General features: G+C 44.9%; 1 protein-coding gene across 1 annotated transcript; it reads left to right on the forward strand.

Moving 5' to 3' along the window:
• The first annotated feature begins 2408 nt into the window (after window positions 1-2408).
• LOC120844181 (alkylated DNA repair protein alkB homolog 8-like) lies at window positions 2409-20941 on the forward strand. The gene is made up of 5 exons (XM_040215828.2): window positions 2409-2717; window positions 12988-13219; window positions 14609-14740; window positions 17104-17295; window positions 20745-20941. The coding sequence occupies exons 1-5, from the start codon at window positions 2568-2570 to the stop codon at window positions 20939-20941; spliced, it is 903 nt and encodes a 300-aa protein (XP_040071762.1). The 5' UTR covers window positions 2409-2567.
• Window positions 20942-72089: the final 51148 nt, after the last annotated feature.

Consider the following 72089-nt stretch of genomic DNA (forward strand, 5'->3'; position numbering starts at 1 on the left):
GTCGCAGGAAAAAGGCACAACGCGTCGAAAGGAAGGGCTGGCGGCGTGTTCAAAGCATCCTTGGCACGCCGAAGTGCCGTGTCTCTGTGCCTTCGCGCGCTTGGATACCGACCAAGAACCGACGCCGTGTGAATGTAGCGAGTGCAATGTGCGTGAAGCCGTATCAAAAGGTACAACTCGTCGAAAACGTGTCGCCGGTGTCGCGGCGTGATCAAAGCTTCCTTGGCACGCCGAGTGATGCATCTTTGTGCCTTCGCACGCTTGGATACCGGTCAAGAATTGACGCCGCGCCATAGTTCTGAACGTGTGTCGCGCGTAGATGCCTTTAGATCATTTATATATATCGGCCACGGAGTTCTGGATCGTCCAGCTGTTCCGGTGAGTTGCTATCAATAAAAGGGGGAGATCTGTACGTATTCTTATGTACTATATTAACCATGGCTATGTCCCAAATCTACTCTAATAGATTCCGTGGGAGCACGAATAGGGCAACGTTGTACGTGGAGCCAGGGGGGTTTTCGAAAGCAAATGTACAAGACGGCGAGAATGAAAATCTTTGAAGCGCGGCCGATATGGTCGTGTGCAATCTGTTGACCAATTACAATTAGGCGAGTCGCGTAGGTTGATAATAAGCCAGCACTGATCAGTGATGAGGAGCTGTTGTGCACGGTATTGTGTAAATCGTCTAAGGACGAAAAAAAGACGTACCTTCTCCCCATCTCCCGTCGCTAGTGGACGCTGGATTAAGCTCGTTCCTAAACCGCGAGGGGAAAAGACGCTGATCCAGAGGCACGAACAGCTTCACGCACATTGCACTCGCTGAACACATACACACGGCGTCGGTTCTTGGTCGGTATCCAAGCGTGCGAAGGCACAGAGACACGGCACTTCGGCGTGCCAAGGATGCTTTGAACACGCCGCCAGCCCTTCCTTTCGACGCGTTGTGCCTTTTTCCTGCGACACTGCACTTTCGTAAAATTTTCCACGTGTTCACAACGGAAAGTCTCAACAATACACAGAGTCTTCAAAAAACTTCTTCGGCGAATGACGACGAACGAGTAGAAAACGTGTCGTCAGCACGCTGGAAAACCGCAGCAAAGGCTAGCAAAAACGGCAAATCGTATCCCAAGCGAGTGAAGCCCGGTGGCTTCACTTGCGCTGCAGCGAACAAGCGGGGAAGCGCGATCCAGCAATCGTCATAGAGATCAGTGGTATTGACTATGGCGTACGCCGAAATGACTACGGTATTGATTTTGGCGTACGCCAAAACCACTACCGTAGTCGGAGAGGAGGGGTAGTGAGATCGGCGTCCTACACCGGCTAGCTCTGATTTGTCAAAAGATAAATTTATTTATTAAAAGAAAAAAAAAAATACTGTAGGTATTTAAATAAATGTTTTAATATATTTTAATAATGCACTAAATGTTCATTTAGGTGAACACATTTTGTGTCACCAATTATATTTTCCAATTAAAAAATTATTTAGTTAATTAAAAATTTTATATTATTTTTATAAATATATAAATGTACCCCAGTAATTAAAATTCCCTATTTGTATAAATCTAAAAATGTTAGTGTTTTTAGCTTTCTTCATTAGCAAAGGTCAATACACCCCCAACAGTGTGAACTGGGAACGGGAAAGGCATTTGAAGTCCGACTGGGAATCGCTCCAACCAGTTACTTTCCTAACTGGTTCCAGTGCACTCCATTCCCAACTGGGAGTCAGACCAGTTGACTCCCAACTGGGAATGGTTCAAACCAGTTGACTCCCAACTGGGAATGGTTCAAACCAGTTGACCCCTCAGCTGGCCCCAGTTGGACTCCTATTGGTCCCAGTTGATTCCCAGTTGGGACCAGTTAGTCCCAATTGATTCCCAGTTGGGACCAGTTAGTCCCAGTTGAAACCAGTTGAGGTGCCAACTGGTCCCAGTTAGAAATTTTAGCCTGGGATGACACTCCGGCTTCTGTGACGTCATTTGTTGCCACTTTGGGACCACTTTTGATGTATGGGCGGGATAGGACGCTAAACACACCAGTCGGAGACGCGCTCGGGGGATCGGTGGCCGAGTGGTCTAGCGCACACCAGCTCGGAGCACGTGGAGCGAAAGCTCGCGCTGCAGAACCCAGGGATCCTGGGTTCGAGCCTCACCCCTGCCCGTTTCGATCTGGATGAGCATCGTACCGGCGTGCGGTCGTGTATCACTACTGCGTGATGCACGTTAAAGACCCCAGGCTAGCGGCTGTACCGCACTGGCTAAATTTCTCATCTACAGCTGGGAGACTCGTCGCCCCTGTGAGGCAGACCAAGTTCTAGGCTGTATAAACACACACACAACCCAATTTTTTTTTTTGGAGACGCGCTCCAGGCGCCATAATATGGCGGTGCTGCAAGCCGTTGTGACCGTTGCCTGACGAAACATGAACATTGTCATGCCGCCCTCTGCGACCCGAGGGCGATTCAAGAGTTCGTTTGGAGCGTCACCGCGTCAACACTTACGGGGTCAAATGTCTAGTTTTAGTTAGTTTTAGCCGGCTGCGGATCGGCGTCTAGCAACAACGTTAAGAACATGGCGGCGCCCGGAGTGATAAGTGCACAGAACGTTCGGAGCAACGCGAAGCGAACTAAGGCAGAAAGAAAAGCCGATCGCAAGTTGACAAGATGTGCCAAGATGCTAGAGAAGAAAACCGGCATCACGGTGTGCGATCACCCTACCAGGGTAAGTCAACAACCGCCCTCAGTGTTCGAACGCCAGGGCACGGCCGCTTGACAGCTGCCACTACAGTGTACGAGACTTGCTCTCGGGCTAGTTGGCGCGTGATGCTCAGGAAACTTGTACTGAAACGGGATAGTGTTGGGACCGGAGCGGCTCGTATGAGGCGCAGATGGCGACAGGTACCGATGCCGGCGCGTTGGTTGTGCGCGTGCGCGACGATCGGAGCGAGAATACGAAATAGGCCCATTGCAAGACATACAGCACCGGCTGCGGTGCCAAAAGGAATGCCGGGAACTCTAGGTACACAACCGGTTGTAGCAGACGACAGAAGCGTCTGCTAAAAGAGGGCTCGCGAGAAATTGCGCTGCCTTCCTCCTCACTCACTTCCTTCAGTGTCACGTGGTAGACGATGTGTGTGTGTGGGGGTGGGGGTGCCTGCAGCACTTCGCACGCGGGATTCTGGGATTTTTGCAAAGGGTCTATTTACGCGTCGTTCGGTAGTGGTGTTCGAAATGCAGCTGTCCTATGGTGCTGCACTGTTTAAAACATTTTTCCTGTTCTTAAAAATTTCTTTCCCAGCGTCGCCTGCAGCTTTTCTTGACTCCTGAAACGCTAAAAATAAACCGTCTTCTCACTTTTCATGTGCGTGTAGCCCGTTTGGCAGCCAGGCTTGTAGTAGCTGTTTTGTCACTGAATCGCCAAGGGCACTTTACGTTACCGTAACGCGCCGAATTGCCACAGAAAAAAAATGACACACCATATTCAAAGCATTTCTGGTCAAATAGACAAAACTAGAAAATGGTAATAAGCTCGCAGACACAGCCGATGGGGGCAAGACCGAGACAACGAAAAGAACAGTGTTTCGAACGGTTGCAAACGCCCGACACACTTTCAGCCAAACTTGGCCGTCTGCAGTGACTTTCTACAATTATAACTGGCTGCAGTGCCACCAGGCACTGTATACACGTGCAACCTCACAAACTGTCCCCATAGCCCCAGAGCAGCGAACAGGAGGCATCTAGGTCAGCTGCTGGTCAGTGCGGCTGGTGGCCAAAAGAAGCAACGTTGGGAAGGCCGTGCCACCGAATGATTGTGCACGAGTGCTGCGTCCCAGTTCGGCAAGGCACTCGGACGTTCGAGCACAAGATCGCGTCCAGTGATCGCAGCCACAGGTCGTCTCAGAGTTGCGAAAATTTCAGATGAGATGGCACTACCTGTTGAATCGAGCTTCATTGCTCGGTGGGTATTGCTGAACCGCTCCGGTCCTAATTACGGTGTGGTCCAAACACACCCATATTCTCCTACACTGGGGTGCCATTGCATGGTTCAGTAGCTCAAGACTTAAAGGGAAGACTTGAAGGGTTTTAGCAGTTGCATTGTGCCGCAAATGTCTACGTACTGTGAAGTGGGTTGTTCTTTTACTCGGGGGTGAACCTATGCCATGGTGACCATGGGCTTCTGCCACACTTCTTACCGCTGAAACAGCGTTTTAGGTGTGACAACTTTCGTCTATCTCATCTCCTGCGCTGCGCAAACTTTATGGGCTTAAAGGGGCACTCAAGTGGTTTTTGGGGAAGCTACGTTTTGGTGCGATGGCGTTAAGGAAGTGTCAGTGAATAAGTACCTTCGGTTTTAGAATGCAGAACTGCGTATTAATCAAGCAGGAAAAAAATACATACGGACTCTTTTCTGTCCCTGTGCCGAATAATGAAATTATTGTATGTTTGAAAATTCTGGCGGCCTTTGTAAAGTTTCGCTAAAGAAACAATTTTCAGTTCATTTAGATATGTTGTGCATGATAATTTCACAAGACTTAAAATAGTTCCAGTTTAGCATACGCGATACTGCAATTATCGTTTCACAAACAAGGGACTATGTTTTCTCCTTGCCTTCCTCCGTGGGGGGTGAATTTCCCGTTCCCTCGGGGTGCACGGAAGCACACGTTTCATGAACTGCAAACATGGCGTCGGTAGTGATCGTCGACGTGGACGGTGTGATGAAAGCTCATCGTTCCGCGTAAAAGCGCCATCCTTGAATGTGAATTTTCGTCGTGTGTTGCTATGATAACCCAGCACGTACTAGAAGGGGAGATCCACCTACTCGTGCGGCGATGTCGTGGCGGCACTCTCAAGAGAGCAGAAACGCCCGTGCCGTCGTGTTTGTTTACTTCGACTACAGTGGTGCTTTCTTAGCATTTGTCCTCGAACATCGCCCGGATTTCTTATTTGGCGCATTTCATGCGTGTGCTCAAGTTCAAGGTATTACTGGCGTGTACCGTATAAAGGATGCGAATGTTGACGTATTTTCATCATTGGAAAAAAGTGATTAGTTTAGCAATCCTGAACACTCCCAACGTCTATCTTTTCATTTCATTTCATTTTCATATTATTAGCTTAAGGGCCTCTACGTGAGGCATTACATGAAGGGGGTACATCAAATTCACAAAAATTGGGGAAAACATTGAATGAGAACAATGAGAAAGCATCATTATACAGAGATTACTCAAACAACTTAACAAGCTCCTTCGTAAAATGGTTATGGTCACATATTGTCACCAGGCTTGAGGGCATGCTATTCCATTCAGAAATGCATAGAGGGAGAGGTGAGTATTTGTAGGCGTTAGTTCTAGAGAAAATGGGTTCGACTTTACATGGATGATCTAGGCGAGAGGAAATATGATGAGCCGGGAAAATGAATGTTTTTGGTGACCATGGGTATATAGTCTGTGCATAAAAGAGAGCCGTTTGTTTTTTCTACGTGTTTCGAGTGTATGGAGGGATATGGGGACTGTTTTAGACAGGAAATGCTTTTTCGAGAAGAATCGCGAGTAATAAAACGAGGGGCGCGATTTTGGACAGCTTCGAGTTGGTTAATGACATACAATTGATGAGGATTCCACATGATGGACGCGTATTCCAGTTTCGTCCGAACTAACATAGTGTATGCTAAACGTTTGACATACGGGTCTGCGAGATAAAGATGTCGTCTTAAAAATCCTAATGTTCTATTTGCTTTAGAGCAGATATAGTCGACGTGGCACTTCCATGACAAGTCTGCAGAAAGGAACACTCCTAGATATTTAAATGTGGCTACACATTCTAGTTCACAAGATGAAATAGAGTGTGACTTTATTTTTTGATATGGAGAACGACATAATTTTAGATTTATCTAGATTAATTGTCATGAGCCAAGATTCACACCAGGTTGTTAATTTTTCTAGATTGTCTTGTAGAATTATGCAATCATTGATGGAAGAAATTTTGCAATAGAACACAAGGTCGTCAGCATATAATCTCACGGTGGAAGAGAGGGAAGAAGCCATGTCGTTTATATAAATTAGGAAAAGAAGTGGGTCAAGAACTGAACCCTGAGGGACGCCGGAGATGACATTCAGTGGAGAGGAGGTGACATTATCGACAATCACAGATTGGGTGCGATGAGACAGGAAGGCCCGAATCCACGAGACAAGGTTACTACTGACGTTTAGATGGAGGAGCTTAAGTATTAATCTGTTATGGGGAACACGATCAAAAGCTTTTGAGAAGTCTATGAATATTGCATCCGTTTGTTTTAAAGAGTGCATGTTTGCTATGAAGATCGTGGGTGAGTTCGAATAATTGGTAACACAAGACAGTTTTTTGCGGAAGCCATGCTGATTAGAGAACAACAAATCATTACTATCGAAATGTGACATTATGCTGCTAAAGACGATGTGCTCTAAAATTTTGCATGACACACTGGTCAGTGAGATGGGCCTGTAATTTTTTAGCTCATTCGGATTACCTGATTTGAAGATGGGTACTACGTTAGCATTTAGCCAGTCAGATGGCAATTGGGAGAAAGCTAGGGATTGCTTGAAAATAAGGAGCAGAAATTTGGCGGAAGTATCTTTCATTATTTTTAAGAGTCTGGAGTTAATTCCGTCAGAGCCAGGTGAAGAGTTCACAGGGAGTCGATCAAAAACATTTGAAATTTTGTCTCTATGGAGAGGTAAATATCCTACATGACTGTTGGGCTTTCGAAGCTAGATAGGCAAGGTTCTGGAAAAGTTTCGCCTGTAAATATCTCACCAAAATACGCGTTAAAATTGGAGGCAATTACCGCGGATGATAATGGGCTATCTTGTGGATCTACGGTAGCAAGTTTGGCGCCCCTGGGTGTAGGATTAATGATAGACCAAAACTTTTTGGGATTTTTAGTTAGTACCTTTTTTAGGTCAACATTAAAAAACTTATGTTTCGCTGACTGCATTACGCGTTTGCACTCATTGGAAAACGCGTGAAAATGAAGCCAAATTTCATCAGTGTTTAACTTTACAGCCTTGCGGTATAAACGTTTTTTCTTATTTAAAATGCGCTTTATTTTCCCTGAGAACTAGGGGGGAGATGAGTCTGAGGTAAGTATCTTTTTAGGAATAAACTGGTCCGCGGAGCTAAGCAGTGTGTCCTTGAAAAAAGTCCAATTGACCTCGACTGAACAATCATTGAAAGAGTTTTCGAAGTCTGCGAATGCCCGAATGAGAGTGGAATTCAGATCCTCTATATTTGCCTTAGGGTAGTCCCAAATTATTTTCAAGGTCTTTTCTTTGTCCGGTACCTTTAGTGAAAGATTGATGGCTATGAGGGCATGATCACTAATCGGCGATAGGAAATCTATGGAAGAGATATGTTCAGCATGAGTAATAAAAAACAAATCTAATGTTGAATCGCCACGTGTTGGCTGAGCAATTTGTTGATGAAGTCCAAATGCAGAAAGCAGGTGCATAAATTCTAAACACTCTAAGGGGTTACTACATGAAGGAATAGAACTGTCTGCCCAGTTAATACCGGGGAAGTTCAAACCTCCTGCTAGGATGATAATGTTGTCAGGATAAGTCAAAAACACTTCTTCCAAGCTGGTGCCAAGTTCATCAACAAAGCCTCCTCCATAGCTGGGGGGCAATAACACACTCCTAGCACAAATTTTTGAAACAATATTTTAAATTCAACCCATAGAAGTTCAAGATTAGTAGTGACTGTCACAGCAGCAGACTCTAAACCTTTAATAGCAATCAAAACGCCTCCTCCTCTGCGATGAGTACGATCTTTACGATATATAGAAAAATCTGAATCAAGAAGCAGTTCACTTGCAACGTCACTATTCAGCCATGTCTCTGTGCCTAAAATAATCTGAGAATTGCACATGCGCGCATGTTCAAGTAAAATATCTTGTTTATTAAAAATGCTGCGAAAGTTTGTGAACAAAAATGAAAGTTGGTGTGCATGGGAGGCACGATCAGTTGATCTTGTGGGAGGTAGTCAAGGGCGCGTGCCGCTGACATAGTGTTTTTCAATCACGCTTTCGCTCTGAAAGTCGTAAACAAACACCTTATCGCCTACGTACAACTTGTCGTGCACAAGTCTGGTTCTCACCCTGTCCGCTCGAAACGTAGAACCGTATTTTCAAAGCTTGCCACTTGCGAGGCGTATCTTCGGAGAATAGTCGTTTTCTATCCATACCTTAATGTTAAGGTTTTTTTAGCTTGGGAGCGTTTCTGAATATAGCCATCTTGTCCCGGAAGTCCAAGAGCTTTATGATGATAGGTCGATCGAAATCCTGACGCTTCTGCCCTAAGCGTTGAATACGTTCAAAAACGCCAGGCGTCACGTTTAGATTATCTGATAGGAACGTTCTGACGGTTGTATCTAGCTGTTCAGAGGTTTCAGTGGGTTCTTCTGCGATCCCTTTGATGATAATATTGTTTCGTCCTAGTCGGTTGTTAAGGTCGTCTACGGTTGCTGTTAATTCTTCAACAAGTTTTTGTTGTTCCGCAACAGACCCAAGTTCAGCTTTCACAAATTCAAGGTCCGATTTCAGTGAGGGAATACCTTTGGTAGCCTTGGAGAGTTTAGTGACCCTACCCTCAAGCGAATCTACTCTCTGCCGAATCTGCGAAACACCTGCCTCAATCCGGCTTAATCTCAAAGTGTTATCAGTTTGGTACTCACGAGTTGATTTTGTCAGAAGGTCGAGACTGCATGATAGCATCCAGTTTAGCAGACTCAGCACTTACTGGTCCAGGATTAAGTTCCACATCACCAGATTGCATTAATATACACGCCAGGCAAAATAAAAGCAGAGAACTGGGTCGCGGACCAACATAGCGCGCAAGGCATATTAGCGGTTTGAAGAGTTGCGACCCTCTGTTGACCGTATATGTCGTTGATTTACGCCGGCAACCGAAAAGACCTATATGGGCACAGTACACAGACAGATCTACACCCATGGCTTGGGATCTGCAGCCAGCAGAAAAAACAAACAAAAAAAACATACAAAGGCAAATGACGTAATGTATTCCCTGAATAAAACAAGCGATGCAGTTAGCCCCAAAGATCAGACTGGCCGCAGATCCCGCCGAGCGCCGAACTTGACTGTCTTTTGTAGCAGGGCACACGTGGGCACAGGCACCAATTCAAACGAAGCAGCACAGTGACTCTGCAGTGATGACAGTGCCGTCGCTGAACAGTCTCGAAGCATCCGTTAACAGCTTGTCATCGCAGTGGTAACGAACTTGATAGTAGGCTGGCCAGGGAGCGATAGCAGAGCCCGTCAAGCGAGGATGCCGTGGAAACCAGCGAAATATGATCACGAAATCATATTTCTACGTTGCTATATCGCTGCTAAGATGCATCGTCTTTTATAATCATAGAAAAGGCGTGTGGCCATATTTGTACTATTGGCAAAGTCATGTATTAGAGTCATGATCATCCAAGACAGCGTACTGTGTCTTTTTCTGTTCTTTTTTTTTCATGCACTGTACCCTGCAAGCCTATCATGAAAAAAAAAAAAACTTTAGGCTATAGAAAACTGTCTCTCTATATTCTGTTACGCCATTGAGTGGCAGTGCATCCCCTTTTTAGAGGCGCCGCTGAAACAGCTGACGGCGGCGTAGAAGCGGTCACCGTGCTGACGATGCGCTGCGCTTGTTGCAGTGGTTGCAGGTACGCGCGGCGCAGAGTGGTCGCTCCGGTTGCAACGTTCGCAGTCATAGGTAACGCGCTCGTTGCAAATGTCTGAACCAGCCTTCCCCGTCCTCCCGAGGCGAAAGTCAACGTGCCAACATTGTTTGACATAACGTCCAGAGGTTACGCTGCTATGCCAAACGTTGGTTTCATTACGACTTGCCCAACCGCAAATCGAAGAACGCCCAAATACGTCTGGCGTTTCATCGTCCTCGGAACCCGAACACGACTCCGTAGTGCTGCTATCGTCCACATCGCAGGTCGGTGTGGCGTCATAGGAAATCATCCCCAGGTCGGCTGTCCGCCGAAGAATCTCAACCTATAACGGCGTCAGGTCATCGAGCGTAGAGAACTCCGCCATGATCGAAGCTCGAATGACAACAGTGCTGTCAACGTTACTAAAATACTCAGTTGTGAAACTGCATAGAGACTGCTCTGAAAAAGTGGCCCCGATCTGTCCACGAGAACCGAGCTAATAGCGAACACAACGCCGCCATTTCTCCCGCAGTGGCCACTCGAGCAACTGCACGTCACTTCAATTTTGCCTTTAATCGGCCATTTTTGCGCCGAAACAGATACAGTGGAAGAGGTTACAGGGGCGCCACCCCCGTCTCCCCAGCGGACGCGCCGCGACTTACTACCGAAGTTAAAATGCACCTCGGTCGGGACGCGCTATCTGAAAGCACCGCTGAGGCATGGTTGTATAAAAACAATATTAATTGTGCTGCAAAACCCTGCAAACTAAAGATTTTAAAAACATTACGCGCCCATCATTTTGTACTATACTCCAATAAATGTCATACAAAAAGAGTCTTTTCCATTTGTTTTTACGGAAAAACATGCTTTTTAAAAGCTCAAGGTGACCACAGTACAGACAAATGATAAAGAGTGGTGCTGTTGTCGTATTTAGCTTGGTCTTGGTGGACGCCAGCGGCCCAAGTTTCGACGGCGAGTTTCCGAACTCGGTGTTTTAATAACGTTGAGTGCTGTTAAGTTTTTTGGGGTGAAGTGCCAGGATGCGGTCTAAAAGTCGCCAGTTTTAGCGAAAAGTCGCTGAGTGGTGATGATGATGATGACCTTTTTTGGTTTTTTTTTATTGTATAAGACGTAAAGTTTCTTTTTTTTTTCCAAACATTATTAATTTTTAATTTTTTTGTGACGAGACAAGTGAGTAGTCGGAGTCGGCCGTCCCATTCCCAAGGCCAACACCTTGAGTGACTCAAGGCATTGGCGAGAAGATCCTGGTCCATGAACAAAACAGCGGAAGGCTGTTCTGCTTCATCCTTATCGAAAAAAAAAAAAAAAACTTGCTTTAAGACGCAGAGTTTTTTGACTGTTACAAAGGATTTTTTTTAAACACCTGATAATCCCTGAAAAATGGAGTGGTTCTGAAGTGCTTCGGGGTCGGAGAATAATAATAAGTGACATCGAGAGCTGTCCCCTGGAAGCCACCGGAGAGCTATCCGACCAACATATTTTCCCCGTTCACGTAGCGTTAGCAACAACAGTTTACATAACTGAAAAAAAAAAGTCGTTAAGACTTCAAAAACACAAAATTGTCGTTTAGGACGACTGAAAACACTCTAAATGTAGCGACTTTCTCGCTAAGTTAATACCATTGAATGACTAAGAGTTCGGCCGGTGCGGCTACCTCGGGATTGCTGCACGACGGAACGTCGTCCAACGCCATTGGCCCGAGAACATTTTGATATGCGAGTGATGACCAATGAGAGTGGTTTCGTTTTCGGATGGATCCGAGGTTTGGCGGCCTTTAATTACATTTTTATTAAATAAATAATCACCGAATGACTATATTTTTTTGGTTTTTAGGGATACTTAGGGCGTCTAAATTCAGTTGTCATCATCAAAACACAAACTCAAAAAACCACCTGAGTGCCCCTTTAAATTGTAGTTCTAACTGTCGTAATATCCCGAGGAGTGGCCCACCTAAAATTGAGAACCGGTGAGGCGAAGATGAGGGGTGGGCTAACTTTCGGAGGTTTTGTTGGAAGCGAGGGGCCACTTTTTAGACACAGTTAACGCACCTATTGGAGACACGTTCCACGCACCGTAGTGGCCAGTGGCGTAGGCAGAGGGGGGGTTTGGGGGGTCGAAACCCCTCCCGAAAAGCTTCCGCCGTTGTTAAGGGCAGAGCAACTAGTATCTTGAGGAGACGATGGACGTTCTGAAATAGTGCCTCCGGACAAATGGCGATGTGACGGGCGCTTCACATTTCTCCCTCTTGCATTGGATTGGACGCTTAAAATTTCCCTATTTTTGGCGAAGTTTCTCTCACCTTTCGAATATCGTCGCTCACGGATGCGATGAAGTCCGTCTTGCTTTCTGCTTTGTATGTCAAGGTGGCATGCGATGCAATTCCTTATTACTATTAGCTTAATCTCTTCGCTGCACGGAACCCCAGAAACTTGAAGAGACAAGCCTTCATATTCTCATTACGCACAGGTGCAAGGCTAGTCAAGTTCCTTTCCACGTTCGGCGCATAGTTTCTTTGTGGTGTGTCATGTCATTTCTCCGAGTGACGGAACGACGAGTTCGGACTGATGACTTCTTCTTACCCCGAGGATATGCTGCTGCTGCCTTTGGACCATGCTGCAAGATAAAACGGCCTAGCTAGCAAAGAAATCACTCCCTTTCCTTCGGCATCTGGCTCTGTAGCACGAATTTCTTAAACCATTAATAGATAATAGACTTTGGTTGTGTGATTGTTCAGAATTACCTTCACCCTAAATATGGGCCCCTGGCGTTGGTGCGTGGCCGGTTGCTCCAAGTTTTCAGTGTCGAAAAAAGATTTTTTTTGCTGTTTAATTTTTTTTTTTGTGTGTGTATGTGTGAAAGTATAGCTATTTTTGTGTTTTCTCTGGCCTTCACACGTTGGTATTGCGGTGCTACTTCGAAAAAGCAAAGGGAGTTTTGTGTTGTGAGTAAGCGTTTAAAGTTGGTGGGCCGCAATTACGACGACAGTAGAACAGTGAACCACCCCGCCCATATTCCTGTAAATGAAGCCTGCTCCGTTTTTAAAAATGACAATGCAGCGTCACCCGTTTTATCTTAACAGCGTCTCCCTAATCTTTGCCTGAGCGTCCGTGTCGGCGAGCTCACCCTCCGTCATTGACGGGGGGGGGGGGGGGGGGGGTGGGGGGGGAGGAGATACTGTTGGACCCCTCCCGAAATAAAATCCTGGCTACGCCACTGGTAGTGGCGGTCTACGCTTTGAAAAGAGGCCGCCCAAAACGATTGTGTTTGGTCCGCAGTATCTGGTCCGGAACAACTGCGGGCTCATGTGCGGTGGAAGCTACGAGTCCATTCTTGACGAGCTGGGCAAGTACGGAGACATCGAGGACATTGTGCTCCTTCCGGGTCAGCAGTTTGCGTTCGTCGTCTTCCGAGACGTCGCGGACTGCGTCTCGGCTGCGGCGTTTTTGAGCACGAGACCATCACGCCTTGTCGCCGACGGATCGGTGCACCCCGCATTCGTGGATAAAGGTACGGACGTTTCTGGCATCTGACTGAGAAGTGTCTCTTGTTTCCTGTTGCCAATTAAGGAAGTTTCACATAGCTTACGACAGACAAGTGTGTCCAATCACCCGCGTGTGGGTGTCTTTCAATGCCATTTCGTCAAATAAATCCTTAGATGGCTTTACAAATTCTGTGTATTTTTAGATGCGAGCTCGACACTTTGATTTATTCGTCACGACCATATTGTTTTCCTCTTTGTGTGTTGTGCATGTTGTATAATCACAAACGTGCTTCACATCGAGGCTTCGGTCATTCTGAGACGCGAAATAGTAAAGCAATATTATATTATCTTTATATACTTCCGTCTCAAAATCTTGCCGGATGCCATGTTGACACACATTCACCCTATGCCAGTGCTTCCCAAGCTCTGCTTCCCTGCAGCTAGTCAAGTAGATAAAATATTGCATTGCAACGTCTGGCTCACACAGAAAGAATAAAACACTGAAATGGAGAAAGGACAGGCACTTGCAGTTCTTTCAACGAGCAATGGCACATTTATATGATCATTGCTCGTTGAAAGAAGTGCGAGTTTCTGTCCTTCGTCCATTTCAGTATTTTATTCTTTTTATGTAAAGTAAAGTTTATCCAACCCGCTCTGCTACGTGTACGCAACCTCTGGCTTGTCAGGATGCCACAAGCTTTTCAGTGCATGCGCATAAAATTGATGTTGAACTTCTTTTTTTTTGTGCAGTTAATATAATAGGAGCGAGTCAGCTGGGCTAGAAACCATCGTAAAAAGTACATGCCTGCAAGAATGACTGTTCCTAACTACTGAAATCAGTTTGTTTGTTAGAGCGCACTGTCGCAAACCAAGGGCAGAGTTTGGACACCTGAACTCGTAGTACCGGCTCGACGTTGAACTGTGACCTGTACTTTGTTTTTATTATTGCCACTGCAAAGAAGGCTATTTATTTCCTTTTGTTTTCTTTTTTGAAGTTCCCGACTTTCTTTGCGAAACCCCCTTGGGGTCGCGATCCACAGTTTGGGTAACACTGTGTTGATTTATGCATGGAGGCATTGTTTTCAAGCTCGTTCGAGTTCTTTCGAGCTGCGATCAACAGCGCCTTCCAGAATAGACGGGGACACAGAAGAGCATTGTTCGGCACTCGATTTTTATACGTACTGGTCTTCATCTGTAGCACAGATGGGCCGGCGATCGAGTGTGACCCATTGGCGGACCAAAGGTAACCTTAGCCGTACAGACCAGATGCCAAAGCTTCAGAAAAACCGTTATTTATTCGAAAGTTACGAGCAATTTCCTAAAAATTTCAGTTTATTTGTGGAGTGAAAAATGTGCTGTAAATATTTTGCGGGGGCACCCCGTGATTTATTTGGGGACCGTGGTGACACTTGCAGTGCCGGAGCACAGCAGCTGTGGGGCCCCCTTTCTGGAGCATCCCCCGGGCCTGCGGCTGGTGCGGGAGGCCGTGGACGAATCTGAGGAGGCATTGCTCTGGCGTCTCGTCTCCTGGGACCGGGACTGTCGCGGTGAGTGCCAGAACCAAACGTGGCAGCTTTTTCGAAAAAACTTTGTCTTGGCCCCCAGGTAAGATATGTATTGGTGTGGACACCGAACACGTCACAGCTGCCTGACAAAGTCCTCTCCTTGGCTTGGTTGCAACCGAGCAACCACCAGGCGACCCTTCGGTAATTGGCTAGATGGTGCCTGTTGCGGGCCCGTTTCCCACACTATTGAAGACATGCTCAGTCTGAAAGTTGATTTTCTGGGTGTGCCATGTCATGAGGAACTTGGCATTTCCGCTACGTGCATTGCTTAGACTCAGCTTTGTCCTTGGCCCTAGTTTTGTACTGTTTCATTGGCAGATATGCTGTCAGAATGGGCTACTGGGGCATGCACCAGTAGGACTTTATCGGGTCGATCGCGTCGCCATGTTGCCGGCCAGTGGGTCCACACCTTTATATATGCTGCACCGTTGTCCCGGCAGACCTACTCCTCATGTTACGCAATACGCTTGACTGTGACGAGCTGTTGGTGTCAATGTGGTGCGGTTTCTATCCGGGAAAGCCTTAGAGTGTCTGTACACTTTCTATACAGATATTCATTCGAAGTGTCTAATGACACGGTTGCAACAAACTTCAAATTTGATGCTTTTACAAAGTTACATATTTAGTTATCTATTTTATACAGTCGGAGCACGCAGTGGACCCAGGTTCAATAGCATGGGCAAACAGTTTTTTTGTTTTTTTTTTAACATTTTGCGATATGGAACGTAAAGAAATAAAATAAACACCAACAAGTAAAAATTACACACACATACGAAAAACAAAAACGCTTATTAGCAAGTTATTGTTATGATGCAGTTTTTCAAATCAAGGTTTCACACTTACAGATTGATGCACTTGTTTTTAAATGAAATGGGATTGTGCTCATTTACAATATGGTTTTGTAGTTTGTTCCAGTCAGTGATACAAAATACTAAGGGAGAAAAAAGGAAAGTGTTAGTACGGCACTGAATTAATTCAATTTTGCTGGAATTATCTAATCTGGATAATATAAAATTGGCAGCCCGGCAGTAAGCAGATTGAAAATTGTGATTAGAGTATAATAGACATCTTGAGAAAAAAACACTATCGGGCAATTGTTTGTCTTTTTCCTGGAAGAGGAATATTTATGTTAGTTTTTAAAGCAAAGACACTAGTTTCAGATGAATAATCGCTGCATATAAACCTGGCTGCTTTGTTCTGAATAGATTCGAGCCTCGAGATTAGGTAATTTTAGTGTGGGTTCCAAATGATGCTTGCATAATCTAACTTGAGGAGGATTATTGTCTTGTAGGCAAGTATAGTTTCCTTTCAATGCGAGCTAGATATAATGTTTGTCTAATGAAACTGGCTGTTTTAGCATGCTATTTGTTATTTGCTTGATGTGCTCGTTCCATGATAATGTGTCTCTAAAATACATGCCCAAATACTTGTACAATGATGTGTTCTAGTGGTTGTAAAAGTAATGAATACTGGGTTTGTGTTTTAGTGGAAGATTTAGTTGCAGACATTTGTTTGCATTTACCAGTGTTAATGTTCATCTGCTATAGGGAACACCATGAAGATATCATATTTTAATAGTCTGCAATATTGGGATCATTAGGTGTATTTATTTTTCGGCAAATAATGCAATCATTAGCAAATAGTGTAATTGTTGATTTAATCGATGATGGTAGGTTATTACTATATATTACAAACAATAAAGGCCCGAGTACACTAGCCTGAGGGACACCGGATGCGACAGTATCGGGACTCGATGTTGACTGGTTTATTCTTACAAATTGTATTTTATTTAACAGAGAAGAAGATATTGAGTTTATAGTAAATGGGTGTATCTGAAGATCTGAGAGTTTGAGAAGGAAGTGGTGATAAGGAACAGTGTCAAATGCCTTGGCGAAATCGATAAAAATGATATCTGTCTGAGCTGTGAGATGAGTATTAAAGTGAAAGTCGGTAACGAATTCGAAATGCTGGCTAGTACAGATGTGACCCTTTCTAAAACCATGTTGGTTAGTAAAAGTTACCAGCGATTTTCGGAAACTTTCAACGGTAAAACGGCAGACGACAGAGCCCACGAATACACAGGGCTAAATGGCACAAACTGCCAAGAACGGGCCCTATTTTCCTCTAGAAAGTTTCCCGAAACTTTGGCACCTGGTCCGGGCCGCCAGGGATACATCTGGGCAAAGACTGAGCATCTGGCGATGCACACCTTATTTTTGCAGTGAAAAAAAAATAGCTAAATTTTTTGGGGATACGTTGTCCACTGTATGGAGCATGAGTGTGCCAAAGCGCGTTTGGACGTAAGGTTGGCAGTCGAGCCACGTCTTGCCTCTCCGACGACGCAGCTTTGAAGCAGCGCGAGGTGAGGCACTTTCGCTATGCCTTCGACTACGAGCTGCAAGGGGTGCGCAAGGACGCCCCGCTCGCCGAGCCCATTCCCGAGGAATGCGCGCCTTTCCTCGGCAGGCTCGTCGCCTCGGGCCGTCTGAGCGGGCTTCCCGACCAGCTCACCGTCACGCGCTACCTGCCCGGCCAAGGTGAGGTCCAAGGTTACATTCGCTCGTGTGTTTTGCCGGTACTCCTAGTACCGGCTGCCGGGATTGCAACATCACGCAACGCACCGGCGTCTGCAACTTCATTTGTTGCCACTTCAAGACTACTTCTGATGCGTGGGACAGATGGGACGCCGATGCACCAGTCCGAAAACACGTTTTTGGCACCGTACGCGCGCTTCGGTAACTCTACAGTCCTTACGTTACCTGGTCTGAAAACGTTTTGTCGTGCCGCGGGAAAGTTTTCTCTAGGAACTAACTGGGGCTCCGGAGGTGCACTGCCGACGTTGGGAGTCAACCAGTCGGATCGTACGAAAAACCCGACAGGCGGATGTGGGTATGGAGCAGCTGTCGTGGAAAACGTCACCGGATACATCTAGTACTCTTTCGGGAAAACCACCTGGACCCGTCGAAGAAACGGACAATTGGAAACGCCATTCATACTTGAGACCTCGCGGTTGTATTGTGTACAAATTAATTGACATGCCACGTGAAGTGTGCTACATCTGCTTTAAAAAACATTGTCTTACCTTTTAAACATTTGTTTCGTTTTTTTTTACATTTTACGAGGGTTAGCATCATTTGTGGTGTCAAAATTCCCTAGGGCGGAAAGCGCCATAATTTTCAGATCAGTAAGTTGTTTATTCAAGTACCGTGGTTACCTGGGAGGCTATGACGAGCGGGCAAAGGCAGGCAAGCAACTACACTACCCTCTCGTCTTCAGCATCATGTGGGGGCAAAGAGGAATGTACGGGGCTTCGCGCGGCGTTTGTGAATTTTTGCGAGAGCTCTTTTCCTTTGACATGGTGGGTGTAACAGCTTCAAAAAACGAGGACGATAGAAGGAATAGACACGACTCGTTTTTTAAGTCTATTCCTTTTATCGTCCTCGTTTTTTGAAGCTGTTACACCCACCATGTCAAACTTCTACCAACTCGTCCAGTTCAACACCTTGTAACAGTTTTTTTCATTTGGCTCGTGTCACTTTGCACATCTTTTCAATAAAGTGCTGCTCGGTACTGTGGCACCTTCGTAGCATTTGCAGCAACGTGATTGCTGCGCCATTTGCGCCAAACTGCACCTAAGGGCTTACCCTGCTACATACTAAACTTGATTTCACTCTATTAATATATTGAAAATATTGTGACTCAGGCCCCGCTACACGTCCGGATCATTATGGTAGGCTTGTGCGAATATTCAGAACTTTCGATTTTAGCCGCCAACAACATACTATCCTATTCAGTATCTCTATCGATGTTAAACACTGTCAGTACTTGAAATTTTCGCGCTCATACCTATGTTCCTAGTCTGCTCTGGCGTGCAAGTTAGCTTTGTTGAGTGCGCTTCTCACTGTGCTCTTGTGTACCGCAGTTAAACGGTAACTGCGAAGTAATTATCGCAATTTTGCTTATCTTGCTTCACCTCAGTGCATCTGAGTGCTAAAGGGAAAGCATTCCCCCAGAGCGGGACGTTAAACACGCAAGCATCGGGTATATTAAAACGAGGCGCTTTGTGAGTATTAATGTAGCTGCTCTTGGTTGTAATAAAAATTTCTGAATTATACTGTGGCTATTATTTACGATGGACTCCGGTATTTTAGCGATATCTTTTTCAAATATGTGATTTAGCGAGGGTACTCGCAAGAAAATTTATATGAACCGCTCTATAGGTTTAATTTTTTTCTAATTCCATTCTTTAGTTGTCACCTTTATATATGTTTTATCCGTTTGAGGTACAGTCAATAGAATAAACTAAATGAAGTGAAGCAGTACGAGAAAGCTTGGGAATAACCTGAACAACTTGGGCCGGATTGTTTTAAGAAGGCATACTTATCGTTCCCACGTCAATGTCTTATTATGAGGTTGTACATAGAAACTGTCATTAATTTTTATAATTCAATGACAAGATTTTTTTTTTTAAATCTGGATTAAGAATTTTTGTATTATTACGACCTTTAGAATTTGAATGAAACATCAAGCAACTTCATCGTGCCCGAAATATGGCCATAAACATATGTCATAAGGCACGCGCCACTCATGCTTAAGGGCGGGGGTGTGATGTCACTGCCAGAGTGCTGTGTGCAAAAGGTGTGCCTCGGACATCGTCTGTGCTCGTTGTGTGCTATGTGCGACAGACTGTGAGGTGACCGCATCTACATCTACGGCCCCGATGTCGGCGGCAACGTCTACATCTACGACGGCTCCCACAGGCAATTGTGGCCTCCCACGCAAATACGCCACAGCCAGGCATCGTTCTCAACGTAGACCTCTAGTCGTCATTCTCAACGTCATCCTAGAACTGCAAAGAAAAAAAGTGTTTTTTTAAACAGCCTAATTGGGACAAGCATGTCATAAAACAAATCTTGCGTGAAAAAACAATTTTTTTCTAGCTATATTTACACCACGGGACGTAATTTAGTCGGGGTCACAACTTCTCCACATTTGAAACTCTCGCCCTTTCGACGCGCGGAGTGGCTGTTATACGTCACTCTGTGACGTATAGCAGCCACTACGTGATGTATAATACCAACTTTGTGGTGCGCGATTTAAAACGGACGAAAGAGCCGCAAACTAAAATCAGTCTCGCGCAATAAATATTGCTTTAAAACATTTGTTTTTCCCAGAAAAATTGTTTTGTGACATACTTGTCCCAATTAGGCTGTTTAAAAATACACTTTTTTTTTCTCTGCAGTTAGCCTTTAAGGTCGTCCTAGACATTCTTGACGTCGTCCTCTAGGACGTCATCCTCGACCTTGTCCTAGACATTGTTCTTGAGGTCGTCCGAGAGGTCGTCCTCAACGTTGTCGTGGACACCGCACTTGGCGTCGATCTCTGGGACATTATCCTCGACGTTGTCCTATACGTCGTTCTTGGCATCGTCCTCGATCTCCTCCTAGACGCCGTCCTTGACGTTGTCCTCGATATGTGCACGTCAATGCAGATGTTTCACATTCTTACACGTAAGCAGTCTTAAGTGCCCTCTTGTAATTTTTTTCTATATTTTAGTAGAATATGCTATTTGGTTTACATTTTATTTTGTACCTAAAATGACCATTCACAGCAGTCCATGCTGTCCTTCATCGATCAGCATCTTGTTGCCGTGCCTAGGGCTTTTATGTGCACCTATACAGCTAGTTCTGTGTTTAAGCAAGTCAAACCTGCCATTGCACAGATGCATGTTCTTTAGTTGGATAGGGCCAGCACACAAATCTTAACATATAATATTCACAGTGGTACGAATAAAAATGAAGTGTGTGCTTGTGCTCCAAAACTGCTTTTTGCTGCTCCATATTTGATTTGCGTCTGCTCCAAAAGGTGCCACAAAATGAGTTGGGTCAATCGCATCACTGCACTTGACATAACGCCCGAGTTGGACGATTGTCTTTTAAATATCTATCCGAACCAAAGGCTTTCTGACGGTTTTGTGCGGGTCCAGGGATACCCCCGCACGTGGACAGCCACGGCTCGTTTGAGGACGGCATCGTCTGCCAGAGCCTGGGCTCCCCCGTGGTCATGGACTTTCGGCACCCCGACGGGGACCGTGCGGCGGTCCTCCTGCCCCCCCGCAGCGCTCTGCTGCTCCACGGGCCCAGCCGCTACATCTGGACCCACGGGTACATGACCTGGCACTGATCCCCGGAAAACTAATAGTTTTGTGCATATATTTAGACAATGGAAAGTATCAGCCCAACGGGTGTCTGGGGTCTTCTTCATAGACGGTAAATTTAGGGAGTGATGTACCACTGGGTCATTCCATGCTGAAGGAGACACGGCAACTTTTTCATGTCTGGGATATGTACAAAAAGATTATTTTGGATCAAAGAAGCCTTTAAAATACAAGAAAAGTATTTTTTGCTGAAAAACAAATTTATTTTATTTTTGTCCGATATGTTCGAAATTTCTGGAATTTGCATAAAACCCGGGTGGTTAAGAGATTCATTGTGACAAAACGGACATTTTGAGTCCAAACAGGAGCTCCAAAAGGAAGAGACTTTGTGAGACTTCTTTATTTTTTTTAGTCAGCTTGAACTTCGGCGTCAGCTACAATACTTTCATTGTTTGTTTTCATAAAACTAATAATTGCATTGCACGTGTTAAAGTTTTAAAGCCTCGTTTTGTTGCGTTTTAATTACGTGAAAAATTCTTCAGTTTATTCAGAAACGGCCTTATTGTGAGCCAGAAAAGGCATTGTGGGCATCGTGCCCAGAACTTTTAAAATAGCCAAAATTTCAATCCACTTCATCTCTTCAACATGTAAAAAAAGATTAGTAAAGTACTTTTCGTTGTTGCTGCAAAATTATTTTTTAAAGATGAGCCTTTCTGATCATGCCTTCAGGTGCCCGCCTCGTAGGCGACGCGCGCTGGCATCCGCCGGCGAAGCGTCAACAGTGAGAGACGCCGCTGCAAGGTCTTCAACGCTCTCCTGAAAACATGTTTCATTCACTTGAAGTAGACTTTATCCTGACCTCCATGTACCCGTATCCTCTTTACGTTACGTAATGATACCGGCGTTTTAATTTTACTCTACTTCTGCCCAAATAACCGCCAATGGACGCAGGCCTGCATCGCCTGCTTTCCGAGTTCAAGAATCCATACTGGCACGTTGTCCTCGTTTGTCGTATGTCCAGATGTAAAAACAATTTAAACCGATAGCTCTTCACCGATGCAAAATGGTAACGGTGACGTCGCTTCTCTATTGAGCTTGTATGTATTTCGATAGAACATATAGTGCTACCAAAAGCTGTGTAATGATGGAAAAAAGCATTCCACTCTTTGCAGCAGACGCCTCACACCCCCGAGATTACATACATGCGCAGTATTTTAGGCTCCGGAATACACTGGAGGCCAACAAAACATGTCTTGAATTCTGAACTCTCTAAGAGTCTTTTTAAAGGAAGTGCGTTTGATAACAGGTGGGAGTTACATGGGTGCTGTCCTCGCCACATGAGCGTCAGGCTTGGCGGACATTAGATTAGGAAAGAATCATCATTGTAAGTTTGCTTATTGAACAAATTGTTGATGTACTTTTTAAATAAAGGTTTCATGGCTGATGTTGCAGTTCTAGTATTGATGCCAACTACTATCAGAGGCTTGACCGATTTACAGACTTTGCAAAATGGTAATATAGTTCCTTAGATATTCATTAGATCAGCTTTCATGTTTTTACTCCCGATTTCAATATGGCGCTCAAAAAGATTGCCAAAACCCCTGCCCACTATGATGCTTAGAAGAGTGACGTAGTTGTTTGTGCGATGTCACCACTAGCGAACTTCAATACATCTTGGTTCTATTAAAATACATATATAAGTTCAATGGGGAAGTGACATCACTGTTATAATTTTGCATCAGAGAAGAGCTATCCGGTCTGAATTGCTCTTACCTCTGGACATACGACAGACGAGGCTGACGCGCAGTATGCATTCCCGAATTCGGGAAGCAGAGGATGAAGGCCTGCACTCGTCGGCAGTTACCTGTGCAGTAGAGTGAAATTAAGACGCCAGAATCAATCATAAGGTAAAGAGAATATGGATGCCTGGATGTCAGGAGAGCGTTGAAGACCTAACGGCGGCATCTCACACCGTTGATGCCTCGTTGGCGGGGTGCCTGGAGGCATGGTTGGAGAGGTTCATCTGTAAAAAATATTTTCTCCGCAAAAACAAAAAGTACTTTTCTAACCTTTTAGTAGGTTGAAAAGGTGAAGTGCATTGAACTTTTGGCTTATTTCAAAAGTCGCTGGCACCGATGCCCACATTGCTTTTTCTGGCCCACAATAAGGCCGTTTCTGCATAAACTGGAGAATTTGTCATTTAACTAAAACGCAACAAAATGAGGCTTTAAAATTTAACACATGCAAATCAATTATTAGTTTTATGAGAACAAAATAAAAATGTATTGTAGCAAATACCCAACTTTAAGTTGACTAAAAAAAACAAAGAAATCTCATAAAGTCTTTTTTTTTTTTTTTTTGAAGCTCCTGTTTGGACTCAAAAATGGCATCCTTAAAATAAATGTTTGTATCTTACTTAAAATAAGGGCATGTTATTAAGTAATTAGGTACCCACTTAATTGTGTGGTGTCAAACCGTTTTTTTATGTTTTATGCAAATTTAAGAAATTTAGAGCATGATATCAAGAAAAATAAAAAAAATTGCTTAAAAAGAGACTTTTTTTGGATTTCGAGACAAAGAGTTCCGTTTCGTGCGATTCATTTGAGTGCACATTACATATAAAACAAACAGGAAAAATAAAAATGTTGAGTGGACCTGCAGGTTCAATCTCTCGTGGAATTACCCTCCATTTGTCGCAGTGTACTCGGTCCGACACTTCGCAACCACATCTGTTTTAGCAGGAACAGTAGACTCATAAAAGATATATTTTCGAAAGAAAAGACTCCTGTGGCAGCGAAAAGCAGATAGCGGTCGCGAGCTGGCGGTGCCACTGAGAAGAAACGAACAGTGATCGCTACAGGCAAAACGGAAAAAAAATGTTTTCATCGGAGTGCCAGGAGAGCGCCGTGACCAACTCAGGTCAGCATCCGGCAGAAAGAGTGCACGCGAGAAGCCCCGAATCTGAGCACTGAATCTTAATTATTTAAACTTGTTTCAATTGTACCTTTTTAAACATGTGTTTTTTCTTATCACTATTTAAACTTGGCCATCAGCAGTCGAGCCTCCCTACGAAAAGTAGGCTCCAACCAACGTTACTAAAACACTCAGTTGGGAAACTCCCATAGAGACAGCTTTGTAAAAGTGGGCCCCAATCTGTCTCCGAGCACCGAGCTAATGACGAACGCAACGCAACCATTTTTCCCGCAGCGGCCACTCGAGGAACTGCACGTGACTTCTATTTTGGCTTTAAGAACAGATACAGTGGAAGAGGTTACGGGGGTGCCACCCCCGTCTCCCCGGCGGACGCGTCGCGTCGAACTACTGAAGTTAAAATGCACCTAGGTCGGGACGCGCTACCTGAAAGGACCGCTGAGGCATGGTTGTATAAAAAAATATTAATTGTGCCGCAAAACCCTGCAAACTAAATATCTTAAAAACATAACGCGCCCCTTTTTTGTACTAAACTCCAATAAATTTCATACAAAAAGAGTCTTTTCCGTTTGTTTTTACGCAGAAAACAGGCTTTCAAAAAGCTCAAGGGGACCACAGTACAGACAAACGATGAAGAGTGGCGCGGTTGTCGTATTTAGCTCGGTCTCGGTGGACGCCACCGGCCCAGGTTTCGACGGCGAGTTTCCCACCTGAGTGTTTTAGTAACGTTGGCTCCAACTTTCACTGATCCGCGAAATCTTCATTCAAATATAATTGATTGGTGCTTCAAACTCACCTGTAATCTTTTGTATAAATTCTAAATTTTCACAAACTGCTGTCCCCGTGCTTTCTCTTGACAGACTTCCTACATCTTTCAACGCCTTTCTTGCCCTTGTTTGAAATCGAAAACGTTCGATTGTCTTTCTGTCCCGGTACGGCAATTCTGTACAATTTGCGATCTGTAAATTCATAACTGCGAAAAAAAAATTGCAAAGCATTCTTGAAGGGCATGATAAGACTTAATATGAGCCTTGATCTGTGAAGAGAAGAAGAAACGTTAAGATGGGCGTTCATTTTAAACTGAATTTCCAATTATACAAAACTGGTAACCTGTCTACATCTCTGTATATGTTTTTTCAAACGGTGATCGTTTGAATTTTAATTACAATTTATGCGAATATTGAACAAACGTGTCCAAATCATGTTAAAAAGGTGAATTTCCAGCTTTTTAAAATACGGATCAGTGAAGCTCTAAATTGCTTTGTAATCTATAATACATGTTTAACTCCTATTTTATGTACAGTCTACGCAACAAACATACTAGAGAGTTTTAGAATAGGGGCCCCCAAAGCTTGGGGGCCCCAAAGAAATAGGGGCTCACCACTGCGCATGCGCAGAACCCAAAATCTGTTTGGGGCTTTGGGTTGGCGCTTGGGGTCGGGTTGCGTCGGCAAACATGGCGGCGCCCTTTCTGCTCGCCTCGGAGCAAATTCGTCATGGTCGCTGCAGTATTAGCCCATTTAAATGCCAGTGAATAGTGCTACCGGCTTTCGCTTTGCTTGATCTGGCTCAAATCACAAAGAATGAGCGGTGGGCTCGCCCCATTTTAAAGATCGTCCCCGATTTTGGCCGATTCTAAGCCTAAACATACGCGGTAACCGTTGACATGGCAACGTATTGCTACTTGGTGGCACGATACCTGCATCTTGAAAACAAGTATTTCAAGGCTTCAAAGTCGCTCCAGCTCAGATCTAAATAGTGCAACTGCCCGCAGAGTATGCGCGCTCGCGTTCGTCTCAGTCTCGGCGTAGTTGAAGGCCAAAATCTTTGGCTGCATATGGTCAAAGCGCACACCCAAAAATATCGAGAACGAGCCATACCTAAAACAGCGCGCAAGCAAAGAAGGAAGAAAATAGAACACAGGAAAGAGCGCTGACTCCCAACTTATATGTTGTGAAAGAAAGAGAAAGAGGAAGCTTCATACATGAAGCCCACGCGCACAAACAAGGTATAAAGAAGAAAGAATAAAAACATATAAATTACTAAGTTGCTGTAGAAAAGGAGAAAACTGACATTATAAGGTCACGAAGAAAAAAGAAAAAAAGATGAGAAAAAAGATGAAAGAAAAACAACAACGTGGGCTTCATATCTGAAGCTTCCTCTTTCTCTTTCTTTCGCAATACATAAGTTGGGAGTCAGCGCCCCTTCCTGTGTTTTGTTATCTTCCTCCTGTACTTGTGCGCTGTTTTAGGTATGTCTTCTATGTACAAGCTAGCTCAACTCTCTATGTTACTACGAGAACAAGCGCCAAATTAGAGCGCAACGGATTGGATTGTTTCGGCTACACCCGAAATGGGATGGCCGAACGAGCCGAGGACGATCCAAGGCCAAAAGAAAATGGAGGAAGAGAAGGCTCCCGCGCGCTCGCTTCTCGATCGACGATGACATTTATGTGCTACGCGAAGTGTATGCCACTAATTCATTCCAGGATTCCAGGAGATGGACTTGAATGGCCGAAAGGGTCCCCGAAGCAATCGGAAGAAATTTCCCCACGCGGGCCATCCGCCACCGGGTCGACCTGCTGCTGGCACAGTTTAACACGAAGCACAGATTTCCCGGTTACTTTTCGTAACTTAACGTGAAAAAAAAAAAGAAAAAGAAAGAAACGGGTCTGTGGGAACGAGCCTTTAGCCGCGGAGTAGCAATACGTCACCATGTCAACAGTTACGACGTATGTTTAGGCTTAGGAACGGCCAGAATCAGGTACGATCTTTAAAATGGGGCGAGCCCACCGCTCATTCTTTGTGACTTGAGCGAAATTAAGCAAAGCGAAAGCCGGTTGCACTATTCATTGGCAATGAAATTGGCTAATACTGCAGCGACCATGACAAATTTGCACCGAAGCGAGCGAAAAGGGCGCCGCCATGTTTGCCGATATATAACCCGGCCCCAAGCAATTGGGGGCCCCACGTTATTTCTCGAATTTCACGTTGGGGGCGCGAGCCAACCCAAAACCCCAAACGGAGTTTGGGTTCTACGCATGCGCAGTGATGAGCCCCTATTTCTTTGGAGCCCCAAAGCTTTGGGACCCCCGATTATAGAACTCTATATAACTGACGTGCTGCTTCAGCTACAGGATGAGCTAACGGCAAGCTACACCTACCAGCGTCGTGCCTGTGACCGGGGAATGGCCCGTCCAGTTCTCAGATAATTCCATTGGCTCACATGATAGCCTGGTATTTGAGGGCGTGCACTCTCTTGTTGACCAGAGAAGTAAATCTTCTGATTCAGAGACGGTCGGCAGATGGGCCTTGCTGTGCCGTTCCAACTGGTGTTACCCTCCCTATTATTTGAACCGCAAGCCACAATCAAGTGTCGTTTCAGCGCAAATGTTTTACGTTTTCATAATTTTTCACTGTTAAGAAGTTCGTTCGTTGTCCACAATGGCGCTGCATGCGAAAAAGGCGAGCGTGCCGCGTTGCGTCGTCACAAACCCTATTCTATAAGCACGCTGCGTGAGGTGTCGTTGCGCTGGGTACCCCAAAGCTTTGGGTTACCCAAAGCGTTGGGGCCCCCTATTCTAAAACTCTCTAATAAACCTAAGGCGACAACAGTTCTTCTTTGATGAATATCCAAATGGACGGTTTCAAGCAAGTCTCGAAAACGTGCGTGTATACCAACAGCAAATTTGTGAACTTTGTAAAAAAAAAAAACTATTTTAGCAAAAAAAAAATTTGAATATGTCTTTGCGGTTTTACAAGAAAAATATATCTTTTGGCAAAAAAAAAAAAAACTGTCGATCGGACATGGTGGTTCAAATTTATCTCAAATCGCCCAATACACACAATCTCAGTCAATCCGAATGTTTTTTTTTTTGTTGTTGTTGTTGTTTTTTTGCCTTTTTGCAGTATCTTTATTTTCTTTGCGTTCCGCGGCCTTCCGAGGCGGCAAATCTATTGGCGCTCACAGTCGTCGCGGGATTTGTCGCACCCTACCTCCTATATTATGTTACCGCCAAGGTTGTAGGCTGATCTGTTTGCAAAGTTACTCCGGCTGCTTCCTCTACGTAGCGTCGACGGAGACGCTACACGCCGCCTCTTGAAACAGGCACCGCGAAGCATGTTACAGGTTGAAGCCTCTCGATCGTTCCGCCCCATAGGCATTTTTGGGGCCATTATGCGAAAATACATTAGGATTTTTCCCTTCAAAACTACCCTCCACCTATCTGCGGTCAATTAGTCGTTTCCTCGCCACCCCGTAACATTTTAATGCTGTATAATAATAATGAAATTTCGAGGAACGGGTATGTGCACGCCCCACTTATGGCAACCGCGTCAGTGTTTATTTGGCCCTATTTATCGCATTATAACTTAAAAGCCACATAATTATTGCCTTATGTTTTCGCAGATTCTGCTAGTACATATTATAAATGTTAATTTCGTAGATTTTAAAGAATATTAAAATTTACTTTTTTAATAATTTTCAAAAGAGTGCATATATAGTTGAATACTCATGTGTGAGCAATTCTTGTAAATTTCTCCCTCTAGTCAGTACAACAAAATTCCACGAAAAGATGATCTCTATAAAGGGCAACAGACTGACATAATTTGCAGACCTTAGTTGCGATAGATACAAACAAAAAAAATACTTTAACCATGAGCATTATTGCGCAATGTGCCGTATTCGCGATTTCGTCTTCTCAAAGTAACGACTCTAGTACTGGGTGATTAATGCTTTTTGTCAATCTTTCCTATGCCTAATTTTTCAGTAAATATTTCGAGACCCGTAACCAGAACAGTTTTTTTTTTTTTTTTTTGTTTTTTGGAGAAGCTGCCCGAATCGCCAAAATCGCGCGATGCGCTAAACGCGCACGTGACTGAGAGGGTGATTTTACATTTTGTTTTTGCAAAGACAAACTGTTTTTTTTTCTAAAACATGAATTGCTTTTATTTTTTTGGGAACGGAGCCAGCAAAGTATGTTTTTCATTAAAATTCAAACTCGTTACCGGACATGGTTGTTCGATCGTATCTCAAAGCGACGTATTCAGTTTTGTTGTCAAAACCTTACGAAATGTTTTGTCAAAATCCAAGAATACTGCATCGATCTGTTCCCTGTTACTGACAGCAAGTGCAAGATCATGACCCTCGTAAGCAGGTGCATAACAGTTGACACATTGTGCCATAGGTTGTGCTGTACGATTGACAATAATTTTGTTTCCATAAACTGGGTGACACTTCGATACACCATTTTTTCTATACATTTGGAACTTGTCAATGTACTTGAGATGGGGCACTGGTTAGACACACTGGACGAATTATTTGTACTGAATGTTTGAATTGCACGAGCATTTTTCCAGTCGACGGGGAGTGTAGATTCTGACAGTGATGCTTTAAAGAAAGCACATATGTAATGGGGATGCACTCAATTAAGCGGCAGGTAGCATGACATTTATATTGAGGAGTTTCAGCGACGGTGTCACCGCCCTGGCGGCCGGTCGCCGAAAGAGAACGAGGGGGATGGGTTCGCTGGGCGTTGGCTTTGTGTAAATGCGTTGGCCGCGAACGTAGGCTTATAAACTTCGGCAGCAAGAATATTACGCGACTCTAGTGTTCCGGTACGAGCAACAGAGATGACACGAACTGCTACGACGAGCTACGACCACCCGCCGCAGCGATGCAGGCGTCGAAGGAGCGCAACCTGTGTACTACGCAGTCAGTCGCCGTCGCCCGACACAGGTCGTTTGGCATTCAGGACTTTCCGTCCCGGGTTCTTCGCTTGCACTTGGAACCGAGTATTATTCCCTGTGCTTCTGTATGTGCTCAGTGGCTGGATCTGGACCTCATAGAGCAGAGTTCTTCAGACTCGACAGCGACTCAATGTTGACGGCGGAGGGGCTTGCAGCAACGCTTTCGGTTGGTGCACGGGTGCGACGACTACACGGATAAATTTTAAGATTGCTGCTAGCAAGGTGGGCCATAGTCGCTTTATGTTGACACGATTTTGAGTGTAAGTACTCCGTGCAAAGGCGAATCTATCGCGTTTCTAATCCACCTTTGTTTTTGTTGTTTTGCGCTCGCACGACCGATTGAAAATGCTTCTGTACCAATCACGGAGTGAATGTCTTCGGCCTACATTGCGGAACGCCCAATAAAAAGTCATATTCGTTCAGCGAGCAAACTTCCCTTTCGAGTGACCTTTTTTGATTGATGATTTCGCCCGTACTTGAGTGCTTTAATCAACACGATCGATGAAGTTTGCTTCGCTAGTTAGGACATTTTTTGTGCCACATGCGGCACTAATGCTTGGCACGATGTAATCTACTGGTGGTATTGTGAATTGGTTTACTTCCAAAGCTAACCGTATGACAGGTGGGACCATTCAATTTGCTAAAAATGTGATATGGGAATGTCGTTGCATAACTAGCGTTTTACGTTTAAGATTGATAACATGCTCATGTGATGACGCACGTCTACAGCATAAGCTTTGCAGATCCAGAATGGATGTGCTACAGGCTCAAGACTTTTAATGGACAAAATTGGTGATTACATGGCAATAAATATTGTGGAAAACTGCCCATTGACTCGGTGAGTTTTGATCGTGACCATTGGCGTGCTGTTGGCAAATTAAAGGGACATTGCATCTAGATGTGCTTAAATATCTTTATTTATTTCAAGGTTCAGTGGACCCCTCTGCATCATTACAGGAAGGCACTCTCAAGCCACAACACAAGCCACAACAAACAGCAGTGAATATACAATGCATAATAACGGGCACCAGTGTCCAGGCGTATAGTCCGCAGAAGCCAATTTGAGCCTAAAAATGTTTTTGTTTTGTTTAGATAGTTTGCATTTGGTGTATAATTCGCAGGGCCCGATTTCCGTGCCCAGTGCATAGTCCGCCAAGCTGGTGCGTTGCGTCTTTGTGCTCTTTTTCCTGGGTGGCATTTTCTTCAGAAGTTCTTCGGCGAACGCTATTGAGCCTGAAGAACTGCTCTTGAGGCCCATATCTAGCCACTCGGCACACACACAAGCACAAAAAATAACACTCGGTGCCAAGTACAAACGAAGCACCTGGGCGGAAAGCCGTGAATGCCAAACGAGCAGCGTCCGGTGACGGCGACTGACTGCGTTGCGCCCCTTCGGTGCCTGCATCGCTGCGGTGGGTGGTCGTAGCTAGTTGTAGCGAGATGATCTTCACTTCAAGCAAGAAATCTTGCCATACCATAGTCAAGATATGTGTGCAAGTGTTCGACGACGTGGGCTCTCTCACGTTGGTGCAGTTGTCATCAAGAAAGGTACATAACAATGTTGAGTGTTTGAGGCTGAAACTATGACGCATACTTATCTAAACCTAAATTTATCGGTCTGTGGCTACAAACATTTTCGTTGATGTTGCTTAGATCATGTAACCATTCAGGCCTCAAATTAAATGGTGTTTCGAACTCTTCGGTTGTGTATGAAAACCTATTTGCTCTAATAAAAGACATTTTGAAAAGGACACATCTCTTCTGCTGATACATATCTTCCAATTTACAATGCAGAAGCAAACAGAAAATCAACTGCATACATCTACCACTTGGCATAAGCACCTTTTGCAATTCATTCTTGAGCACACTCAAATATCAGCTAAGGTTGCTCTTGTTTTAGAAGCTTTGCCCTGTTCTGTAAAAAGAAAACAGTTAAAAAAGCTTTACCTTCGTTCTCCTCCTCACATTTAATACAGACTTGTTTGTCAGCAGATCACACACAGCAGATATCACCGTGGCACATACAACTCGAATGACCGATGAGACTATTGCTATTACAATAAAGCTTTCCACAATAGCCAAAATGAGGCTTTTAGGGGTGCACAAGCACATGGAAATGAGATTGGCGCTTCCGGGGCTTGTTTACATTATGCGTAAAAACAGGACGATCGGCGACCAGCTGATCGCAATATAACACCAAGGATACCGATGTTTCGATACATAGAACGCAGGATAAAGACCTCAATCGTCCCTTATATGCTGAAGTTGTCATACTTTCCATCCAACCGCTTTTTAGCAGAATTAACTAGAACAACCGAAAAGTTCGCAACACCTTCTAATGCGAGGCCTGAATGGTTACATCATCTAAGCCACGTCAACGAAAATGTTCGTAGCCGCAGACCGATAACTTTAGTTTGAGATAAAGTACGCGTCATAGTTTGAACGCGCGAACATTGTTAATATGTACCTTTCTTTGGACCCGCGTACATTCGGTTCAACTTGATGACAGCTGCACCAGCGTGAGAGCTCACGTCGAACACTTGCACACATATCTTGACTATGGCAAGATTTCTTGCCTTCGACTGGCTTGAACACTTCATCTGTAGCATCACGGTAGGTCTTGGTTGAAATGATGATCGTCTCGCACACGGCAACAAACAGAGAACGACACGCTTTGTTCTATTTATACGCTACCGGTCTACGGGCGTCGCATATCTATCCCCCTCTTGTCCGCCATGTTGGATCTATCGGAGCGCCCCCTATATTCGCTGAAACTCCTCCCTCAATAACATAAAGTAGCACGCGGCCATCTTTAGCGGATCCTTGGCATCTTCTCGCACCTGCGTGCTGAGATGTGATATCGACTAAAACTGTCTTCATACAGCAGCAAAAGAAAAAAATCATTAAAGAAGAGCCACATTATCGATTATAATCTTGCTTTTGAAATGAGCATATAAATATTCTATACCAAACGATTGGGGCACTCTCAAGGATTGTGTCTTTCAATGTTCTCGGAAAAATGACTTGGGACAGAAACAGCATAAACAGTGAAGTAAGTCAGGATAAAACATCATGTGGCATCAATAAACCCATTCCGGGTTCTAGTTTCCATATCAACGGGCCACACTAGAAGGTACTCAGTACACACAACGTGCGTGCGCTGTTTTCTGCACGGAACAGATTCTTGTTTCCTGTGTGTTCGAGGAATGGGAGTTCGCTCGATAAGGTCCAAGTGGATGGCAAGTACACCCCAGTATAAGAAGCCCTGGCGGGCTTACATTCTCAATGCATGAAAATTGATTCCTGTTTATTTGGTATGAAACTCAGTCAGAAGTAGGTGACGCTAGTTCCGATATGGTGCTCCAGTCTGACATTTATATATAAAATGCAACCCGGCAGTCCTTCCAGTATTTTTGGCATCGCTTCGCACCTGCGTGCTGAGATCTGATATAGACTGAAACCGTCTTCATAAAACAGCGGAAAAAATCATTAAAGAAGAGCCACTTTATAAATGTATATCTTATCTAAAAAAAATGAGGATAAAGATATTATTTAACAGAAGATTTGGGTGCACTCAGGCATTGTGTCTTTCAATATCTTGGAATAACGACTTCGGACAGTGACAACATAATCACCGGAGTATATCAGACTATAACATAATTTGAGATCTACAAACGGATTACGTGTTTTTCGAGTTTTCATTTCAACGGTTCGCACCAGAGGGTACCCAGGCCACCCTACATGCGCGCACTATTTTGAACACCGAACAGTATCTTATTTCCGTCGTGTCCAAACACTATAAGTTGACTCAACTTGGTCTGGGTAGAAGACAATTACAGCGCAGTATAAATGCCGCGCACTGGAAGGTATTCGAAACACCTGAATAGTAGTTCGTGGTTATTTTGTATGAAGCGTAGTCCGAAGTAGACCACGATAGTGCCGAAATGAAGCTCCAATCTTTAAGAAACATGCTCTGTCTGTTTGTCGTAGGTAACGCCACCTATGTGTGAGTGGCCATCTGCTACGGTGAATCACCTCAAGAATTTAATTCATTCCTTCACACCTGGACTCGCTGGAGCCAGGATGCCAGTTTCTTCCGCTGCGCCGGATCTTGGGACGCCTAAGATATTCAATGGCAGAAGAGCCTCGACCTGAAAGGGACACGGTGGTGCGTGCACTGGAGCAAACTAAAGACCCTCATTGAAGACAACGCTGTGTACGGAGTTCAGACCCTCCTTATGACATACCGTCATCGGGAAACGCCAGAAGCCTGCATCGACCCGGTGCCCAAACACTACAGGTTTTGGTATGCAACGAAATGGCTTGTGATTAGACATTTCGAGACATGCCTACGTTCCCATTACGTGTTTCGTAGTCAGCAGATGAGGCTTTGTTGTTGCGGTGCTTCGCCACAATTCCAGAAATCTGGATTGGTAATCATTAATATAGGTTGCAATCTGTCCCGCGATTATGAACTGCACGAAATGGATTACTCTTTAAAAATCACCCAGGGGAAAGTTTCCCCCGTAGTCTCCTTTCGTTTTCCGGGAAGCCGGTAAGCATTGCCTGCAGTGAGTGGCCCAGTGCATCTAAGGGCCTCACCACTTGCGATAGGTCCAACATAAAAATCCTACTGCAGGCACTGACCCTCCTGAATGCAACACTACTAAAGACAGTGTTATCAGTAGGGGATAGAGAGCGCACTTACTGGCCATGGAATATTAACATTTTTCTGGTCTTAGAGCAAATCTCTAGGGAACTGCTTAGAGATTATGATATACCAATAGTCAACGATATCGGAGCATTCACGTTCTATGTGAAGGAATCAGACACAATTCCAGTCACTCCAAAGTATGCCCTGGAGCGGTCGAAGCTGTCCCTGATTTTTTTGGTGGTATGTCTCGCATTTTGCTTCATCGCACTCGTTGTTACAGATTCATTAGGTGCTACTACATCTGGGATAATCGTGGCCAACGACACCATGCTCTTTTTTGTTGCGACGTTCTATTCGACGTCTTGTGCTTTGCAAGCCTCCGCCCGCTTCTGTACGAGTCGCCGCATTGTCGTCCTAGCATGGGTCCTGGGCAGCTTCTCCATTTCGGTGTACTTTAAAGGCCAATTGACTTCGTGGCTGGTCGCTCGCATTCCAGAACCAATCGTGGACGATCTGAGTAAACTTGATACGGCTTTGGATGCTCGCGCAATTTGACCATGCGTTACCAGCGATACGCTGTGGAGCTCAGACGTCCTTGATTCATACGCAAGTGTAGTAATGAGAAAATTAGAGAGATCTCTTGACCGGCAGGTGGACGAGGGCACGTTTTATGACTGCTTTGAATGCGCTTCAAAGAAAGGCCGGCTGTGCATCACGGTCAGACAGTTGCCCTGTTTCATGCGCTTTTTCTACCCCAAATTGACGGACTCAAAGGATCCACTGTCTCTATTCTATGCCGGGGTACATGTGCGAAAGCACTACCGTCTGAGGATGGCCTTTCGGTCTCTCGTCCAAAGAGTCGACGAGACAGATTGGTTTCACATGGCCAAGATAGTCTGCAGGGCATCTCAGCCAAAAGAAGAAATACAGCCGTCGCCGGAGTCGCTGAGTCTTGTTGGTGTGGCGCAGTTTGTATTGCCGGGTTTTGGTGTGTCGGTTTTCGTGTTCGTTTTGGAAACGATGTTTGGGTGCTATTTTCTTCGGCGTGCTGCGAGATTGACCAGAATCCGGCCAATGTAAGCATAATGTAACACATGCGAGAACCGGCACCTTGATTTGTTTTTGCAATTGCATTACATCTATGCGTTGCTGTTTTTTGTCCAACACCTTTCAGTCCTTGCTGATAAAGAGTATTTGCTCAACAGAAGCTAAACTGCGGCTCAATGATTTGCGCGCTGGAGCATTTGTGCAAATGTCTTTTGTTAAGGAAAGCACTGTTGCGTGGCGAATTCAAAGTCGACACACGGATCGATATATATTATAAAGGCGGTAAACAATGCGAATCTATTGATTCACTTCATCGCTGCAATATATTGGGTTTCTTGCATAGTGTGTGATTTGGCCACAAGTATGGGGCCTCAAGTGGCCGTGTGAAGCACGCTCCGTCATACGGATTTTTATGTTTTTGTTTTGTTCAAATTCTAAAAAACAAATTAGGAATTCATTGCATTCTCTTTTTATATGCACGCTTCATGTTACAAGGTCTTATATGCTGCTCCATATTCTGCGTTTCGTCCATGTTGTAACCGGGAATGTAAAGAAAGGACGCTTTGTTAGAAGAAAGAGCAGAAAAGAAAGACTTACGGCGTAGGCTTCAACGAAACCCGTGAAATTTTGGTGGAAGCGGTGGGACCTCAATACCTCGACCCCCGTCTACATTTGCGACCGCGTCACCCGAAGCGCGCGTACGGGGAGCATTGTCCCTTGACGTGTCTGGTGTACATCCCGGCTTCCCAATAGATGGCGTCATTACTCAGCGGTACAAGACGTGCTAGAAATGCTTTCGTTTATGTGGCTGTACAATCCCGGCGCGGTCACAAATTGATTATGAATGGTTGGCCTTCACCGCATTGTTCAACATATTTAGCTAAGTTTGAGACTTTGTCCTCCTCTCACTTTTTCTTTCTCTTCCACGGAAGCGCAGCTCAACCTGAAGCATGAGCACAAAATGGAGAGCTTAGATTGTACAGATGATTCACCTGAAGCGGTAGTAAGCTTTTGCAATAACTTGAAGATGGGCACCTACTGCGGCGGTCCGTGGCCAACCCACAGTCCGTTTTTGTTTTTTTTTTAGTTGCGAGGAGGAAAGCAGGAGGAAAGGCATAGAGGTTTGCAGACAATCAAGGCTTCCGTCACATCCGCGCAGCTCCTTTTGCAAACGCGGCCCATAAACATGATCCCTATCGACCAGTTGGAAACTCTGTAATACAGGCTTTCTAATGGAAGATTTTAGAAGCAACCGCAACCTCTCGGCATAAATGAAATCAGTATTGCCTCAATCGGGCGGCCGCTTGTGTACTCGAGTGCGGCGAGCTTTTAAGTATTCGCGACTCCAACTTTCTATAGGCGGCTCCGCTCGTTGCATAAAATGGTGGTTATAGCGAGGACGGATATGAGTGCTGATGTTCCAGTTGTTGAGCCCGTCTAGTCTGCTTGCTTCGCTCAGCGACACAAATTATTCCAGCTGATAAAAAGAACTTAGGGTGTTTTGTGCGCAGGTCATCTTTTTGTCCTGAAAACAACACAAAGGGTGTAATTGTTACGGCAGGAGGCACGTTTTAATTCAGGAACAAAACTGGAACCAAATTATGTTTTGGACCTCGCGTCTTACCAGATGTGTTTATTTAGGTTTCTCTCCTAACTCAAGATGTGTCTCACAGCGTAATTATTTAACTAATGTTATTTTTAGTTTAAAATTTATTCTTTGACAAACGTGCCCGATCCAGGCAGTTTTCAAATATTGTGTAGTTCAGTGTCGCTTAGAGACAAGGCCCTTCATCCATTTTAAAGGTAACAGAGTATTGCATCTGTTGAAAAAATCAGCGCTGGTATTTCTGAGTTCGTGCCAAATTTTGTTACTCAGATAATAATCCTGTGACATAATGAACTGCGTGCCTTTTAATGTGTTTTTGAACTTTTAGATGATTAATTGCTTCAGCATTATTCCCAGCACAAGAATTACAGAATCAACCAAAATTTTTCAAAATAACTCCTCGGGTCATGAGTCTAGAAAATATACACAAAATGTATAAGTTAAGAAACGCTCTGTTTTGACTACAAAGCTTAATCCGTGTCAGACGATAAAAGTGTGTGTGTTTGCGTGTGTGTGTGTGTGTGTGTGTGTCTTTGAGGAAAAACACGTGTCGCATAGGACTTTATATTAGATCCAATGTTTCTGTTGATAACGATGACAGTTTTTCTGTGGTAAAAAGAAAACGATATAATACAAATTGTGCAGACAATTATTGGGAATTTCTTGTGATTCTGACGCTTATTGCGGGCCTTCATTACCGCAATTTGTATTATTAATATTGCAATTAAGGTATTTTTTAAGTAGTCTTCCTAGCTCTAATTTAGTTTGTTGCTTATGATCTTATTAAAACGCACAAACCACTATAACAATCCAAAGTTTGGAATATATCGTTACCAGGTGCAAAGTGCAGCCTTTTTAATTAACAGGAAATAAAATACAAATATTATCAAACTAATGAATACATCCTAGCTAATGCGAGAAATACATGTAAAATTCCATTAGTTGTGGGTAAAGCATGTGGTGATGCCAATGTCGCGACCTTTGACAATCGGCGAAACCTCAAAATTCACCGCCAATCTTTCCGGAACAAATGCCCCAAAATACAAAAAAAGGACCTTTCTTTTTAAACAAAACTACCAAGAAAATTCATTTTATTTCATTTTTACGCGCCGTCTTTTTTTCAACAGCAGCATGTCCCAAATAGCACATCGCGTCGGGTTGGGGATGGGGCGGTATTGGCCTGCCGGGATACTAATACCGGCCAGTACCGGAGACGCCCCAAGGGGCGACATCGGCCGGGCCCAATGACGGAATCCGGCCGGTACCGGGAACTTTTTGGGAAAACGGGATGCCGGGAATACGGGATGTTCCCAGTGAGCTCCCGACACAGATCCCCGGCCTGCAACCGGTGGTACGGTAAGAAAAAATCAGTGAGCCAGCATACTTCCCGGTCAGAGCCAGTCCAATTGCGGATTAGTCCCAACGTAATAGCAGATCAGTCGCAGCGTATTTATGGGTCAGTGCCAGCGCAGGTGCGGATCAGCGCCAGCGTATTTCTCATTCAGTGTACCAAGCGTAGAGCCACTAAAATGCTAGCTGTGTCAGGCTTTAAAGCCCAGGTATGACATCCTTCTGTATTAAAATTTTGAAGAGCTAGATTCTCAGTAGATCAAATTCACTTAAATATGGAAATTCTAAATTTCTCAATCCCAACTACTTTATTGGTTTTCATATCACTTATAGGTGCTGGCCGTTTTAATCAGAGTGTCGAACCGATATTTTTATCGGTTCGGTTCGGGTTCGGGTTCGGGGCTTTCGGTTCAGTTCCGGTTCAGTTCCGGAGCGCAAAAATAACGGTTCAAACCGGTTCGAACCGGTTCGAACCGGTTTGAACCGCTAAATTGAGAATATATTTTCTGCGTTGTTCTGTCAATAGGCACTATTTAGGCCATGAAACTAACTGCTGTAAACAATCTGATTTTTGCGAGGACCTATTTCTGAGAATTTCGCGAATCGCCTACAATTCGCGAAAAATGGGTCCCGCGAACAATTTCGGTAAAATGTAAACAGATTGAAATTGATAGTGGGATTCCACCGCGTCAAGAAAATTACAACCCACGAATTATTCCAAAACTTCAGCTTTGACCTAAATCGCGAAATATTGAGCCCACGAAAAATAAGTCGTTTACAGTATATAGTTTTCTTTTTTTTTATCGTTTGTTCAATCCAATTTTATTTTCAGGTACAAAAATTATAAAATTCTGTTATTTATACCTACACAACAAGAAAGGAAAATCTCCATTAACATACCAAACGTCGTGTTTATATGACTCAACCTCCCTTCGTTTACCAGAGTCACATACATTGTACCTGAATCGAAATATTTTCGCGAAGTGAAGTAGGTTGCCTAAAATACCCGTGACAGGTACAACTTTGTATCGCAGTATTAGATGTTGAATCGTGGTTTTGCCCTTGAACTAAGAAATTAATTACAGTGAATAAAATCATGAAATGTGCACCTCCTTGCCATATATACCATAAAATGTGTTTTACGGAATACGTTTCACAATATATATATGACGACGAGACGACTGATCTTAAGGCAATATAATTTTAAAAATGTCATGAAAGTCACGGGACAAGTCCTTCCACTCTATATTTTATAAAAACACTAAGCGACAATCGCAATGCTTGTTTTTTCTAACTAGCATTGTTTGCTCTCAGCACCATGATGCGGGCGACGAATCATGCGAAAAGGAGTGGCTGAAATTGTTCACTCTAACCTATGAGCACATTCGTACTGAGATCGAATCTGACCTAAAACAGTGCTTACCCATGTGAACATTTTCTATATTGGATAAACTGGCATAGCCTGGTTCTGAGGTTTGCTCTTGACAAAATGCCGGTCAATTTAATTTGCAAATAAGCATCACCCTCTCTAATTGATGATTTTTGTCAAATAGAACAAAGTGGGATTTCATGCTCTACTCAATTCGGAAGCTACTTAATTGGACACTTTCTGAGAATTTAAGTGTGCAATCGTCATAGTTCCACCATTCGTTCCAGTAAAAAAAGGCGATAATAAAAACACATAAAACACGCAATAATGAACTTCTATAAATTTGAGAAGTTATATATGCGTGAGGAACACATACAGTTATTTAAATTAGCTTCAAAATAAAAAAAAACATTATTTAAAGCTTTTTCAAATCACCTATAACGTGTCTATAAGGATAAAAGCGCCGAAAAAGATTTGCAGAACATCTTTCAGATATTTCAAAGGTGCATTTACTTATATATCTTTGAGGTGAGGATCTTCTATTTATGCTGCCAAATCTTCAGACAGGAATTAAGTATATTTGTATTATCATCGATAAATTTGACTTTATGAAGTTCACATAACCGCCTGAGACCGACACGGAAGGACGATACTCGAAAATACGCCAGCTGTTGAGTCTTCGGCAACGTGCTTTTGTTAGCTATTTTGCAGTGTAAAATACTGGGTTGCAGGGTATGCCAAAAAACACTGTGGTCCATGATATATCGCAAGGCAAATACACGAAATGTGTAGAAATAAGGAGATGACACGCAATTTTTTCTAAATAATCCCCTACACAACGCTTTACTGCAAAAAGAGATGCACAGAAATGCATAAAATGATATTCCTAATTAAACATAGATTCCTCGCAGGGCAAATGAAGATTTTTAGAATCCTAATATAAGTCACTTTTGGGCATCAGCTTGCCTCAGCTCGAAACGTCACGAGATACTACTAATGTTATCTTAGGTTTTACGTGCACTTGTTTTGGGACCTTACTTCACGACTCTGTTCTTTATCAGTCATGTGCTGCAACATTTCATTAGGCTGCCGTATATCATCGCGAGACTGCTATAAATACTACACAACTTTACACCTTGGACGTCTACTGCTAGTGTTGCGAACGTCGCACTTCACCAGAAAGCTGAAGTATTTAACGTGGTTTGCACGTGACGTAATCGCACTAGATACTGGTTGTCATTGCGAGTTGTTCTTGCTGAGAATATCAAATCCGATGGGGCAAAATGCACGCTGCAAAATTTTCGCGCTCAGTGCAAGCTATGTATTTGAGAGGCACACATTTTTCTTGTTGGTGCATCGTCGTTAGACACGGCGCGAGTATCTGGCGCGGCGAAAACGTTCTTTCTGGCAAGAGTGTTTTTACAAATAAAAGTTGTACCAACTACCCATCTGTCACTATCGTTTCCAGGCCACGCTTTCTAGTCTGCGCCGAAAGTGCGGGGTAGAGGAATCTTTACGACACAGTATGCTTTAAAACTACCCCCCTACCCACTCCCTTCTTTTTAGTTGCTCCTCAAGATACTTTTTATTCCTCGGGGATTGCCTGCTCCGTATTGAGTGGTGTTCACTCGACAATTATATTTGTGTCATTCGTTAAGAGTAATTCTTCCTTGCTTTTACTTTGCACCAAACTGTGAAGGTTAAACAAAATACAGGGCGGTCGAAACTTGGAGAACTTGAGAACGACACTCCTGTGAGACTTAGAGCGGCTGCCAACGTTTGGCTATCCCCGTGAGACCGCTAGGATCTTTCTTTTCAGGTATCCCTCACGTACGCACTAATAGTTCCATGTAACGTCGGACTAATACGTCACATTTAGACCCTTTAACACTTCTATTCTCGGTACAACTTTCTGAGGCAGTTCAGCAATAACGAAAACATGTTTGGGAGCCTCAATGGTGTGCATACATGTAAAATGGGCCGCGCAGCATTTTTTTTACCTTTAGTTCAAGAAATACCGCTAAGTTGTAATCTCTGACGTTGATAACTTGCAAAAGCATCCATTAGTTTGTTCCTCCGAGAAATGGGAGACAGTCGAAAGAAAGAAATGAAACAGCTTTCCCCTCCTCAACTCGCAATCAGAACTATCAGCCACGTGATCTGATCCTAATATATGCAACGTCAGTGTTTATCATAGTCATAAGCAGGGTTGGCAAAGCGAAGCATGGGCTAATCTTCAGATATAGTTTTAGTTGGGCTATAATGGGGCCCGAGCCCCATTAAAGCGACAAACAGAAACAAACGACAGCGGCTAGCCTTTAACCAGAGTATTTCGCGATTTGACAGGCTTTGTAGAATAAAGAAGGCTATGCTCAAACACGGGTGTCATGCACACGATGGTACCATTTGCAGGCTTGTAAACACTCGTGCTAACTTCGCGAGCACCGAACAACTCAAAGCCGTATAAAGGTACCATCGCGAACATGCTGCATGTGTCTGAGGCTTGTCGCTTTTGTTTGCTTCTGCTTCTAGCTCTAGTGGGACTCGGGCCCATCATAATCTTTGAGTTGAACACGAGCCGTTACCCGAATGTTTGGCGATACTGGTTGTCATGAACCAGAGCATTTGACTCGGGATCATGACAATCGGGTACATCATGGTGTCACGGGACTCTCAGTGCGAAGTTGTGATGTCATGGGACGTCACGGTATCAACAACGTTAATAGATCTAGCGACGTCCTCAATTTGAATCGACTTTACGCGGTGAGTCACGTGACGTCATGGGGTCACGTGATGTGACATTACTTGACAGCATGTCTTGACATTATGACGTCACGTGACGATGTGACACATGGCTATTCATAGTGCCAATAAGAAAGCGCCGCAAAAAACCAGGATTTATTATACATTGGAATTCTGTATATGACGAGTTGATCAATACTTAGAGGAATTCACGTGCCAATTTTTTATTCCCAAAAAATAAATTTGTAATACTAACAAAAAAAAATTACCGTGAAACGTTTTGAACCGGTTACCGTTATATTTTTTCCGGTTCCGTTCCGGTTCAGTTCCAAGATGGCGGCGAAGATTTCGGTTCGGTTCAGTTCCGGTTCGGCTAAAAATAACGGTTCTGTTCCGGTTTTCGGTTCGGTTCGGTTCCGGTTCGACACCCTGGTTTTAATACGTTTTTCGAACTAGAACCGAAACAAGCCAGTTTAGTATTTGTGCAATTTTAAGAAACAACTCTGTGTGAACCATTGACTTTCGCCATGTATACAGTATGCTCATGGCAATTATTGTATACTTGCTGAACCGACATGTCCCATTCATCTGTCACCCAGATGCATAGTGTGGGTAGTACAAGTCGGGAACATACGAAATGTTTTTACCGTGACGTTCTTTATTGTGACCCGTGCATCCATAGCACCTATATAGCTCCTTAGCCCGAGTGTCCCTCATCGTTAAAGACGGTTGGAACCACCAGTGGAGTGTCCGTCTCTTCAACTCTATTGCCCCTGCCTGCCAGCCACTTCTCCATAGCGTCTACGCTGCACCCTTGAGCGCGACTCTGTATGCACCTGTAAAGAAAATTGTCAGATAACACATTAGTCGAGTGATAGGGGACGCCAATATCTTGCATACAAGCTACACACAAGGTGCTACTCACAGTCCGCAGTTTGCGAGCGTTTTCTTTGGATGTAGGTCCCGCACCTGGAGTGCAATTTAAAGCTGACAGAAAGAGAGCACCACAGAGGAGGAGATTCTGGGTATGGCTACCGGTGCAGGTGTTTTGGATCCAGATGGCTATTTCATGCAACATCCTATTAATCTGAAATGGGGAGCGAGGGGGGGGGGGGGGGGCGCAGAGATGAATGGCTGAAAACAGTACAAAAAGGCCCCAACTGACATTCTAGAGACCAAGGCCTCTAAATGGCGTTCATTAGACTTACAACCTGTAAACTAACAGGATAACAAGACAAGACCGACCAAATCTTTGTTCACAGTTACTTCAAAACGCTGCTTTTTAGTATGAAGGTTCCGAGAACGCTAACACTGGAGTTATTCATACTAAAGAATGCAAGGCGAAGTAAAACGGAAAAGAACGACATGAACTGACGACTTAAATTTTGCCTACTGCAAGACTTAAAGGGAAACTGAAGCTATTCTGTATATGAGGAAGAACACCAAAAGCGTCTTCATTTGGCCTCCATGATCACGAATATAGTTTATTTTTCAATTTGTTGCTCGGAGGATCCAGAATTTAATTCTTAAAATGCAGCTGAAGCCCCTCCTTTCCGGGGCGTGACGCCATTGAAGGAGTTTTCGGAATCCCGGCTCTCGAGCAACCTCAGCTCTGTCAAACCTATACACATGAACTATTTATAATGCAATTACTTGCAAAAGTGCAAGCGAGCTGGAAAATAATGACGAAAGTAATCCCTGGAGAAGGGGAACAAGAGGGAAAAAAGGACAAACATAAATCTCCAAACACAGCTAGGTGACTGGGGAGCGACCGAAAAAATCCACCCGGTCCGGGTATCGAACCGGGAGGAAAAAAAATCCACCTGTAATGGAGGGGTCCTGGGCTCAATACCCAAACCAGGCCGATTTTTTCGGTCGCTCACCAGTCACTGGCTGTGTTTGGAGATTCGTGTTTGTCAATTGTCCCTCTTGTTCCCCTTCTCCAGGGATTATTTTCGTCGTCGTCGCACGTGAACTCTTGCTACCTTTTAAAAAAAGGTCAGATAGAGACGTCACGACTGGCGTCAGTGTGGAAAAATAAAACTGGCGAGCTTGTAATTGCAAGTGCTGCCCACACGAGGAACACGCTCTTGGAAGCCCAAAGATCCTAGTACGACGTCACGACTGGTCGGAGAATTTTCGTGTTTTGTCGCGTCTAGAGACACCTGCGGGGAAAACGAAAGCGATATTCAGATTCACACGACAAAACTACGCCAGAATTCACCTCTAACCCCTTTTTTTCAATAGGTGTTTAAGCTTCCCTTCAATTTTATTTATTTATTTACACAAATCCGTGCTTCGCCGTTAGGCATTATGCAGGGGGAACAAAAGAAAAACGCATTCAAAAAACATTTTCAGTAACGCAATCGACAATCATTCAGTACTACATTTTCACTCGACCACGCGTCTCTGCAGTCTGCCATAAAAGACGTCATTATTGATAATAGCTACCAGTTCTTCCGGAAGGGCAATCCACTCCCGGGTGGTTTCAACAAAAAATTAATAACAAAAACAGTCAGTACGATAACGATACTCTGCCGCAGTCTTAGAATGATTCCGCCTTGAAGATTCAGGGTGTGGTTCGAGAATGTAAAGACCCTTTTCAATGCCCGTTTCCCCGTGATATATACTGTGAAAGAATTTTAACCGCAAACACTTTCTCCGAAGTCTAAGGTCCCAACCCAGTCTGTTCTTCATTTCTGTACAGCTCGAGTACGGACTATAATCACCTGTGACAAACCTTAATGCCTGATTTTCAATTCGCTCTAACTTATTCGCGAGGTAACCCTTGTGGGGGCACACGGTTGCCCGGTACCCAAAATGCCGCGGCCATCATTCGGCCGCAAGGTGGCGGCAAGCAGCCGGCCACGCGCGCCTCGTGCCGCTTGCCTAGATAAGGCGAGACAGGAGCGGTGCGGGGGCAGTCGGCCGATTTCCGCCGAGTTGAAATAACCATGTTAGTATTGTGATTGTCTTTGTCTTATTAAATGTAGTTTCTTGTTGTTGAAACCGTTGGCTCCGTGTTATTCCTCCGGGTCGGGTATGCATCAAGGCAAACCGACCACAATGGCGCCCAACGTGGGGCTGCAGTTTCGGTTTAATGGAAAAAAGCGGCGTCAGCGATCTCTTTATATGCCAGGACTTGTGGTACCCGTGATCTTGGGCCGAGGTTTCATTACAGGTTAAACCATGACACTCGACATTTCTGGTGGTGGATACCGGCTGGGACAACAACTGGAGCAGACTCCGTTTACCAAAGGGAGGACTGCATCCCTAACTCGACCACTGCAGCCCACTTCACAACGGTGCCAGACGTCTTGCCTGCCGGCGTTCGAGAATCGTTGCGAAAGTGCCCCGCAAGCAGCCAGCAGAAGCAGGAGCTCCAAGCCGTCCTGGAGTCTTTCTCACCGATGTTCACGGAAACACCTGGAAAGACTGATATTCTGCTGCACCGCATTGAAACCGGTGACGCGCCGCCTCGGAGGTGCAACCCTCGACCTATCAGCGTCCACAAAAGGGCACTCCTTGATGCGGCGCTCGAGGAAATGATCGACACCGGTTCAGTACGTCAGTCGAAGACCCCCTGGGCATTCCCCGTTGTTCTCGCCCCGAAAAAAGACGGAACACCCAGACTCTGTGTGGATTACAGGCGGCTTAACGATGTGTCCGTACGAGACAGCTACCTTTTCACCAGCATTTCCTCCGTGATGTACGCGCTTGGTAACGCGAGCGTGTTTACAACGCTGGATTGCAGTCGCGGGTTCCTTCACATCGAGATTCACCCATCAGACGTTTCAAAAACGGCTTTCATCTGCCACAGAGGGTTGTTCGAGTTCACCCGACTGCCGTTTGGCTTGTCTAACTCTCCAGTCAGTTTTCAACGCCTGATGGATGTTGTACTTGGGAACTCGAAGTACGAATTTGCCATGGCATACATGGATGACGTGGTTGTTTTCTCGAGAATTATAGAAGAGCATGTCGAGCACCTTCGCATTGTACTTGAGCGAATGCGTAATGCTGGGCTCACGAGTCATCCCGGATAGGTTCAGTTGGCCGCGCCCAAGATTAACCTCCTTGGATTCGTTCTGGATAACGGCACGCTCCGCCCCAACGAAGATAAGTTGCGCGCGCTAACGGAATACCCAAGCCCACATGACGTAAAAAGCCTACAAAGATACCTCGGAATGATTGCGTTCTACCGGAATTTCATTCCACACTGTTCCGCGATATCCCAACCGCTCAATCACCTTCTAAAAAGAGGCGTCAGGTGGTGTTGGGCCGAACAACAACAGTGCGGATTCGCAGCCCTTTCAAAAGCCGTGACTCACAACGCTTGTTTACAGCTCCCAGACTTGAACAAGCCGTTCGTTCTGCAGACAGATGCAAGCGACTGTGGCCTGGGTGCTGTCTTGCTGCAGGAGTATGGCGGTGTGCTTCGGCGAGTTGCTTTCACGAGCCACACGCTAACTCCAGCCGAGCGCAAATACAGTGTCGCAGAATGTGAATGTCTCGCCATTATTCATGCTTTGAAGCGCTTTCATATGTACCTAGATGGCGCAACGTTCCAGATTCAATCTGATCACTTAGCGCTATCATGGCTAAGGGGACTTAAGAATCCAGCTGGACATCGTGCTCGTTGGGCGCTTACGCTACAACAGTACGACTACTCCATAGTGTACCGCCCGGGGTCAACCAACAAAGTTTCTGATGCGCTCCCTCGTGCTCCACTTCCCGAGGAGCACTCGCAGGATACCCATGGCTTGGTGACCGTCGCGGCCACGACACGAGGATCCCCAGATTCACGGTTGGGTACATTGGTGAGCCGCGAGGAGCTTCGCAAGGCGCAGCTGGATGACGGGCTCTACCAACGCGTGTCCGCTTGGCTGGCAGCAAGAGGTCTAGTCGACCGCCCAAGTGATGAGGAGTTCGACTCCTACTTGATGAGCGACGACGGCCTCCTGCTGCGCTACATCCCCCAGGCCGACGACGATCCGGATGGCTCGGCATTCCGGACCGTGATACCCCGCAAGCTACGTAAGCTTTTCATCCGATACATGCATGACTCTGCCTTGGCAGGACACAGCAGTGGGAGCAAAACTTACGAAAAGTTATCCCAAAATGCTACCTGGCCAGGCATGAGGCAGGATGTGCTCCGATATGCACGTAGCTGCTCGGTGTGCCAGAAGCCAAAACCACGTGGTGGCCAGCCCCCCGGTCTCATGCAACCAATCGCGAGTCGGAGCCCTTGGCAGATTTGTTGCTGTGACGTCATGGGCCCCTTCCCACGTAGTACCCGTGGCAATCAGTACCTATTCGTGGTAACCGACCACTTCACGAAGTGGGTCGAGTTATTCCCTTTGCGGAAGCTAGATTCGCAAAAAATCTGGCAGTGTCTACTCGAAACATTCGCTAGGTTTGGCTTTCCTGCACAGCTTGTAAGCGATAATGCCTCCTATCTCACGAGTAAGGTGTTTGTGGACGCATGCGCGGTACTCGGAATCAAACACAAAAGAACTTCCCCGTACCACCCGCAAGCAAACATCACGGAAAGGGTAAATCGAAACCTTAAGATGATGCTAGTGGCCTACACCCAGCGCCACAAAGACTGGGACGCGAAACTGCCCGAGCTGGCATTCGCAACCCGTACAACCACTAATCGGTCAACGGGTCTCACTCCTACCCAATTAAATTTCGGCAAGGAGCTCCCATTCCCGCTTTCTAACAGCCTCCTTTCTACAGAGTCTGGAGGAAGGCCTAGCTCCTACGTGAAATTCGCAGAGGACCTGCGAAAGCGAATCTCCGATAACCTTCGATAGGCCAGAGAAAATCTAGACGTCGCCCGGGTACAGCAGGCTGAACAGTACAACCGGGGGCGACGTGACTTGCAGTTCGAGGTGGGAGATTTTGTGCTCCGGCGTACTCACCCACTAGCGACGCCGCTCGAAACTTCGCAGCCTCCCTCGCCAACAGGTGGGAAGGTCCGTTCCGCGTGCGTGAAAAGTGCTCACCACTCGCTTACAAACTAGTTCATTGTGAGTCTAGTGAGGAATCCGGACCTGTTCATGTCACCGACCTTAAACGATTTTTCAAGCAGAAGACGCAGATCCCTCGCAGGACCGGAACGACACTGACGGCAGTCGCGTTCCGGACACCCCCTTGTCTCCACCAAGGCAGCGGTATAACCTGAGACGTCGGTGACGCGAAAGAGAGAGAAACCTTTTTTTTTGTGTCTCCTGCCTTCGCCTCTCTCGCATTTTGGGGGTAGTTTTTTACTTCCACAGATCTGCTCCCCTTTCAAGAGAGGGGGTGGGACGATCATCTGCCCACCTCAGATCCGTCATTTCGAACTTTTTGGCAGGGGGGTAGCAGCAAAACTTTGCTCGCAACTAAACACCTTCCCGGCCCTCTCTTGTTTCACGAAGATGGCCCGTGACGACCACCGTCACCACACCGCGCCATCAGAACGACATGGCGGCCGGGCACATGGTATGCCGGGCCACCAAGGACGTCGGCGCGGCAGGGGCGGCCCAGGGCACCGTGGACCGCGGCCACCCCCTACAGAATTGCCCAACGGACCCGGCCTATGCAGACGGTGCAGCAGCCGGCCACAACGATCCGTCGCCACCTGGACTTTATTGGAGGGGGCCACCTCTGTCGGCTGGGCATCAGACCTGCGTTGGAGACAGCAGCCCCGCCCCGAGAACGGCTGCCCTCCAGCCAATATTCCGGAGCCATTCCGCGGGCGGAACCTCGAAGACCGCCCCCCCACAGAGCCGGCTGCGCAATATACAGCCGAGGAGTTGCGCCTCCACTGCCCACTCTGTGGGGTGCCAGAAATATCCAGAGCGGCCCACATCCGTGGCCAGCTGAACGGGGAAAGGGCTGACGCGGACAGGATCGCCCGCATCAATAGGCTGAACGAGCGCGACCTACAGCGGGCCATCGCGCTGATCCAGTGCCGCCGGCCGGACCTCCTGCGCCAGCGCACCCCACCCTTCGACGCCGACGACATCGTGATAGATATGCCCGATTGTTAAGGAGGGGAGAGTGTGGGGGCACACGATTGCCCGGTACCCAAAATATCGCGGCCATCATTCGGCCGCAAGGTGGCGGCAAGCAGCCGGCCACGCTAGAGTTCCTGTATATGCTACCTACGGTAGCAGAGTTGCGCATTCAGCCTCGGCGCGTGACCGTAGCGCCGGCTTTCCCGCACGAGCTGGGTGCTTTGCTCCTCACGTGACTAAATTTGGCGAATAGCGGCGCCGCGCTCGCCACCGCGCATGGAAAACAGGAGAGGAGGAAAAGGAGGCGGAAAGCAGGGAAACATACGCCGGGGCAAGAGAAACGTCGGCGGAGCGACCGTAAAGGTGGCATTCTTGCACGCCACCGGATGCTTTGCTCCTCACGTGATGGATCTCGGCGAATAGCGGCGTGGCGGCGCGGGGAAAACAAATGCGCAACTCTGGCTCCCGTAGGGAGCCTATACAGGAACTCTAGGCCACGCGCGCCTCGTGCTGCTCGCCTAAATAAGGCGAGACAGGAGGCGTGCGAGGGCAGTCGGCCGATTTCCGCCGAGCTGAAATAACCATGTTAGTATTGTGATTGTCTTTGTCTTATTACATGTAGTTTCTTGTTGTTGAAACCGTTGGCTCCGTGTAATTCCTCCGGGTCGGGTATGCAGCAAGGCAAACCGACCACACCCTTACGCTACGATATGTACTCTTAAAATTCTTCCAGCTTAAAAATAACATCTTACTTGCTTTTGCTACAATACTATCTATGTGGTCATTCCATTTTATATTATCCGAAAAATTAACTCCCAAATACCTGTGTTTATCTACCCGCTCAAGTTCACAGTTTTTTTATATGTGGCCATGCTAACAATAGATCGAGTAAAACACATGTATTTGCACTTTTTTTTACATTGAAGCAATGATCGCACCAGCGTTCTAACATACCTAAATATGTTTGCCTCATACAGACATCTGCGACATTTTCTATAACTCTGTATAATACACAATCATCCACAATTAGCTTGATGTTTAACTGTATCCCCTCGCAAATGTCTTTAATAATTATAAGAAATAACAAAGCTCCCAGTACACTTCCCTGAGGCACCCCCGAGGTTACAATTACAGGTGAAGATTTTTGACCATATAGTACAACAGTTTGTTCTCGTTGAGATAAGTAAACAACAACCCAATTTATATTTTCATTAATTCTTATTAATGTAAACTTATTCAATAGCAAATGATGTGGCACCGTGTCAAACGCCTTACAGAAATCCAAGAATATACAATCTACTCGTTTTTTGTTGTCAATGGCGTTTGAAAGGTAATGTGTAAATTCAGCTAGCTGAGTTACACACGAATACCCACGACGGAAACCATGTTGGGAACGAGAGAAGAAATTTCTGGAACTTAAGAAGTTATATATTGAGCTATATAATATATGCTCCTAAAGTTTGCACGCGACGCATGTCAGAGACACGGGGCGGTAGTTTTCAACAAGATTTCGTGATCCTGACTTAAAAATTGGAGTTACGTTTGCTTTTTTCCAATCGTCGGGATCTATGCCAGTTGTTAGTGATTTGGTAAAAATTATATGTGGGTATCTTGCAATTTCCTCTTTACAGTTGTGAAAAATTACCGGCAAGATCTCATCTGGTCCATATGCCTTTGAAGTATCTAAGTCTCTTAGAAGTGCTATAATCTCGTCCATTCCTATTATCACTTCTGGCACAACAATTCTTGCTATTCTGTCAGGCACAGAAGGAATACCCCCAAGAGCGCGGGGTGACAAAACTGATTTAAAGTATTTGTTAAAAGATTCCGCTTTTTCAATATCACTGTTCACCAAGTTGCCATCCTTCAATAAACCAGGAATTGAAGTATCATCTTTTTATTTGCCCTAACGAATTTCCAGAATTCAGTAGGACCATTTCTTAATTTGGTTTAAAAAAACTCGTAGAAAATTAGTTTGCTTTCTTGGATATCTTTGTTAAGATTTGCGGTTATTTACTCAAATTTTTGTTCTAAGATATCGGACGGATTTGTTCTATATTTTTTTGTAAACCCGACTTTTACGTTTTATTTGCTTTCGAATTGTAGTATTTATCCATGGTTTATGTTTATTATTTTCCTTAATAGTCCTAGATGGTATGTGAGAATCAGCGAGCACCTTAATTTTATGCTTAAAAGTTTCCCATAATTCTTTAACGTCGCACTCTTTACTGAGATAGGAAAAGTAAGGGAAATATGCCGACAGCTCTAACGAAATACTTTCATAATTCCCCTGTCCATACGTCATTACTTCGCGTGGAGGCTTTGAGACCCTATTTATTTTATTCAATGGTAATTCACATACAACTGCACTGTGATCATTTATACCAGGGATTATGGAGACATTTGAAATAATTCTAGGGTTATTCGTCAGTAACAAATCCAAATTAGAGTTTTTTCTTTTTGGTGAGAGTACGAATTGGTTTAGAGCAAATGCAATAAAGAGATCATTAAAAGATTTATACAAGGTGCAACTCTCATCACAAGTATAAGCAGTGCCTGCCCAATTGATATTAGGAAAATTAAAGTTCCCTCCTACAATAATAGAACTATTAGAGATAGTGGACAGTATTTGACCAAGTTAATCGATATTATTTAATGTTGGGGGACGATAGTAAGTGCCTAATACAACCCTACTGAAAAATCCGGCAAAAACTCCCAGTGATATTCGGTGGAAACGGGTTAATTGCCACTCATTTTCACCAGAAACTGGCGTAGTTTACCAGTCTTTGGTGGAAATATTACCGGCCGCCACTTCCAGTAACCAGATTTCGCTGGACCTTTTACCGGAGCCACTTACGGTTAAAATCCGGCAAAAACTTCCCGTGACATTTGGCGGAAACGGGTTAATTTCCACTCATTTTCACCGGAAACCATGCGTAGCCACTTTCGTTGGAAGTTATACCAGAACCACTTTCGATTACCCGCCGCTGGAATCCCACCGGAAGCCACTCTCGTTTGCCGGACACCGAACATCACTGGAATCCGACACAAGGGGAACGGCTAAAGTCAAGGAAGCCAAGACGAGCAGGGGGACTGTGTTTGTAATGGCGGCCGCCAATGCCGCGTCATTCTCATGAGTGCGTGTTTTAGCTCGAAACGACGTTGCAATTCTGTAAGAAGTGCATGCATCGAACTGGTTTGACAATCCAAAAAGGTGGGCAGCGATCACCGGCAACTTGATATTTGCGACAGGCAAAAGTCTGGGCCAGAGCAGGCACGAGACCACTCGAACGGCATTCTCGTGAGTGCGAGTTTCAGCTCGGGACTACGCTGCAATCCTCAAGAAGTGTGTGCAGTGAACTGTTTTGACGATCCAAAAAGGCGGGCATTTTCACCCGTTTTCATAAGAAATCAGTTTACCAATCTTTTGTAGATTAGTTGCGGCAAACAGATTTCACTGGAATGTCACCGGCATTCTGGCCCCTTCCCCTTTCGAATACCTTGGCCCCTTCGGTATACCAGACGACCCGGTTTTCCTTGAAATCTTACCCGAAAGGGGTGGCTCGCTTCCCTGTTTACCGACCTTCACTCGACGCCGACGCGAGGGGAGGGGGAAGCCGAGACAAGCCGGGGACTGGGTGTGTAATTATGGTGCCTCGCACCAAGGACGAGTTCCCACGCACGCTGTCTCCCTCACATTGGGTTCGTGGGGAAAATGCAAAGGGGTCGCGCTTATTTTTTTTAAGAAAACCGTTTTTTTTTGTCTGTCAACGAGCAACGGCCGGCCAGGGACGAACGCTCAGTCTCGGCAACTGGTTCCATGTGTGCGACCTGTATCTTCCAAAGCAGCTGGGTGTGCAGATGAAAGGAATATATTTTTTCAGTGACTTGTTTCTTACGCCTCTTTTTCCGTCCGTCTTCAGAAGCATCCAGCGAGCAAAAAAGACTGTGCCCAAGATTTCTCAACGTCTGCGGATGTTCGTTTTGTGCGTTCGTGGTTTTCGCTTAATGTGCTACTGACGCCTGGTGCACTCGCGGTGACAGCATCAGGGAAGACATCGTGAGTGTGCCCGGGATTTCTTAACGGCGGCGGATGTTCGTTCCACGCGGTCGTAGTTTTCGCTAAGCGTGCTACTGACGCCTGGTGCACCCGCGGCGACGGCATCGGGGACGACATCGTGAGTGTGCTCGGGATTTCTCCACGGCGGCGGATGTTCGCTTCGCGCGTTCGTGGTTTTCGCTAAACGTGCTGCTGATAGTATACGCAAATACCGTGGAAGCCAATACTGGCAACTCCCGCGGAAAACGGGCGAAAAGTGATTGCAGCGCCCCTGGCGAGCTCGGAGTCTCCGCTTGCAGACAAAGTCTCCAAAATGCATTGGTCTTGCCTATCTCCGTGCGAGGTGACCAACGAAAAAAAATTGTCACGGACATTCGCTGCTTTGAAAGTTAAAAAATGGGCGCCAGCTCATGAGTGAAGGACATTCTCTTCGCGTGGGAAAGGTGTTACAGCTCTCTGGGTGCAATTTTGGAGTTCTCCCGAAGAAACATTCTGTCATAGCTTATGTAAGCCAAGCAAAACACGAATGTATGCCTTCGCGCTGTTTCGTGAAAAAGGGAAATGTACAAATATTTCAGAACATAGCTTCGTTTCAACTTTATTGTTCTTACCAGTCAATTCGTTTTGTCGTTGCAATTCCCATTTCTCATGAGTGTCTTGCTGATAACCGTTTCGTCGAACAGGCGAGCTGGCTAATCCCGTTAAGATCGTCTCCGGATGAAGAAGCCGAAGTCAATTTCGAACCACGTACGTTACGGCGATGTCAGTATACTCCGAAACAAGGCGTTGTGCATATGCAAATCTGACGCGATTATAGATTAACAAAAGCGGAGTTACGAAAAAAGCAGACTTCTCGCGCTTGCAAAGAAAGAAGGGGAGAGCGTCGTAGCCCCGCGAAAAAAAATTATTTCACTCACGTTATTTACGATACACAAATTCCGATTGTTAGCGCGGGGACGACCAACATCTTCTGCTTCGCTGTTTCTTTACTTCTACGATAAAGGCCGACACCCGTTGAACCGTCTCCGCTCTTTCCATTTTTGAGTCTTCTTTCTTTTATATTTTTGAGGCGACGCCACTCTGCCGCGTTATTTCTTCCTCCTGCTTACATGTTGCTGTGTACATTTTTTGTTTGCTTTTTGCTTTTTTTTCCTTTTTTTTTTTTGCCCGACGTGTAAACAATCTCGTATCCTTGCTTTGTTTGGCTTAGTTTTTACTCCCTTTCCTTCGCTTCGGCGCACTACCCCCGGTTCGTCTGAGCTAGGCCGGGGCATTTTGAGGGCCGTCTGCAACTTTGCTCTTGTTGTTGTTGTTTTCTTCCACTGTCGTCTGCGATAACCTCCTATTCTCGCCTTCGATTGAGTTTCTAATCCAAAATCGTCATACGTGCTTTTTGATATTTATTAAATATATTAAGAAGTGTAAGCTCGTTACCCATTTTTATTCGAATTTTATTTGTGTACTCCGGCCGGCACGTCTGCTACGGGTCATCGTTTCTTGATCAACCGGCCGCATTCAAGAACAAGTTTGTGCGATGTGGTGCCTACCATTGCAAGAACAAATTTGTGCGATGTGGTGGAAAATCTTTCTTCTGCTTCCTACGTCAACCTACGGACACCTACGTCAACAAGTACTTGAATGCACTTTTAAACTGCTTCGTCAAGCGAGCAAACGAACAACCCGCCAAAGCCACTGATAAAAGAAATTCGAAAGCAAAAAAAGCACTGCTAACACATGTAGAAGATTGCTGCCTGCGACCAAAACATTTCTGCGACTCTTTCTTACCGGGCAGTGTGAGCTGCACTACGTTATTTATTTCCCCTGTTTTGTTTTTAGTTCGTACCTACGCCGCGAAAGCAAATAAAGAAATGTACAAGTAGCTGAAAAAAAAAGGTCGCTTTCTTCTTTTTTTATTAGTTTCGTCTGTTGCTTCCGCTTTGTTTGTCGTGAACTGAACACCGGTGGCGACCACAAGCTATTCATTTGCTGCTTTACATTTTTCTTTCTTTTTTTCTATAAGCGCCGCAACGATCGTCATCGTTGAAATAGTTTTTTTGCTAGCTTCTTTGTTTTATTCGCCGTTGTTCGCTCCTCTTTCCCGTTTCTTCTTATTTTCGTCGGGAATGGCGACACCATTTTTTCTGCAAAGTTCGGTAAGTGTTTGCACGTTCATTTTTATCCTTACTTTTTGTTTTGTTTTTATGCTCCAGCAGCTCGTGCGCTTGCTCTGGTAATATTAACATGTCGTTTTTGCATGTTTCAACGATTACGACGTAGTTCGAGTAACTAAACGCCTTTTTTCCGCTTCCCAGACGCGTTTCAAACGCGTGTGATCCCCTGGGAGGCCTTTGAGACCGCTAAATAAACTGCTCTATCTTTGTTTATGCGCGCGTTGTTATTCGATTGTCGTTGCAGTTGCGATCAGTGGATTCTGCTTTGCGAGCGAACTGACCGTAATAAATTGTTTCTGCTGTTAGGGTGACGATACGGGGCTCGTAAAGCTCGAGGACGTCGCGGAGCCTATACTTTTCCATTGCGACGACTGCTTCCGTAGACTCCGAGTCCGCTAGAGGCGCCACTGTCACGTTCGCCGCCGCTCCTATGTGTTTTCGGAGGAGTTTCCAGTATTGGCGAAGCTATATCGTATATGGTATACGTGTGTGTGTCCGTGTGGTGCACCTGCGCGGTTTTATTGGTTGAACTACCGTGCGTCTACAGGAATTTACCCAACGGCATTGTGAGTACCTTGAAAGATATATTTTGCGGCAAAGAACTTGGTTGTTTCTATTTGGTCTGATTGCTTTTGTCTACAGCTGTGCAAATTCTTTCACTGGTATCGACCCTGTTAAATAAATACATAGAACCTTCAGGTCTATATGGATTAACCACTTTAATTGTTACTGAATCGTCCAGCATCTGGTAAACATAACAAACCAGGGTTCACAGCCTTCCTCCTAAGTGCCTTCCGTTGACGTCCGAAAAAATAAAGAAAAGACACGGTAAATTCCGGCCAATCTGGTGATCTTCTAGTAAATTTTGGCTTTACTGGAAGTGAAAGGAGTCCCATAATCCAGTAAAATTGATTTTAACTGGAAATAAACTTCTGGTAAAATATCTGGTGTCATTCCGGTAAACATCTGGTAACATTCATTAAAACAACCGGTGACATTCAAGTAAAAAATCCGGCGACATTCCGGTAAACTACGGCTTTACTGGAAGTGAAAACAGTCTCATCATCCAGTAAAATAGACTTTTACTGGAAATGACATTCCGGTAAAAAATATTTTTCATTAGGGAAGGGCAAATTTACTCGGTACCAAACAGATTACGTATCATTTGGCGGCACTTGAAGCTCACTCCTTGCCCACCGTGAGTCTATCAATAAAAACACCCCACCGCCATGCGTTTTGCGGTCATTACGATAGACTGCAAAGCCCTTAGGAAACACTTCGCTAATAAGCACAGAGTCATCGAGCCACGACTCGGTGCCCATAACTACGCATGGCTGTATTGCCTCTACTAAGCAGAAAAACTCGTCTTGTTTATTTTTAGACTGCGGCAGTTTATCAACAGAACCGTCGGGCGAACATATTTAAGTTTTTTTTGCTTGACCATTGAGCTCCATGAGAGATACCATAAATTCCATAGCTAGAAATGAATACGCATTACCGATGAATGCCTTGCACATCATGGCGTACTTGAACCTTGACTTTCCTTGGTAGCCCAGGAGGGAGAACCGCTCCTGCACTTGGTTTGAGAACAGGCATCCCACCATCTCTCGCACCACCTTTTGCGCGGCCCAGCTGTCTTCTAGAGACACGAGCTGCTTCTCCTAGAAAGACGAAATGTGTTCTCAACATGTCAATAAAGTTATTCACATGCGAATACCATGGTATGAACATGTCTCATGTAAGATAATGTGAATGCCCAGGCAAATGCAGCAAGCCACGTGATGCATACATCAAAATGTTACGAAATTTACTGGAGGGAGAATAAAAATATTTGAATATATGGCAACTGTTCCTGTCTTAGACAAAACCAGAAGGATTAAAATATTTTCCTCCATACTCCGCTAAATCTCATTAGTTAGTCAGATTTGTTGTATCGTTCAAAGTGTGCAAAAGTTTTGATGGATCATCCGTTCTCATCAGCATCCACTCAGTAATTTTAATAATGTATGTGGTCCTCAAAACAGTGCATTCAAGACCCAACGCATCTGAATTTGTTAAAGCTATGCCTGCCGGCTAGTCACCCTGCACATTTATCGCCTATTTTACGACTTTACGAAGGCTAGAGTTGAAAAAAGTATAAAAAGCAGGACTTAACCAAAACCGTCAGTCCACAGCCATGCTTGATCCCGCCCTGTTTAACAAAACTGACATAGGCCTTTTTAACTTGTTTAAGGATGACGCGGTGTTAATATTAGGCTAAGTATAATATTAGGTGTCACCTTTAGCACTTTGAACACATGTTCTACCTAACGGTCATTCGTAACCATCATATAGTTTCTATATGAGCGGAAAAGCTATGTCGGTTACATATTAAAACAAGCAAGGCTCGAATGACCTGTGAAAGCAGCGAGAAAACGATGTCGGCCAGTAACTGGGAACTCCGTGCCTGAACTGACCGGTGATTAAAGACACAAAACGATGTCGGCAAGTCAGCGGAAACTCCACGGCTAGACTGCCCGGTGACTACTGCAAGAACACGATGTCGGACAGTCACCGGAAACACCATGGCTAGACTGGCCAGTGAACACAGCAAGAAAAAATTATCGGCCAGTCACTAGAAACTCCATGGCTCGACTTGCCGGTGACTACAGCAAGCAAATGATGTCTGCCGGTATCGAGAACTTTCCGGCTGGTACTGGCCAGTTTAGATAACGATTCCTCGATATCGGCTGGGGCCGGTTTCTTACCGGCATCCCTGGCCGGGATCGGCCGTACAGCTCCAGGTACTGGTCGATGTAATCCCAGTATCGGCCGACATGGTGTGCTACCTGGGGTTACGTTGGAGTTATAATACCGGTGAAACATTACTAAGTTTTAGTATTGCGTATACGAGCGAACAAAAAGCACTATCTGTGTGCGTTAGCGTTGCTTTTTTCCCACTGCGTGTGCGCGGAGCCCAAAATTGTGGTCTCGGAATGGCGCATGGCGACGATACGCAGCGTGGAGCACGCAACTCTAACGCAAACGCACAGCTGTTCCGTTCAATTTTATACGCAACACTCTAACCCTCTAGTTAAGTACAATCTCATACAGGGTGAAGCTCTAGATTGTATGTATGTATGTATGTATGTATGTATCTTTTATTTCAGTCGCAAAAAAGGGTTTTGGGGACTGGGGCAAAAGAAGACGAGTTGTCTTCTGATGAGGCTCCAGCCACTTTTTTACAGCACTCAAAGGAGACACAGGAAAACAAACAGAATAAATATACAAAGATACAGCAATTTTAAAATCCCAAAAACACAACAACACACAACGCGCCCTGTTTGTAAACTAAATAGATAAATAAATAAACTGTCAACTTCGCACTAACTGCAGATCATGAGTGATTTAGTATATATTCAACAATCCCTTTTTTAAAATGAAAAAAAACGAAACGTGTGCTTGGACCATTTCTGCCATGTTTGGGTGTTTGTTTAGTAGATCTGGTACGAGATATGTAAGGTGCTTTATACCGTAAATTAGTTCGAACCCTGGGTTTCGTGTACTGCCCTATTGAAAAAGGCCACTATGAACTCGGCTTGTTGGAAATATTGTATTCCAATGAAGTTGATGGAAACCATTAAAAACCTATTGTTATCCGATTAACCCGATACGCACGATGGGAATTCATATCGGAGCACAACATCCCGATATAGTATGCGGTTATTGATATACAACAGGATATTGGAGCACAATATCCCGATATAACTTGCGGTTATTGGTATACAACACGATATCGAAGCACAATATCCCGAAAGAACTTACGCTTATTGGAATAGAATACGACACTGCGTGCATATTGGTGACCGACATGGACGTCCCTATTGAAAATATTTCTAAAGGGCCCGTCAGCCTTGAAGGATTATGGGAGCTCACAGGCCTTCAAAACCCTTCAAAAATACTTTACAGAAAAACCCTTCAAGGATACCCCATAGAAAAACCCTTTAGCCCCACAGCCCTTCAACCCGTCAGGCCCTTTAGCCCATCAACCCTTTAGACGCCCAAATGACTGTGAACCATAGACAAAAATGCAGGTCAAAACACTGAAAATTTATGGCCGACATTTAGTTTTACATGCATATTATAACTTAAAAAGCAACGCTTGTTCAAACCCGGCGCAAGGAGCTGTAGACGAAAGGGATCACATCAAACAGGGACAACTGACATCCTTATCACAAAGAAAAATACCTTTCAAAGTACTCACAATGCCGCTGGGTATATTCCTGATGTACGGCAGTTGAGCTAATAAAACAGAGCAGGTGCACGTCACGGACACATACACAGTCTCAGTATGCACGTTTAGCGAAAACCACGAACTCGTAAGCAGCACCCGCCGCCGTTGAGAAATCCCGAGCACAGTCACGGTTTCGTCCATGATGACATCGCGCCGGAGTCTTCGGCGTATTTTTCGCTCGCTGGTCTGAAGTCGGACGGACGAAGAGGCGCAAGGAACAAGTCCGGACAGCGGCCGTCATCCACTGTCTCAACACCCACAGTGCCATAATCCCGGTGCGCAGGCACAACATGCGGTGGGACGCTGACCCCGACTGCCAGGCTTTGCAGCGAGTAAGCCGACACCGGCCACCATCTCCTTGAATGCGCTGAACACAATGGCGCTCGAGCGGTGCTGAAGGCGGCCTGCGCCGAACTATGGTTCACCTGCGGTACCAAGAAAGAAACTGCACGGATCAAAACAGACCAAGGGGCCAGCCCTCAAAACCATGCATGCTCACCTTCCTGGAGGAAATTGGTCCGCTCCAAACATCCCGGCTCGTGGGATAACCGGAACCGCACACGAGCCGAGAGAAAATGGCTATGGCCTCCCCCGCTTGCACACAGCACCCTCCTCCCCCCTACCGCTGGCCTGGCAGCCCTGCACCCTCTCCCCATCGCCGGGCGGAGAGAGGCGATTGCTTTTTGGGGACAGTCCCCCGTGGGGGGACCGGTTCCCGGAACGAGTCGCTCCCGCGTGCGTCCCTGTTCCTGGAAAGCGCGCATTGCTCTAGGCTTGTTCTTTTCTTTTTCTTTTCTTTTTTTTCTTTTTTTTTTTGTTTTGTTTTTTATACATGGTTGCACGTGTTTCGCCTCGAGCGGACAGGATTGCGTTCGCTTCAAAACGCCGCTCGGCCAACACCACTCGGCCCGCGGCTCGTCAATTCTCCACATGGGCGGTCGCCCTCAGTAGCCTCTTTCGCGACCGAACACCCGGGCAGTGACAGACGGGTCCAGGAGCCCACTCGTATTTGATAGAAGAGCAGTAATAAAAATCTGACCGTACTCACACACGATCGGCATTCTCAAATATTTTCCCCCGTAGCGTACAATAAGCAGCTATGTTCATTAATTCTGCGAAATGTGTTTTTTCCACCTGGGCCGTTGCCCAAACAGACATATCAAGAGGCCTGAAGGTTTTCCCGACCCCATTAGAAAAGCTCTTGACAGGCTTTCAGACATTTCAAGGCATCGTAAAGGGGACTTTAGACATTTCAGGAGAGCCTCTGACGGGGCCAGTGAACCCACCAGGAGATATCGGTGCCCCCGTCAAACATCTCAGAAATTCCTGAAGTCCCCTTCACACCCTTTAAAAAAATCCTGAAGTCCCATCAGAGCGATTTTCAATAGGGGTATTGTGCGGCCACACGATATATAAGTATTGGTCGTCGATCACGGGCCCAAAGGAGAATACAATATCGCGTGGATAAATCTCAGAACGAATTCCAAGTGACCAAAATGCACTACGTCGGCATATACCGCGGACTAAGAGGATACATAACACAATATTGATCGCCCGTGAAGCAACATGTGGATATCGCTACGCCCACATATACGACATCGCGTGAATGATATCGTAGAACAGCAGGAGTTACCATACGGCAATACGAGAGAGAACGATATTGGAGGTGGATACACACAGAACACAAACGTTCCGCGTTGCAAACGCATTCACATTGATCGAAAGCGCAAGTGTAGGTACGGCACACAGTACACACAGCCTCGAGCGCTTGAAATGCTAGACAACCACCAAAACATTCAGAATAACTAGCTGGAACACCCGCGACCTACCTTTCAATGAGAAAGCCCAATAATGACGTGCTTATTGGAGTGATCGTTTTCAAACAAATGTTTATTGCAGTTTTAATGCAACAAATGTTAGGTTACCGATGTTGGAACCCAAATCGAACGCGATGCGTGACAATGTCAGTTCGCACGATAAAATAATGAGGATTAATGGGCTTGACAGGTCACGTGATTCTTACCCGCACACTTATCGATATTGACCCACCTTTCTGGGTAATCCTACGTCGTACACAAAATCCACAACCACACACGAGCCCATTTCACCCACCACTCTTCGTCGCCTGTTTCGCATGATTCACACACTGCAAAAAACGACGGGAAAAATACGTGCATCTGCGCCATCAAACGATACGTTACAGACTCGTTTTGAGAAAAGTTTCCATTGTCAACCCGCACGCGCGAAAGCTCGAGCGCTCGAGCTTCGGAGGCAGTTCGAACTCCGAAGGGAGGCGAGCCGAGCGAGCCGCGAGCCCAGCGAGCCGGCGCGCCTGCGCGCATGCGCTGCCTGCAGTGCAGTAGCCCATCGTGCCAGACGAGCGGCGGAGCGAGCCGCGGAGTGGCCGAGTCCGCCGGCCCAGCCAAGCCTAGTCGAGCCGCCGAGATTGCGCGATTGCGCCATTGCGCAGCGACCGCGACCGCGACCGCGCCAACCCGGCGAGACGGCGGCGACGGCGGTACCGACGGATGACAGCTCGTCAAGTTCGTCGCGCACTTTGCTTGTGGGCTCCAAGTGAAACCAACGCACTTTCAATCGCTTCGAAAGGTACGTATAGACGACTTTATTACTTGCAGCATTCAGTGCTTTGGTATACACAGATCAAAGTGAACACTGAAGGACAGAAGGGAGACATGATGTTTTGAAATCGGAGCTTATTTGAACGCATGCGTCTCCTGCTGAAAGCGTCTGGCTGTGCTCTGTTGCAGACGTCATTTCGACTGCGTGTACTCTGGTGTAACGTCAGTCAGTGTTTACACTCGGCTAGCTTCGCTATCTTGTTATCTCATGTGCGAAATAGACGTAGAAACCAGCGCCTCGTCTCTTTCGGATATTCAACCTCCAGCCCCCTGGCTCCCAGCGTGCTTACCGGCGCAAACCGTTCGACGTGTTGGATTCGTGGGCTCGTTCGAAGAGGCGTTGTTTAACGCTCACGAGTCACCGAAGTGTTACCGGAGCTTCTCTTTACGAAAGTCGCGATCGACGCTGGGCTCTGAGCTCGTACTTTTTTCTTCCCTGGTAGACTATGAGTGCCGACCATTCATCTGTGGTGCCGACTGGCGCCGGACGAAATCGAGAAAAGCTAGCGTGTATGTCAGATTTTCGTGACGCCGCCCAACTGCTTTCCTACCGGCTGCGCTCAACGAATAATGTAAAAAGAAAACGCGTTTTCTAATTTTCAAATTTTTTTTTGCCATGTTTCATTTCAGTCAACGCGCAGTAAATCGCGGCCGTACGTCGGTTGACTCCCGATTACTGTCAACATCGTAGATTGTCTCACCACAATGGTGCCTGGTTGGTGTGATCTTATTATGATATCGTTGCATCTTGCTTTTTCATCTTGGCACACTTCTAGACGACGTTCTACACGTTGCACTCCTTGTCGACATGTCGCTGGTGTTAGAGACAAATCTGGAGTCGCTGTTTGCTCACTCCTTGGTGCACATATTTCATGTTCAACATCAGGTATCTGAAGGAGGTGCCGTGAAAAACTGGAGTTTGTTTAGAGGTACCTAAGCATACTGTATTAAAGTGTCCTTTTGTGTGTTATAGTTTCCTACAAAACCAAATTGCACTTTGTTTGTAATATACCCTATAACTGTTCACTACAATTAAAGTTGCTATGAAAAATTGGCCACGAGATGTGACTTGGCCAACGCAGCCTGAAAATTCCTCGCATAATTTTCTTCATGGGTCAATTTGGACATTGACAAATTTTCTTGTGAATAATGAGTGTTATGCACATGTGTTCTACTTTTCGTACAGGTACTTCAGTTAGATAAACCCCAGCAAAGGCAGCAAGACAGTCTCATGGGGTCACACCAAGGATAACTGCATTCCTGCTCGAGTCCCGAGTCTTGTCACCAAACTTCACTGAACATAATGGTACATTCCGTTTCCTTAACTTTCTCTTCTGAAATGTGTTTTTTTTTTATTGTTGCTTTTTTCTATTGAAAAAAGGGTAGTACAACGTTTAAAAACCCAATTTGTTTTCTTTTTGTAAAATGTGTAGTACATCGTTTAAACACCCAAGCGCTCATAAATGGTCTCTGTACCAGACAATAGGGTGTCTCATACTTTGTTTCATACTTAGCCTGCAACGCTGTCAAAGGTACTAAAGTGGTGCGCATGGAAAAATAGAAAAAGTGTTACTCCGCGCGTTTCGTGGACGAGTGGTAGAAGGCGCTGCTCTCTCGATACTGACGTTTCGGTGGCCGTGGTTCGAACCCATTTGACGCGCAAAGTTTTTTGGTTTATTTTTTTTACGTTTTTAGACTTACTTTCCGTGCAAGATTGTGCCCATTGACGAAGTGAATATTTCAGTTCCTCCTTCTTGATTTTTATTGACAAGTCGCCGAGAGGCCATATTTCTACCATCTGGTCTGCCACTTTGCAAGTGTTATTTGCCTCCAGCGCCGAGTTATATCTTTCTTTCGTGCAGCGTGGAATGAGGAATCGCCCTGATAGCGGCCTTGTCCCAAAATTTATAATAAGACGTTAATCGACAATAGTTGTGGCCTGTACAGTTTATTTTGAAATAGCTGTCAAGGGTAGGAATCTCCTTCACGGAGCACTTGCGATGCACCTTCAGGCGGATGGCGTTCAGTGTGAACTCGTCATGCTTGACGGTCCGCGTGCTCGAAACTTCCACGTTGCGAGGCCTTTGCTTCGGGGATGCCACCTTGCCGGATTGGCACTGCGCCTTGCACTTCGCGACAGTACAGAGAACACTCCAGTGCCGTTACTGGCCGTCTCCAGGACTTCACGACCGAATTCTCCGGGGAACGTGTTCTTATACTCCCGTACACATTGGCGATCATCTGCTTGCACTCTTTCAAGATTTATGCACAACGAATCTTCGAAAACATCCGAGCAGGAGAGGTACTTGAAGTTGCTGCGTAAGACTCCATCTTCTCAAAACCAGGCAGTGCCACACAACCCAAAAACCCACAGTGGCTGCTACACGGACGAACACGAAAACAATTTAAGGTGGTTTACATTATCTTTTCCTTTTTTTTTTAAAAAAACATTTGTGCTCCGTTGAAATCATAACGCCACTATCAGTTGCTAGCCCCGAGAAGGCACATTTTACGACTTTGAAAAATATTTTTGAAGGGGACGCACTATTTTATGGGGCGAACGTAGGCACGGTCAGCAATGCAAACCGGTGCGCTAGCTTTGACTGCGTTGCACTCTATGTATGAAACAGAGTATAGGATCGCTTCAGACGGGGCAACCTTTCCAGCAATTTTGGGGCTGCTGGCGGGTTATTCTCTAGCTTTCCTTAGATCGACATGAATTGCTGAGATCGGGTCCGGCTCAAAGCGGACGAGCAACTCTGACTACTCGGAGGTGTTTGAAGCGGCAGCAGCCAATCAGGAATGCAATATTTTCACGTGACACCCCTTTGGTCATGATGATGAGAAGTGAGGACTTAGTTCTGGTTTGAAATGAATCATTTTTGAAAATAAACTGTTTCCAAAAGATGAGTTAGTATTCTCAGCGCAATTCAAAGATATAAAAACATGTTTTTAGGATATAACTGTGCGTTTAAATACTGTAAGAAAAATAAAATTTCATGATGATGATGGCAAGTCGTAGCGATTCGGTTGCTGCATGTGAACGCGGGCGGCCCGTGTTGGTGGTGTTGCGACATGAAGTTGCTGGGCGAAATTGTTTCGTCTGAAGCGGGCTTTAGGGAACTGAATTCAAGGGCCGTGGAGCTCTGGGTGCAAGCCCACCTGGAAACTTTTTTCTTTCTTTTTTGCCTTTTTTAGTGTTTAAATATATATATATATATATATATATATATATATCTATATCTATATATATATATATATATATATATATATATATATATATATATAGATATATACATATATACTTTTTTAAGTTTTAACATATAGATGCGTAATTTACACACTAATTCATTTTCAGAAGCGCTTTTATTCACACTCTGTGGCTTTCTAGTGCTAACAATAGCTTCTCGGTGAGCTAATGACAGCTCTGCAAAGGGAGAGGGATCTTCCCACGCTTTGCAGGCTGTAAAGCTGTGGCTTGCACAACTCTAGTGTGTCACACCTCGCTCACTGGCTCCATCGCGAAGCATAGGTGCTGCATGAGTCGAGGCACACCGTAAACCCATATATGGTCGGGTGACAAACCTGGGACCATTTGTCACTGCACTCAGCTATGGTATGGTGGCATGGTCGGGCCATGAAGCAGGGGTACAGCTTGCAAATGCTGATCTTCATGACATTTTAAACATATTTTTCATTACTCTTGTGTCGAGTTGTCAGCATTCTAAAGGTGAGAAAGTAAGCAGCAGCGACAGCAAGAAAAGAAAACCTTAAGACCGCTTTCACCAATAATCAATTACGAGCACTAGAAAGGCATGGAGTGTAATTAAAACGATTCTAAAGGTGAATTAGCATATAAATTAAGTACTTGTGCCTCAAAAATACAAAAAACAATGTAAATATAATTATAAGGATAAAAATATACACCAGGAGGACTTAAACCGAAACTACAGTCTGTAAGTTTGAAATTTGACACCTTAAACCACTTGGCCAGCACCCAATTTTATTTCCAGGTCATTCATCGAGGGATATGAATTTTGTTTGCAGCTGTCGAATGCAAGAGAGATTGCCTTGTTTTCATTTTCTTTACTATTCCCACCGAATATGACTAGTGATAAAGAATAGAACCTCATTTGGTTGGCCGAGGCACTGTGCATGCATCAACGCAAACTAGCCTGTCTTGCTGGGCTCATATTTTGTTTCATCACCTGTTTAGGATTCTGTTGTCGCTCATCAAAAGAAGAAAATAAAAACTGACTAATTCTGACTTATTCTGGTGTGCAGGTACCCTTGGCAGTAAACTCTGCTAAATGGGCCAAAATATAGATACTTTTTTTTTGGCAAATATGCATCGTTTTAGCAAAATGAGCTACACTATTTGACTAACGGGAAACAAAACGAGCCTCTCCACTTGGGTCTTTTTTCATCTCTCGCAGATACTATTTCCTAGTTTTTGTGGTTTGTATCAAACTTTTGTATTCTGTCCGGCCAAAGCATATGTGTTAGACTAAGACTGGTTTCTTTAGAATATGTGCAGGTATTCTTCGCAGCAAATGGCTGCCAATCAGGAACACGAATTTGTTCTCGGCCACCAGGAGCAAGTATTTTCAAGATGAGCTATTACCCGCCTATATGAGTTTTGTGCTTCATTCCGCTTGGATGCCATTTTCTATGTGTTGTGGTCTTGCATTAGTATTTCGTTGTCTCTTCTGCAAAAACATCCAAGTTTGACTAAGACCGGGTTCTTTCTTATACATGCAGGTCTTGGTGGCAAGCACCAGCCAATCAAGGCCAGAAGTCTGCCCTTTGCCGCTCATGGCAAATGTTTTCAAGGTGAGTGATTGATGCCAATCTGAGTTGTGTGTTTCATCCCTCACAGACACTCTATTTCTTGTCTTTATAGTGGTGTTGTGTCAGGCTTTTTTGTCTCTGTCCGGATAAAGCATCTGTGTTCGACTAAGACTCGGTTCTTTAGGATATGTGCAGGTATTTTTCGCATCAAATGGCTGCCAATCAGGAACTCGTGTTTGTTCTCGGCCACCAAGAGCAAGTATTTTCAAGGTGAGCTATTGCCCGCCTATATCAGTTTTGTGTTTCATTCCTTTTGGATGCCATTTCCTATGTGTAGTGGTCTTGCATTAGTATTTTGTTGTCTCCCTTCTGCAAAAGCACTCAAGTTTAATTAAGACCGGATTCTTTCTTATACATGCAGGTCTTGTTGGCAAGAACCAACATATCAAGGCCAGAAGTTTGTTTTTTGCCGCGCATGGCAAGTGTTTTCAAGGTGAGTGATTGATGCCTATCTGAATTGTTTGTTTCATTCCTCACAGACACTCTATTTCCTGTCTCTATAGTGGTCTTGTTTCAGGCTTTTGTGTCTCTGTCCGGCCAAAGCATCTGCGTTAGACTGATCTTCAGGATATGTGCAGCAATTCTTGGCAGCAAGTGGCTGCCAATCAGGAACACGAGTTTGTTCTCGGCCACCAAAAGCAAGTATTTTCAAGGCGAGCAATTGCCCGCCTATATGAGTTTCAGCATTCATCACGGAGCGCAAAATCAAAGCCCGGGGGTTAGCCATTGTAAAAATGTTGACTCTGAAGCGCATAAGAAGGAAGCTTTATAAAAGTATCCACCTGCTTCTACAAGTCAAACCAAAACTAAGAATGTGGGTTCCATTTGAAAAACAAAAAACATTGTCAGCCCGAATTAACTCGGGGCCGGCACGGAGCAAACAAGCCACGGTACGGGTATGCTTGGTTCAGGCGTTTGTAGGGGTAATAGATGACTCGGTGTTTTCTAAAAAAAAACTTTTTTTCAAAAGTGTGGTGGTCGAATATTCAGGGATGGGCATTGAGTCGGGATGTTCAGGTAAACATTTCATCCACATGCCGGGATTCATGTGCCTTGTCCCCCTAACGAGGGGGACAAGGCCTTCAAAATTTTGGGTTCGCAAAAGGGGTGCGTCAGTATTGACGTCTCATTTTACATCATGCGTCTCAATTTAAAACGCACTATAAATGACATGCCTGAGATTCGTTTGGGTGTACTTCCTCTCAGCAAGTATATGGTTCTGTCTCAAAAAGGTCTAATCTCATGTTAACCGCTCCTCAAGTCTTTACCGACGATTCATCAGGATGAGACCCAACCGGGACACTAGAGAGGAACGGCTTAAGGGAGGCTACATATACGACAGCTTCTTGCGAACAAGAATCGAGAATACATAGATGGTGGGTGTTTTATTTGCTATGCCTTTTGGCGTGATCATTATATTTGTTATGTTTCAAGATTCCTGCAGAGTTTGGTTTCAACTATTGTAAAATACCGAGCATGCGCCCAGGTCGCAGAAGCGCCTACCCTCTGATTCGGAACGATCCGCAAATAAGCAAACGACATACCAGACACCCATCCACCTGTTTTGAGCCATGCTCAAAATATTGAAAGAGCACATCAAGCGCCAGGTGCTGTGGCGTCTTTGCCACAATAGCGCCAGTCGCAGAGCTGACAGATCCGTGACTGGCGCAAGCCATGGCATGGCCTTTGGGAACCAGGGAATCGAGATTAAAGAAGTAGCGCAGAAATTGGAGGCGAGTGGTTAAGGTGAGCAGAGTTAACAGAAAACAAGGACGAAGGGAGTTCCATCGCATGAGGCATCTATGTCCCATGCATGTAATTTTGAGCGTGCTGTAGGTGGCTACCCCAAAATATTGTTACTTGGACGTAACTAATCGCCAATCTCTCTTGCAGTTTCCACGGCCCGCAAGCCAGCCGGCGCCAGTTCGTCCTCGTTCAAAGGTGAGGATTCTAGATTTTCTAGATTGCTCTGATGCAGCAATACTGAAGCCAGACAAGCGATACGGCATATTTAATTGACAGAACGACTGGGGACGCTTTCACTGATGCTTGTTTTGCTGCAATACACGTGTGTATTGCAGCAAAACAAGCTTCAGTGAAAGCGTTCCTACTCGTTCTGAGCTCTGTCAATTAATTGTGCCGTACTGCTTGTCTGTCTGGCTTCAGTGTTGCTGTAGGCGACAAAACGTGTGCCCAGTTTTGTCACAAGAGGCATATTATGTCACGCACATGTAATTTTCAATTTATCCGGCTTAGTGTGCTGTAGGTGGCTGGTCACAAAAATTGATACTTGGGCGGAGCTAATCGCAAATCTTTTTGGCAGTTTCCACGGCCTAAGAGCCAGCATGTCCCAGTTTGCTTTTCTTCAAAGGTGAGAATTCCAGATTCCCAAAGCAGGAATACTGAAGCCATTCGACCGACACAGCATTTTTAATTGACGGAGCTCAGAACGACTGGGAGCTCCTGCATTAAAGCTTATTTTTCTGTAATACAAACGGGCGACATTGACACGTGCCCAGTTACGTCGCAAGAGGATATCTATGTGCCGCGCATGTAATTTTGAATCTTTCAGACTTAGTGTACTTTACGTGGCTACTCAAAGTAACTGCTACTTGGACGCAACTAACCGCAAATCTCTCTTCCAGTTTCCACGGCCTACAAGCAAGCACCATTTCGTTTTTCCTCAAAGGTGAGCGTTCGAGATACTCTAGTTAGGTGCGAAGCAGGAATAGTGAAGCCAGACGAGCGGATACGTATATTTAATTGGCCAAGCTCAGAATGACCTGTGGCAGTGGCATTGAAGCTTATTTTTCCACAATCAAACGCAGACATCATATTGAATTTATCCGGCTTGGTGAAGGATTGCTACTTGTCGCAAACTAATCACAAATTTTTATTTTGCAGTTTCTATATGGCTACAGCTAGCAGGTGCTGTTTTCATTAAGGTGAGGATTTCACATTCTGTTTTCAAACATCAAGTTTTGAATGAGAGTCCTAAACAATTAACTTTCTTTTGCAGTAAATGCCAGATCCTCCAGTTCAGGAATATGTTAAATACACTTGGTATGGATAAGTCCGGTGTTTTGCTTCTTTATTCACAACTTGACAACAGCAACATTTTTTTAATTTATCACTCAGAAATACACACAAGAAGAGTCTGCGTTGCAGAGAAATGTTGCGCTGAACGTGACATTCCAACTCGTATATAGTTTTATTGGTAGCCGATATAATATATTGGATTCCAAAATCCATAATACGCTGAGTATATTGGGATCGTAAACCCTTATTGGATCCCCATATGACACATGGAGATCCAATAAGGGTTTATACGGTATTGGATTCCAATATGTTCAGCGTATTATGGATATTGGAATCCCATAACAAACCCTTATTGTAATACAATACAATAAATGTAATGTTATCCAATACACTGCCTATATTGTATTGTAATATAATAAAAAGATATTGTTTACCAATATCCATAATACGCTGTTGATATTGGGGTTTTTCAATAGGGTGTGCACTTCTAAGACTGTAATTTGCCGAGGTTTGATTAAATATATAAAGAAAGGGCGCTTCTTTTTGTCTAGTTTTATTAAAAATGAAAATAGGTAATTTGGGAAGAAAGATTTGATCTATATTTAATATGTTATACTTTTGAAATGCTGGGAATGAGTGTTCGTACCTTTTAAGTTTCTCAATGAATCGAACAGCCTTCTTTTGCAAAATTAATAGTTTTTCCTTATTTGTTTGTGTAGAGGTACCTTATACCAACATACAGTATGTAAGCGTGAGTAGACCAGGGAATAATATAATTGCAGTTTCACCCTTTTTGGTATTAATTGTCGGAATTTGTTTAATATTCCTTTTGCTCTTGCAATATCAACCCTCATTTTTTCTATGTGTACAGTCCAACTGAGTGCATCTTCAAACAATACACCAAGAAACTTGTGATATTTAGCGCCTTCAATTTTTTCCCCTTCAAAAAAGATGTTCAATTTACGCGAAATAGTTTTTTTTTATCTTAACAACACGTATTTTGTTTTACTAGTGTTAAGATTAAGCTGGTTGCGCTTTAGCCACAATAATAATTTACTGAGCCAACTATTTGGAAATTCCTCGAGCTGATCCAGATTTCCACCAGAAAAAAAAAAACATTGGTATCATCAGCATATAAAATAATATCACGCGATCGAGGTATATTCACAATGTCGTTTATATAAAGTAGAAATAATAGAGGCCCCAGTATGGAACCTTGCGGAACGCCATATATTATCGGTGCGAGTTAAGATTGAAATCCATTAAGTACCGTATATTGAGAACGCGAATATAAATAGCTGCGAATTAATTCTAGTGCATTACCTCTAATTCCGTACGCCGATATTTTCTCCAGTAAAATTTCATGTTTTATTGAATCAAACTCTTTTCTGAAACCCATGAAAATCCCAATGGTATATGCATGGTTTTCTATATTAGTAATTATTTTATCTTTGATAAATGCTAGGGGTGATTCGGATGATTTCGCTTTCTGAAAACCAAATTGTTTGTCAGTTATAACATTATTAATAGTAAAAAACCTGTAAAATCTTGAATTAATTATTTTTTCTACAACCTCGGAAAAAAGTGGTGGTACAGATATAGACCTGTAATTATTAAGGTTCTCATATGTGCCTCCCTTCTGGATAATACTGACTAGCAATTTTCATTTTTTCTGGGAATATACCAGAAAC

This window comes from Ixodes scapularis, unplaced genomic scaffold (genome assembly GCF_016920785.2).
Source record: "Ixodes scapularis isolate PalLabHiFi unplaced genomic scaffold, ASM1692078v2 PGA_scaffold6__148_contigs__length_123643588, whole genome shotgun sequence".
Taxonomy (NCBI): Eukaryota; Metazoa; Arthropoda; class Arachnida; order Ixodida; family Ixodidae; genus Ixodes; species Ixodes scapularis.

Excerpts from the sequence above, each read along its gene's own strand:
- LOC120844181 (XM_040215828.2), top strand. The coding sequence starts at position 2,568 with ATGGCGGCGCCCGGAGTGATAAGTGCACAGAACGTTCGGAGCAACGCG. Across the intron at positions 2,718-12,987 it reads TGTGCGATCACCCTACCAGG|TATCTGGTCCGGAACAACTG; the intron begins GTAAGTCAACAA and ends TTTGGTCCGCAG. Across the intron at positions 13,220-14,608 it reads CCCCGCATTCGTGGATAAAG|TGCCGGAGCACAGCAGCTGT; the intron begins GTACGGACGTTT and ends TGACACTTGCAG.